Here is a 72,089-nt window from a genome sequence, read left to right on the forward strand (position 1 = left end):
GGTTCACAGGCTTTAGAAAATCATCCCGATCGTCGCCAGTTGTTAGATTGAAGAACCACACATCAAATTGGTGGAAAGTGGATTTAATGTATATAGCAGAGCAGGTACACAGCCAGACAGGTTAGCAGTCAGGAGTAACTGACTACATTAGAATACAGCACATAGGAACGCTCTGAGCAGAATGTGGAATGAACATAGTTAAAGCAACATGAGATAATTACACAACATAACATAAGTGTTCCTAAATTCATATTGTTTAACCTGAATGATGATGTACTTTAAATTTCCTGTGCTGAATTTACTTTGTCAACAGTGTAATTATTCACATATGTTTGAGCTCTTTAAAAACGTACATTGTCAAAGAAACATTACAGGCACATGTTTTGTTATAAGCGTCATTGACTTGCACAAGTATTTTTACTCTCATGTGCAAGTTGGAAAACCGGCACCTTTCAGTTAATACATGCCTTCACTGAAAGTCTGCTCACGCAGCTGAAGAAACTCTATTTAAGCCGCTCGCGCTTGGCTTCCGATGCTTAGTCTCGTCGGAAGAAGACTCCTTACCTGCACTCCTGCCGGTCCAGGCATCACATCTTGTTTCCCCGACTACTTCCTGATTTCCTGCGTTCCGGATCTGATTCCCTCGTCACTTCCTGGACACCGACTTCAGAGGAAGGCTCCTTGACTCCCAGAGAGGCGCGCTTCGTTCCAAGGCTCGCATTGCTGGGGAAACCTGAAAAACAAGAGACACAAACAGATAAGTAACTCGCTGAAATACAGAGCGTATTTGTTATACATCGATGTGTAATATTTTTGGAATTTACAAAGGTTGATCATTACGAACAATAAAAGAGCTCCTTGTTGATACAAAAAAAATCAAGATTAGCAGAAGAGAACAAACTCTAACTTTCACATAGGTATTTCTAAAGAAAGACTTGAAATATTAATACCGACTTTCGGTTACATTTATTACTTAAGAAATAGTGGTAAGAAGAATTACCACAAAACAAAGGTAATAGCCGGCTTTAGTACAGTCCAAGGACACAATTGTATTTCTTAAAAGAGAGTATTTGTTAAAGTGTCTATGTTTGATATTTCTTCACAGGGCAAAAGATATGTGCTTATCAAAAGAACAGTGAATATCTAGAAGTTGTGAATACTTATCTTGGGTGCAGCAATAATTGTTTTTAGGTAAACATAGTAAGAGAGCCTTAAACAATTTGGGTAAATATTTCAGAAGTGTGCTAATGTTGAAATATAATCTCTGTTTTCTGATTTTTTTGTAGACACTTTTGAGAGTTGCCAGATAGAAGGTACCTTGTAATAGCTAAAGAAAAGACTGAGAGGCAGCAACATGCAATCAAGATTTTATCTTGTCTCTTTGTCTCCCAATTCCCATTTCCCTTTGGGAGCCCTTTGAAATATCAGAGTTTATTAATCTCTGTTGTTCAATTGGTTTTTGAAGGGATGTGGGTTTGTTCATCTCTCAAGAGAAGAAACAGGAGTTCAGGTGAGTGGTTGTCTTGACATTGGTTACCTTCCAACCAACAATTGCCAGAGTTGGAGGAGATTTACAGCCAGCCCTTTCCAAGCTTCTCACAACGGTCTTGGATGCCATCATCAGCTTGGTACCCCAGTACATTTACTTCCCCCACACTTTGCAGGAACAGCTGGAGACCAAGCAAGGCTTCTACACCATAGCTGGCTTCCCGCATCTGTTGGGGGCAATTGACTGCACACATGTCCTACTTGTGCCCCCTGCCAACACTGCACGCAATTACTGTAACAGAAAGCACACGCATTTGATCAATGTGCAGGCAATAGTGGACCTCCGGGGACTCTTCCCCAATGTCGTCCCCCAACTGCCCAGGCAATATGCATGATTCCTACATCTTCCGAGAGTCCATATTCAACCAGTGCTTTGAGGCTGGCACATACGGAAATGCACTGCTTGTTGGTAAGTACCAAATGAACACACCACAAACCTCAACTCCACAATCATGCAACTCACAACTCTGAAAAAGCACATATTACAAACTCACATACATCATGCAAAACAACATGACCACCCACCATACATGACAGCACAACTTACTGTGGTCATGTACACACCATCAACAGCCACACAATAGCAGAATGTGGGGAGAGGTGGGAACCAGGCATGTGCGAAGGAGGCAAGTGACCCATGAATGAGAATGTACACAATGCCCAGTGTGCTGTGAATGTGCTGGCCAGACTGTAGTATGCAGACCACAGACATGTCCATGTAGACATACACTGCTGGTGTTTGGAGTGTAGTGGACAGTGGACGCAACCATGCCACCACAGCCTGTGGGGAACATCATGGAAATGTAGCTTGTTACGTCCCTTCCTGTAAGTGTGAGCAGAGTAGGCTGGCCCGGCATATGTCAGGCCAGCGTAGGGATGTGAATAAAAAGCACGTAGCTCTTGGCATGGTTCTCTTCTGGAGTGCCCAATGTGTTTACCAGGGCGGCGCCTCTCACCCCCCATGAGGCCGATGCCTTGAGCAGTGGTGCCTGTGATCCAGTGTGCCTCCTGCACTCCGGGCCACTGGTCCCCGACCCCATCTTGCCTGCCCCGTGTACACAGGCCTATTTGCTCACCTTCCGACACCAGCGTGTGTCAAAGAGGGCCCACCACATGCTAGTGCAAGCTCTAACCCCGAGGCCCGCAACCTTGACAGCCTCCTCTGACCATCACGGGCTCCGCGACACCGGCCCGCAGTACTCCTTTCTCATTGACATACTCCACCGGTTCCTCCTGCTTACACTACAGTCAATTAGGACACACATTTGAAACGGAATCTTGATTTCTGAATGGGAGAGTACATATCCTTGCCTGCAAGGAAAGGCGTAAGAGGACTATGCATTTCAGTCCAGAGGAAAAATGGTTCACCATCACAGAGTTGATCGAACACTACCAACAACTGCTCTGGTGTCACTAACTCTGTGCATCGCAAGCCAACAACACATGGGTGTGTGCCCCTGCTGTCTGCTGCCTATGGCCTACACTGCGGTCGAGTAGGTCACACATGTGGAACTGAGCCTTGATTTATTTTTAGCAGAGTTTATTCACTGTACAGGCCTCATCGCAGACTGCATACCCTTTCATCTCCGGTGCCACTAAGTCTGTTCCCCGACATACATGGACACTCACTGGTTGAACTTGTATATGGCCTGGGGGTTGTCCTCATCAGCATTTAGCGGATAGTGATATGGTAGTAAAAATGAGTCTGTAGCATTTATCTTCTCCATATTGCCTGTTTCTGCTTGGTTCTCCCCTCTGCATCATGCCCTGGAAGGACACCTTACACTGTCCCCCGCATCCCTCAACAACATCAATCAATCAATCAATCAATCATAACACTTGTATAGCGCACTACTCACCCGGAAGGGTCTCAAGGCGCTTGGGGGAAGGGGTCCGCTACTGCTCGAATAGCCAGGTCTTGAGTTGTCTCCTGAAGGCGAGATGGTCCTGGGTCAGCCGAAGGTGGATGGGGAGGGAGTTCCATGTGTTTGCCGCCAGGTAGGAGAAGGATCTGCCTCCGGCGTTTGATCTTCGGATGCGTGGTACGGCGGCGAGGGCGAGGCTAGTGGACCGTAGCCGGCGGGTGGGCGTGTAGAAGGTCAGGCGGTCGTTGAGGTACTTGGGGCCCAGGTCGTGTAGAGACTTGTGTGCGTGGGTGAGGAGTCTGAATGTGATCCTCTTGTTGACGGGGAGTCAGTGTAGGTCCCTCAGGTGGCCGGAAATGTGGCTGCGTCTGGGGATGTCCAGGATGAGTCGGGTGGAGGCGTTCTGGATGCGTTGGAGTTTTTTCTGTAGCTTGGCTGTGGTTACGGCATTGAGGGTGTTTCCATAGTCCAAACGGCTGGGGACGAGGGCCTGGGTGACCGTCTTCCTGGTTTCGGTTGGGATCCATCGGAAGATCTTGCGAAGCATGCGTAGGGTGTGAAAGCATGATGAGGAGACGGCGTTGACTTGTCTGGTCATCGAGAGGGAGGCGTCCAGGTTGAAGCCCAGGTTGGGTGCGTGGTCTGTTGGCTTGGGAGCGGTGCCCAGGGCTGGGGGCCACCAGGAGTCATCCCAGGCAGAGGGCGATGGTCCCAGGATGAGGACTTCCATCTTGTCTGAGTTCAGTTTCAGGCGGCTGTTCTTCATCCACTCGGCGACGTCTTTCATCCCTTTGTGTAGGCTGGTTCTGGCGGTGTCGGGGTCTCTGGTGAGGGAGAGGATCCGCTGGGTGTCGTCAGCGTAGGACATGATGTTGAGGTTGTGTTGGCGTGCAATGGCGGCAAGAGGTCTCATGTAGACGTTGAAGAGGGTGGGGCTGAGTGATGATCCTTGCGGAACGCCGCTGATGACTTCGGTGGCCTCGGATCGAAACGGGGGGAGGCGGACTCTCTGGAACAAGATGATCCACTCCAGTGCCTTCTCTTGGATGCCGGTGTTGCTGAGGCGTTGTATTAGGGTGCGGTGGCAGACAGTGTCGAACGCTGCGGAGAGGTCCAGGAGGATGAGTGCCGTTGTTTCCCCGTTGTCGAGCAGGGCTCGGATGTCGTCAGTGGCTGCGATGAGGGCGGTCTTGGTGTTGTGGTTGGCTCTTAAACCGGACTGCGAGAGGTCGAGGGAACCGTTCGTCTCGAGGAAGGCGGCAAGCTGTCTGTTGACGATCTTCTCGATGACTTTGGCAGGAAAAGGAAGGTGCAAGATGGGGCAGAAGTTTTTGAGGTCGGTGGGGTCCGCTGTTGGTTTCTTCAGTAGGGCGCTGAGCTCGGCATGTTTCCAGCTCTCCGGGAAGGTGGCGGTGTCGAAGGAGGTGTTGATGATGTCTCGGAGTTGGGGTGCGATGGTGGAGTCGGCCTTGTTGAAGACGTGGTGGGGGCAGGGGTCAGTCGGAGATCCGGAGTGGAAGGTGTTCATCGTGCGGACGGTGTCTTCGGTGGTCACCGTGGTCCAGGTGCAGAGGGTGGCGGTGGGGGGCGTTGGTTCGACGGTTAGGTGCATGGATGGTGCGCCGAAACTGTTGTGGATGTCGGCAATCTTGCGGTGGAAGAACGAGGCGAGAGAGTCGCAGAGATCTCGTGAGGAGTGATGTCGTTGTTGCCAGTGCTGGGGTTGGAGAACTCCTTGACGATGGTGAAGAGTTCCTTGCTGTCATGTGCGTTGTTGTCCAGTCGTTCCTTCAGTGATTTCTTCTTGGTGGTGCGGATGAGCTGGTGGTGCTTGCGGGTGGCGCAAGCACCAGGGCGGTCATGTTGTCAATGGTCTGGTCGAGGAGCCAGGCTTTCTCAAGGGTGCGGCAGGTCTTCTTGGAGTCCTTGAGTTCGTCGATGAACCAAGAGGCCTTCTTGCTTCTGGGTCTGCTGGGAGGGCTCCTCAGTGGTGCGAGGTCGTCGGCGCAGGCGGTCAGCCACTGGGTGAAGTTGAGGGCTGCTTTGTTGAGGTCCGTTGTGCTGGCGGGTGGGTTCTGGCTGAGGGAGGTGGTGAGCTGGTCGGCGGTGATCTTGCTCCAGCTTCTGTGAGGAACCTGTTGCGGGTGGTGGTGGGTTGTGGTTCTTCTGAAGCTGAAGTGGACGCAGCTGTGGTCAGTCCAGTGGAGTCCAGTGGAGTGGCTGAATGTGATGTGCTTGCTGGATGAGAAGACGGGATCAAGCGTGTGGCCGGCGTAGTGGGTGGGGGTGTTGACCAGTTGCTTGAGTCCGAGGTTGGTGAGGTTGTCCAGCAGGGCGGCGGTGTTGCGGTCCTTGGACATCAACGTGGACCCGCTCAGCCTGCGTGGCCCTACCTCAGTGCACTGCAAGTCACTGTCCCATGGTGGTGTGCCTGTGCCGGCCGCAGTGCATCCGGGCCACTAACTCTGTGCAGCTCAAGTCAATGACCCTCGCTGTTAGAAATGTGAACTTCTTATTGTCTGATCATTGTAGTAGTTGATGCCAGCATCAACAAGCCACTGAGGGGTGGCTTACACTCACCCCACACCCATCCAGCACAGGCTTCACTGAACATGTGACCCTGGCAATAAAAGGGGCCAGGTGCACGTGCCCGTAGCCCGTCATACAAACTCTCTAAGTGTGTCTGTGTGGTCATTATGTATGCATGAGGGCCCCAAGCACTACCACATTACATTTTGCTGTGTACAGCGGACATAAAAATGTCAACTTAGGCAGTGGTGTAGACCTGGGGCATGCATCATTGTCGTACCCCCCTGTAAGCATAAGCGGTGTGGACTGGCGTACGACAGTCAAGTGTAGGGGTGTGGTTGATCAACCTGGGGCCCTGGTTGTGGTTAAGTTTTGGCCTTGCCAAGGAAGTAACTAATGTGTTTGTCTCTGTTGTAGTGTCGGCACCACCCATCCCTCAATGGACAATGTTGCAATGGAGCATGCCCCCGGAATGTGTGCCCGGCCGAAGGGGTGAAGTAGGGAGCACCAGCCCGCTCAGGGTCAGGGCTCATACATGCTAACTGTTGTGTGTGGTGTCGCTATTACCGCTGCATAAGCCAAGGTTTACCCGCAACAGCATGGTGAGCTCAGCCAGCCATGAAATATACATCTTTGTCTGCCCTATCCTTAACATAGGCCTACACATGTGGCCGCCCACCGTCGGCGCACAACGTCACAGTGTCGTTGTCAGACTTGTGGACATGCACAGACAGGCATGACAATGGTGTTCCGTTGGGGTGAAAGTGATGCACCATGCAACGGACCCTAGTAAATATGCCCAGGGGGGATGGAGGAGCAGCAATGAGGCTACGTAATACACATTGATGCTGCTCATTTGCTTCAAGAGGTATATGTCAAACAGGAATCACTAAGGCACACATATCACACACCAATATACCAGTGAGCCTACCAACACATCATGCAGAACCAACTGTTGACTCTTGTCTCTCTGCACTGTCACAGGCGATCAAGGATATGCACTCTGCGCTTGAATGATGACATCCCTCCGAGCCCTGAACACACAGGCCCAGAGGCAGTACAATTTGACCCACAAACACACCAGGGGCATCGTGGAATGCACATTTGGTGAGTTGAAGTTACAATTCAGGTGCCTGGACATCACAGGTGGAAGGCTCCTGCACATCCCAGACATCATATGCAAGATGATTGTTGCATGTTGTGTATTGCACAACATATGTGTATGCACCAATGCCCCATTGATACAGGTGCCAGATGCACCGGATGATGATAATGAAGATGAGGCAGGTCCCACAACATGAGCAACATGTACGTAAGGGGGAGTCAATGCCCTACATTCGTCCATGCTTTCATACTTGGTTGGTCATAAACATGTCAGGTCTGTGTGCAAGAAGTGTTGATTGTCAGTCCACAATGTGAATGGGAGATGCAGTTTCACAGTGTGTTACATGTATGTTTACGCATTGGTGCAGTTTACAAACAGACTGTATGTCAATGTACATTGTGACTGTTTGTGAGTAGAGGCCTATTTGATGTGGGACAATATACATTTGTTCTACCTCACAGATGTGTGGTTGTACTCATACATTGTCATCTCACCATTTTTTTCTCTGCATTTATGGTGCATTTTCCCACGTGATGTGTGGGAATTGCAGGCCTTTCGCTGATTATCGCAGATTTTTGTATTGTGGTTTGGGACATTGCAGCTTTTTTCACGTTTGTGCTTCAAATTTTTGTGTGTTATTGATTTTTACGTGGTCATTGGACGTGTTATCATGAGACTATCGCATGATACCACCGTGTTGAGAATATAATGTTAACACTGCGTTATTTTCCCCTGATAGACTGCGATGTGAAGAGTTGCGTTAAGATACATTTGCAATGGTTATCAAACGTTCTTGAGAATATGCACGCACCCTAGGGGTTACACAGAGGTTTCCCTTGATTAATTTTGGTGTTTTTTTAACGAAAAACTGAAAAACCCACAGGGGTTATCTGTATAGCACGAAAAAGACAATCAAAAAAGGTTTAAGGTACGAGATTGGAGGTGCATGGATGGATGGATTAAAAGGGACATCCATCCAATCAGAGCATTTGGGCACTGAACCCAAGTCATAAATAGTCTAGAAGTCGGATGCCACATTGTTTCAGATGTCTCTTTTAATCCATCCATGCACCTCCCTTCTCGTACCTTAAACCTTTTTTGATTTCCCTTTTTGTGATTTACCCCTGTGTTTTTCTCAGTTTTTCGTCTTTAAAAAAAATAAACAATAGCACATTATTAATTAATGGATGGATTGTAAGGTAGTACAACAAACATGATTTTTTTGTAATATTTCACTTCAAAACATGCAATGTAAATTGTGTGCAGCATTACGCAATGTACAGGAACTGAACAGGGAGGAGTGCAAGCATTTTTTAACCCAAATAGGATCAACAAAGACACCAACAATGCAAGCTTAAATCACAAACGGAACAGGCATAGCCTAATTAGAGTCGGTGGTTGCCGGTAGTGGAACCCGCTATTATCTTTCCTCGTTTCCAGAGAGCCAGAAACTGTACACAAAGAAAGGAGAAATTAGCAGACAACTATCACAAAGATAGAAAGCAGAAGCCAACAGGGTGAGAGAAAGGGTCAAGGAGAATCTACCAGTGGATTAAAGAAACCTGTAGTGAATTTGGGACTAGGAAGCCTTGGGATTTGCAAATAATTGCGCTGCTCATGGGAGTCTGAGTTGAGCTTTGATTTTACAAATGAAACACTGAGAATGGGTATAAGAGCTATTTAAGCTAAACACTAGCGCCGGGGCTACTGCTTAGGCATTCTGTATGCAGAGATGTGTGTGCAGGCTACCAAGAACTTTTGTACCAGCCATTTGCAGAAAAAAGAGGATGAGATCATGGACCTACTTCCCCAAAGAGTGTAAACAGCAGAGAGTGAGGGGTGGGGTGGCTGACATCATGCAGATATTGCTACTGGGACCTAATGTTGCAGCATCCATCATTCATGGTCTTCATGTTCACACCCCAGACCTCCTCTGCCGGCTGTCAAGCTCCATAGACCTCTAAAGGCACTGTCGAGCCTGCCTCATTAACCCACTGCCAGCTGTTAATAGAGCCAGCACAGATCATATGCTAGCTCCCGTAGGCTCTAAGTTGGCACTCACTTTACCAGAGACATCACTCAAAGACCCCATCCTGTATTGAGCTTGAGCCGCCTTTAAAGACGTTTAGCCAATACTATGATATTCCAAGCTAAGTGAACCAAACATAAGATAACTGCTAGAAGCTGAGTCTATGGTTGGTAGAGGCATTTATCCTCTCCACGTAGGGACTACAATCCTAGTCAGGGTAAGTCACAACACAACCTAAATTAACTCACGCTCACCCTCTGGTAGCTTGTCACTAAGCACACAGTCTGTAGGAAAATGGTATCTTTTTGCATGGTTATTCCCACTTTTTAATTGTGAGAATAAATACATTTAGGAAAAACAATTACTTATCGTTCTAAACAATCAGCACAATAGCACATAATCACAAAGTTTTTCACTTTAAATCTTAGCTTTGAAATTCATTAGAGATTGTATATAGACTATTCACTTGGTGATGGTTTGTTGGTGCTGGAGAATAAATGGCACAAACCCTTTTGGGTTATTTTGATGTGGTTGTTTAGGACATATAGGTTACGACTAGTAGTGTTTTTAATGGTCATTTGCATTTAATTGTTAACCGCATCGCTGCTGCGGCGATTTTTGCGCTGTGCGGCTGTTTTCCCTTTTCCGCGTTACATGACGAGCTCAGCTCGTCATCAGCACACGCCACCCGTGGCTGATGACGAGCTGAGCTCATCATCAGCATCGAAGGGGTTAATATTGACCTCATACTGTTAACAAGGCAATTTTTAATGTATATAAGACCGAAACACTGCACTGATATGTCATTTTGGTTATTTGTATTTTGTCTAGGTTTTTCATGAAACTTTAATCATGGCTTCCTGATGAAGGCTGATAGCCGAAACGCGAGTAGGATCGACTAAATTATATAGACATGACATTACTGATTGTTGTTTATATATTGTAAATGTGTATTTTGATTAAATAAACTCTTCAGGTCATTTTTGAATTGCAACTAAGCATTAGAAATATAAGTATCAAACAAACTTTATACTAAAAAATTAATTTAAAAAAAACAATTCAAATACATTCTAGAATTTGTTCCTCTATTGTTAAAATCAATATTGGCTGATTATTAAGTATCATATTAATTTTACATTGTTTGTGATTATGTGTTATCGTGCTGATTGTTTAGGTCCATAAGTAATTGTTTTACCTAAATGTATTTATTCTCACAACTGATATAATTGCCCGGGTACAGGAATAATAGTCGGGGGGTACCTCTTCTTTTTTACAAATATTCCCATTTTTTTCCTAATGACTGAGTGTGCCCTGGGTCCTGCCAATCAGGTACCCAGGGCCAATGTTCTTTCCCTAAATCTGTATTGTTGCAAAACCCAATTGGTAACTCTCTGGCCACATGTAAACCCCTTCTAAAAGGTAACCTAGGTACCAAGGAGACTGTGACCAGGGAAGACCTCTACAGGTTGCAGCACTTATTCTGTCTACCACCCTCAGAGGCCCTGTATTTTTACACACACACGCACACCCACACACGCTCACACACACACACACACACACACACACATACACACAAACTGCCTGTGCAGGCTGCACATTTAGGTGCAGAACAAAGTGAACAGTCGAAATGGTACTCATCCCTGTGTGCCATGCCTGCAACCCACTGCCCTGGCATAGGTAAGATGTACCTCTAGATGGGTGCACTATATCAGTGGTGAGGGTACAGGTGCATGAGCCCTCTACACCTCCAATGTCTAAGTCGACACTTTTTGCAGGAGAATTGGCAGGAAAACCAAGTTAGGAAGAGAAGTGCCCTCGACTTTGCCAAACCAACCCCTCAGGTGGGGGGGTGAGGTGAAGCACAACTCGCAGATGGGGGTACCCAGCCAACCAGAGTAAGGCTTATGCCCCCCTCCCACTGGTGGGTGGCATGATAGAGGATGTACCCACCCATGGAAGGACCAATTGGTCCCGACCTGTACCTACCCTTAACACCCCTTAATTTGGTATTTAGAGGCAACTTTGAATCATGCCGCCTCAGACCAGAGCCAAAAAGAAGAAGCAAGCTAAAGAAGGACCGAACAGCCTTTTGGAGAGAAGAAGAGGAGGACGCCAACTGACTTGTGCTCATTCCGAGGTGAAGTGCCAATTTAACACCTGCAATTGGGTTGATGCTCGGGTTCTGCTACACACAGACAGGAGAGGCATTGAAATTTGTGTTGCAAGTATCTGGGCCACTTCCAGTGAGCCAGGCACAGAATCTAGGGGTAGAGACTTTGATATCGCCGAGTCTCAACCCAGGAAGGACCTGCAGAATGTAGATGGGTACTTAGCCACAACTAGCCTTCTGGTGTTTGTGGTTGTCTGGGGGCACAGACTATATCGAAGACGAGTGGCATTTCTCAACTAGTGATGTTAAATCCAACTTTACTAGGAAAGAGGTTTTATCATTGCCATTCCAAAGATATGAAACAGCTGCTTCTTTCTAATCTGGAATTATAGATTAAATGTATTATAAGGATTTTCCAATGTTAATGTTAGCCTATGAGAGGAATAGGATTCACAGCAGTGAACAATGAATTTAGCTGCATGTCACTACTATGACATGTAAAATATGAACGTACATGTCCTACCTTTAGTTACACAGCACACTCCTCTTAGGGCTACGTAGGGCCTACCTTAGGGGTGAACTATGTGTAATAAAAGGTGAGTTTAAGGCTTGGCAAGGGATTTTAAATGTCACTCCAATGTGGCAGTAAACTGCACACACAGGCACTGGGGTGCAGTCCTGGGACATAATTAGAGGGCTACTTAGGTGGGTGGCCAAATCAATGATTGCCATCCATTAGTGGCTATTATTTTACAGGCCCTGGGTACATGTAGTGCACTTTACCAGGGACTTATGAGTAACCTAAATTTGCTGATTGGATATGAGCCAATGTTACCATGTTTTAGGGGGGGAGCATGTGCACTGGTTAGTAGTGTTAAACTGTGCAGCGTCCTAAAGCCATCAAAAACGAGTACAGAAAAATGGAGAGAAGCAGGCAAAAAGTTGAGGGAAGACCACCCTAAGGCTATCAGTTCTAACAATGACAATCAACCACCTCCAGCCACCTTCGGAGACATTTTCCCAATATTAAAATCCTGAAGTGTCTAGCCTGGTCTATGCAAACTCCGATGTTTGAACTGGAATACTGGCTTCTCTGCTACATTCCTACTCGGGGTCATGCTGTGAACCACACTCTCCTATCCCCATTTACTATTAGGTGATGTTATCTCCGCTCAGACTCCTCCAGAGAGGGGACCACAATTAATGTAGTCACCACATGATCTGGTGTTGAGGGGTCTGCAACGTCCTGTTTAACTCTGTTGGCACTGTGACCCGGTGTTGATGTGCCCTTAAAGAGATTCATGACACCTGGGAGGTTCTGGTGCTACTGAGACACTAATTGAGACTAGGCAAATCTTATATTTGTGTCAGTAGGTGAGTACCCAGCCTTGACCCACCGACATTGTTAATGGTGGCATCTCGCCCATGAAAAATTAGTGGGAGCTGCGCTGATGGTTGCAGCCTGGGGAGAGGAATGGTGGTATCCAGGTAATGTGGCTAGCTCTTTTTATGGTGCTGGAGAGTGACCACCGTCTTTGATAGTGAGATTGAAGCTGCAAGGAGTTGATTTCTCTATTGTCGCCCATATAGTTCCACACTTGATGTTCAACAACAGAGGCCTTCTTCTGGCTGCAGGAGACATTGCAGGTGCTCATCTTTCAATGGATAGCAGACATAAACACCTTTTCTTATTACACTTGTGATGGGCCTGTGCTCCTGTTGGAGGCCTGGAAGTTCCCCAGACAGTATGATCCCTAGTATAATGTGCCTCTGGATAAATTGGGTAGGGGTGCAAAGCTACACCTCAAGTAAAGATGTTGGCTACCATGTGAAACTCCTAAGCCTCCCACTCCATATGGCGACCAACCTCTGGTCAGGAGCTCCCTGCTTGCTTTCCCATCCCAGAGTGTCCAGCCATCCTCCCTACCTCTGCTGGCCCAGCGGAGACACCTGCAGCCTGCTGCACATGGTGGAGGGATTGTTACAGCAGGCAGGGTCTAGGCCACACCACACTCCCACACTCCAGTGTTGTGTGACGTTTTAAGCTCCAAGTGAATTTTCCTGATTCATGCCCTTCTATTGGTACAATTCACATTGCCCTTATAGAGGCATAGCAATCAAGCCCCTATTTAGGCATAGCCCATGCTACCCAGATACAGGCATGGCTACTTCCACCCGTACCAAACGTCTCAACGACTTCTTGGAAAACCAGCTTAAGCAGTTAGGGAACTTCCCCTTGCTTGAATATTGATTTGTCCAAGAACTCAGTTACTTTACAAAAAACAACTATTCCCTAGTGGTTCTTTCCTGATGTTCATGTGCCCAACTGTACGTCAAACTATGGCATTCAAGGTATAAATATACCTTCACTTGCTCTAGCAAGATACAGTGGTTTGGAGCAGTTTAAAGACCTTCTTGCTTGACGCAGCTCGCTACAGACTTTCCATCTGACGCACTGATCAGGAAGCTGCCATTCTACTGCCGAGAATCTAGCTCCAGTGTTTCCGGCTCCCCTTGCGGGGTGTTGGGAAGTCGAGTCCCGAGACAGAGATCCCAGACCTCCTTGATTCTAACAAGGTGTGGAGCTGATTAGAACCTAGAGAAACCTTTGGTAGATTCTTAGAAAAAACTAAACCCATGCTACACAATACTTACTTCTTCCCTCGTACTAGACTCAGGTTAGGTACATTGGGGTAGGCATATTTTAGAAGCACCAGTTGAGTATTTTAGTCAATGTTATTTATGTATGTATTTTTATATGGCCTAGAAAGCATACCATGCTCTTACAGTATTATTTCATATTACTGTTTACGCTGTACGCACTATACTTTGCTGTCTGCATAATGATTGTAGCAGTTCACTTCTCTTGCATGAGAAAGAAGACTGTTCAATAAACCCTTTTTATTGAAAATGCCCGTCTCACTATTTCTCTCAAACTCTGTAAAAACTAAGCATGCACGATTGACTGAGTGAAATACTTTTCTGTTGTTTCCGCATATCTGAGAGATATATTCATATTCTTGGGAAACAAAGTTGTCATGTTTATGCGGTTGACAGAAACTAATCCCTTCTTGTGTATTCGAGAAAGTTTCTAGTGATCTCTGAGTTAGCTGGCACACACACAATGAAGTTTAGTATATTCGATAAAAACCTAGTTGACCTCAGTCCTACGTCAAATCTAGGATATATTATTCCAATGTGCAGAGCCTATTGGGAATAATGTAGTAGTGTTTCAGTTTCATAAAAGGCTCCCTGTCCAACTCCCTAAACTCCTGGTTGGACAACTATCGTCGCTACATTTTTACAGAAATCAAAATTGTAGACCAAACCCAAATGGTCGGATCCATATATGCCTCTGGTGGGGTGAAACGCCCTTGTCTCTCAACTTCCACATGTTATTTGTGGGCTTTAGCCCCCATAAACTCATCATTAGTGGTGACTGGAATTTGATTCTGATGCTTTTCTGAATAAATCAGGGAAGCCCAATTTGCGACAAGACAATGACCGGGATGTGCTCTGTGACCTAGTAGATGAACACTACTCACATGATGTGTGCCACCTCTTCCATCCCACGGACTGCGAACATATTAACTTTTCTCAAGTTCACAGTTCAGAACCAATACTAGACTTTTTCCTGATGATGGCTGAGGCCCTCCCACTAACCTGTATATTTCACATGTCATAGTGGTTTCAGATCATGCTCCGCTTGTCCGCTCTCTGGGTCTCCAATAGGTGCAGCCGGTGCCTGAATATCCTGTAACTCAAATCTCCAGAGGACAAACCGCAGTTATAGACTTTACTCTGGACTACCTTGAGCTTAATGAGCCAATGACATACCCCAAACAGAACTTTCGGGTGGCAGGGAAGGCATACCTATGTGGCTCATTAATGAAGGGGGCTGGAATTGCACGCTCCAAAGCTGCTGTTTGGAGGGCTGCATTGGTAAAGGACATTCAAACTCTTCCCCAACTCTTCGGGCTTATGAACCCTTATGGCAAAAAACTTGACCACAAAAATTGGGGTGGGTGGAAAATTACACTCTGCTGGTGGAGTTTTCTGAGTTTTGCCCACTCTGTGTTCTACTTGAAGCACAGAGTTCTGTCAAAACTCCGCCACCGCTGCATGGTGGCGTTTTTTCATGCATGTGACTTAATAACGTTAAGTTGGTGAGTATGAGCAAGCATTTGCCTCCTCTGGTGTGATTTCCAGGTTCTAGCATGCCTCCAGGTTAGATTTCTCAGTGCAGGCAGCCATGGCAGGTCGTGACTGTTCCCTTTGAAAAAACTGCTGCTCAAGTAGAAAATGTACTCGAAAAGGAAGAAAGAAGAAGCACCATCTGGTGTGCTGCGTGGGGCAATTTGCACTGATGTTACAGCACAGAACGAGCTTTGACCAACTGTAACAGCATTCTTTCCAACCTGGTTCCCTTCACCCGGGGCACCAAGCAGGGATGTCCTTTATTGCCCCCCTCTTCCTTATGGCACTAGATCCCCTAGCCGTGACCATTAGATTGTCAGTGCACATTTCAGTAATCCAGACGAGAGTGAGTACATTAAAAATCCTGCTGAGTGCAGACGATATCTTCTTGATGTTGGCTTACCTGGGAGTGTCAATTCCAGTTCTTATGGCTGTTGGAGACTTTTTTGCCCACTGTTCCAGCTTTAAGATCAATTGGACCAAGATGGAAACAATGCATTTGAGCTCCCCCAAACCAGGAAATGCTCTCAGCCTCAATTGCCGGGGACCTAGCTTCTGAGTGCACTCTGTTACCTAGATATCTGACTACACTGGGACTTTCGCAGTAATGTGCAGGATAATTTTCACCCACACCCGGACTATACAAAATGGGACTTTGCCAGGTGGTTGTCCTTCCCCCTGTCCCTTTGGGACAGTCAAAAGGGTGACAACGTCAAGATTCGACTATTTGTTTGGCATGGTCCCATTCCACATACCAGCTGGACGTCTCCTGAAGATTGACTCTCTGATACACAAATATGTCTGGGAATCTCTGCCCCCAAGACTTAATCTTACCCGAATCCATGCAGCCACATCCTCGGAGGTCTCTGAATTTCTTATTTTTTGGTACCACTATAAGGTCCACCTTTTATCTCAGATGGCGTGTCATCTTCCGCACAATGAACTTCCTGCTGTGTGGGTTAGGATTAAACAGAGCCTTCCCAATCACACCCCTGGCCTGTCTGTCCTATATGAAGTGTCATGGGTGTTGCAGGGCTCACACAACCCCATGGTGTTAGAAATGAATACAACCTGGAAATTGACTCATGCTCTCCTGAAGAAAAATGGCTACCTGCACCTGAAAGCACCTCTGTGGCACAATTCATCCCTCATTATCAACCGCTTACCATTATGGTGGTCCGATTGGTCCGGGCTGGAATTTCAGAAATCGATCACCTACTCACTGATGATTCCCTCTGGTCTTTTGGGACCCTGGTTGCAGTTTACAATATTCCACACTCATACTTCTGGCAATACCTTCAGCTCCAACATTGCCTTAAATAACAATTGCATGTGGGGACCTGCCCCCACCCTTCCACACTTACCTGGTACAATGGGGATCGGAAAAACAAAATGGTCTAAGGGCTTTATGGAATGTTGGTGTGCAAATTGTTCTCTAGATTGCTGAACGCCTCCTCAGAACTCAATGGCAGAACTATTTCCAACTTGACTCTTCTAGGGAAAATTGGTCACTCCTCCTAGCTCCCCCTAATAGGGTGCTGCTAGAAGCAAGAATGAAGTTTTGCTACTTCAAAATCTTGCAAGACTGGCACTGGTCACCGGCTAAGCTGAAAAGGGCATGGCTGACACCTATGTTGGACCGCTGGCACTGTCAGGCACTGAATATGGATACACTACACAACCTATGATCCTGCCCAGCGCTTGCACCCTTTTGGACTGGTGAGGTTCCGTGACGATTTGAACCCGTGTTTTCAATATTGTCGGAAATACATAATATTGGTATCAGCGAACCGCAAATGATCCATTTAGCATATCCTGGTGTTTTCGCTACGCTACGAGCAAGAGCACTTCTTTTACAAACACATTTCTGATCTACCCACGGCATCCATCTTAGATCATGGCCGCCATTTTGTGTTTCTTGCCCTCACATACGCAATAACCTCTGATCACTTCATTTCGATTAAGGACACGTAGCCTTAGCCGGAGATTCACCTCTCCCATGACACGTGCACCTTAAACCAGATCACGCTGTAGCTACATGACTCGACAAAGGCTGCCTCCTCTGCCCGAGGCCAGCCCACCTGAACTGGTTCTCGTGTCCATTGTCCCGATCACGATTAGGTGGCCGAAGCCGGTAGCCTTGCCCATTTACGACCCACAAACATCTCTTATCCCGCTTTTCTATCTTCCACACCTGGCTCCGTTTCTTTCTTTCTGAATCTTTATTAGGGGGAGGTAACGAAATTTACGATGAGGCGGTCCGGCTCTTGAATGCAATATTGACAAGGGATTGTGATGAACTAGTGGGAACCCCTCTCCGTAGATGTTTTGTATCAGATTTTATCAACGGTTCCTGTGTACGCCAAATTTTTATTGTTTGTGACACAAAGGTTTTGGGAATGTACCAACATGTGAAGAATTCGCCTGAAGGCCAAAATGTAGTATATAAGGAGCAACCCTCTTTGTACAATTTGAACAGGCTCCTAGTTACTGCCCATGCGTAGTTTCTGTGACTTCTGTGTCCCTGCAGTAATAAACCTTTGGTCTTTGACGCCACCATCGAGAAGCCCGTGTTTCTGTTCATTTGCGCACCAAGGCAGGTGGAACTCCGGGGTCTTTGGGTGTTGTTCCCTGACACCTCTGGACGGAACCAAAAAGTCCAGAACTCCAATTGGCGCCCAACGTGGGGCGACGTCATTCGGTACCGGTCCAAAAGCCTGAAGAGTTCGAGAAGCTTCGTGTGAAGATTCCTGAGGGAGGCGCCCCACTTCATCGATCCCGGCATATCGCAAAAGTGGCCCGAAGTTCTCTTCCACGAGGGTTCCCGTTCAGGACGGCTGCAGTGGGCTGTTGCCTTGACCGTCGCCCTGTCTTGGACCCGAGGTGCAGTCCTTAGTACAGCGAAACGTGACGGGTTTCTCCTTGGTGACGTCTTCAGTGCCTCAGTTAAGTATTTAGTGGTTGCTAGTTGGTTACTTCGTGAGGGTTGTTAAAATCCTTTTTGGTTCTTGGTTTGGTTTGGTTTCGTAAGATTATCACTGGTTGTTCTGGTCACGATAATCTATTTGGTTTAGTTTGGGTATCGATACATCAGTTCGTTTTGGTAGGCCTTAAAGTTCTTGGTTCAAGTGCACATATTTGTTTTGTGTTTTGTTTGTTTTGTGTTCCGGACTGAAAAATGGTAAGTCGGAGAAACTGTATGTTGTCTTGTTTTGGTTGCAACAGTGACTCACGATTGGAGGACTCATGTCTGGTTCCTCCGATTGGGACTCCCCTATATGACTTATATTGTAAACATGGTGTGGGTCCTATATCCTATAATGAGGTGTGGGTCCGATACACTGAAAAAGATGGTGTCCTTAGTTGGCCACTGCATGGTAGTTTTGAACCCGAAATTCTTGATAATTTAGAAGCGAAATTGTTTAGGAAGAAAGCCCGGCCGGCAATGTTTGATTCTTTCCGTTACTGGCGAAAAGAATCCAAACAGAGAGAAATGAAGAGATTAAAGAAAGAACAGAAAGAGAAAGAAGAGTTGACTCTAGAGCAAGCAACTAAACAGCTGCAAGATAACGAGTGTGAGAAGGCTATAGAGGTGGCCATTAGAGAGCATAATTTAGCGATCGACAAGTGCTACCCTGCCTTGCCATCGAAAACGGCTAAGATACTGGAGGATTCAGAAAACGATCCTCTGTTGTCTTATCTGTTACGGTCACCTCCACCGTATGCACAAGGTGCTACGGCTCCACTTGTACCAAATGTTCAATTGCCGGTTGCTGGACAACCTGGTATTCCTGCCCCTCAGAATCAAGTTCCTGTACCTCCTGTGGTTAATGTGAATGTTCCTACGGCTCCTCCTCTTCCTGGATTGCCGACTTCTATACCTGTATCTGTCTCGCTTACACCTACTGCTTCACAAACTATTTTTCTCGACACTCCTACTGCTACTGCCTCACTATCTGTTCCTACTTCCACTGTGTTTTCTACGTCTGCGAGTGTGTTGACTCCACTTTCTGTTCGTCGAAGAATCACTGATTCTGTGTCTAATATGCTGTCTCCTTTCTATAAAACCTTAATCAAGACTCCTGCTTCCGACTCTGTTCAGAGACGTAGTCAGCATCCAAGCATTGAGGAACGGGGAATTTTAGATTCCACGGCTCTCAGATGGATTTCGAAGAGTAGGAGATATAGTACGAAAGATGTGTTAGATACATTCATGCAGTGGAAGGAACCAACGCAACAGTACGTCTTTGATGAGATGTGCTCGTTGTTACGTGAAGAGATAGAGGAAGACGATATTGAATCAAATTTAGAAGACTTAATTAAGGTTCAGAAAGAGTTTGCTGCTGGAATGATAGTAGGTGAAAATATAGAAGAAGCGATGGAACTGATTTTAAGTTTTAGGAATGATCCATCTCTTCGTTCACCGAGAGATTTAGAGAAAGGTAAGACGAAGCTGAGTCGCCAATATCCAATGAGGGAGGTTCCTCCAATTTGGCGCGATGCTGTGCAAGCTGATGCTATTAATGGTATTGCAGCCGCTCCGGCGCAATTCCAGAGAGTGTGGATACACATTCCGTGGAAGCGAGCCGAAGTGCTAGCAGTGAAACAGGCCTTGCCAGATCCGCGTAAGAATCCTGCTGGATATTACAAGGAATTAACACAGACGGTTGAGGCTTGTATAATGAACTTAGCAGACATTGATATGTTATTTGGAAATGTAGTTCCGCAACCAGTGTGGGCTAAAATTCGTAGGGAAGATCATCAAGTAGCCTTAGGTGGTGATTGGGCAGCTATCACTGCAGCGGATGGTCAGCAAACGGGTGGTGCAAAACCTGAACCCCTAATTGCTAATCTTCCGGGTAGGATAATTGACTTAATGAAGACTCTGATGCCTGCATTGCGTGTTAATTGGGACAAGTTATCCGCATGCAAGCAAAAGAAAGATGAAAGTGTCTCCGACTTTTTCACGAGGTTCGAAGAGACTTTTGTAGATCATAGTGGTCAGGATATGAGCACAGAAGGAGGACAGAGACTGTTTGTCGATAAGTTTGTGCATAATTTGCTACCTGAGTTATGCAATAAATTAAAGGATTCAGAGAGTGCGTGGGCTGTTTCTACAACTGCGCAAATACTTGCAACTGCACAATATTACGAAAATAGGGATAAAGAGGAAAAAGAGAAATCAGACAAGAAAACGAAAGATTTAAAGACTAAAGTTCTTTTGCAACAGGCGTATCCGCCTCGCACAAATCAGTCTAATATGCAACAGGTTTCGTATCAGAGGACAGATTATAATTCACTGAGGCCTCAATATCAGTGGAACCAGTGTGCGTACTGTAAGAAAGAGGGTCACTACAAGAATGAATGTCCGGTCTTAGCGCAAAATAATGCAGCAGCAGCTCAGAGAGGTCGTGGTGGTTTTGTGCAGAATTCTAGAGGTCGAGGGCGAGGTGCTATGCCTCCACAGACAAATGATCGTCCTTCCAATCACTTTGATCAAAGAAATGGACAGTCAGCCCAGCAAAATAGATCCCAACAATATCTTGTTGAAGACTATTGTGAAGTGGATGAGGGATTTCAGCAAAATGGGTACTAGGACAGCCATGGACAGAGAGAGGGAGTAGTATCAGTTCCAGTAGATCAGAGTGGGCCTTATGTCGCAGTAGCAACATCAGGTGTAGTCGAACCGTTTCTGTTGGATACTGGTGCCGCAAAAAGTTCTATCATTCATGCGAAACTCCCTGGCGCACCTTTGTCTGGCTCAACAAATGTTTCTGTAGGTTTTTCAGGCGCCCCTGTTTACAACCCTATATCTGGTCCTTTGTCTATTTCTGTTGGACCGTGTCAATTGAAAGCACCTTTGATTTTGACGACGGGTTGTAATGAAAACCTGCTTGGTTTAGACTTGTTAAAACGACTATATGCGACATTGTACTGTTCTCCGGAAGGAGTACAGCTTACGTTGGGTAAAAGAATCACCTCTCCGATGTACTTGTCAATGAATGCACTTCCACCAGAGCTGCGTTCACTCCCTGATTCTCTTTGGGCGACTGGTCCTAATGATGTAGGCCTTTTAGAAATACCACCATATGTAGTAACTTTAAAAGCCAATGTGAAGTTTCCAAGAATTCCGCAATACAAAATATCTAGTGAAGGTGAACGTGCACTTTTATTAATCGTGCAAGATTTGATTAAGAAGGGTGTGGTTGAAGAAACTAGAGGAAATGTTTGTAATAGTCCTGTATTACCGATTTTGAAAAGAACTGATCCCACAAAGCCTCCAGTATATAGGTTTGTTATTGACCTTAGAGAAGTCAATAAGATTGTGGTCCCACAGTTTCCTGTGGTTCCAGACATTACTGCCTTGTTAACATTGATTCCTGCTACAGCTACTTGGTTTTCAGTCATCGACTTGAAAAATGCCTTTTTCAGCATTCCGATAGCCGAGGAAAGCAGAGATATTTTTGGCTTCTGTCTAGGAGGTCGCAGTTTCAGATTTAAACGCGCTCCACAGGGCTACTGTGAGAGCCCATCTATTTACAGTCAAGCGTTAAAAAGTCAGTTAGATTCCTTTGTCCTTCCTCCAGGTTCTGCTCTAGTACAGTATGTAGATGATCTTCTAGTGGCTGCCGATGACAAGGAAACTTGCAAAGCAGCTACAGTTTCGTTATTACATTACTTGTCTAATTTGAATCACAAGGTATCACCCTCAAAGATGCAATACTGCTGCCAAGAAGTGACCTACCTAGGTCATCTCTTGTCAAAGGAGGGAAGGAAGTTGACCCCAGAGAGAATAAAAGCAATTACGCAAATGAGTGTTCCACGCACACAAAGAGAAGTACGTGCCTTTCTAGGTATTACCTCTTATTGTAGGCAGTGGATCCCAAATTTTTCTCTTTTAGCGAAACCATTGGTAGCGTTGACTGGGAAAAATGTTCCGAGTCCGGTGCCATGGTCTGATGAATGTCAAGAGAGTTTTTCTGAGTTACGAAAAGCACTGTGTTCAGCTCCTGTATTGGGTACACCTGATTACAGTAAGCCATTCACGCTCTACGTTCACGAGAGAGAAGGTTGCGCGTTGAGTGTTCTGACACAGAAATTTGGTGATAAACAACGCCCTTGTGCGTATTTTTCATCAACATTGGATCCGGTAGCTAGAGCGTTACCTAGTTGTTTGAGAGCTACAGCGGCAGCTGCGGCTTCCATTCGACAATCTGCTGGTTTGGTGATGAACAACATGCTAGTGGTCATGGTTCCTCATGCAGTGGACACACTCATGAACCGAACGAAGACACAACACCTTACCAGTGCGAGACTATCTGGTTACGAGCTGACATTACTAGCGAGTCATATTCAGATCAAAAGATGTAATGTATTGAATCCAGCAACATTGTTGCCGGCTAATCAAGAGTCGAGTGATTCCGAGCCACATGATTGTTGTTTTAGAACGGAGGTAGAGACAAAAGGACGAATTGACTTAAAGGATACTCCATTATCAGATCCAGATGGTACGCTGTATGTGGATGGGTCATGTTTTAAATTGGAGAATGGTGATGTGAGTGCTGCTTACGCAGTAACGACTTTGAAGACGATTGTGGAGACTGCAAGAGTGAGTCAGAATTCTGCCCAAGCTGCAGAATTAATAGCTTTAACGAGAGCGTGTGTTTTAGCTAAGGGAAAGAGAGTGAATGTTTTTACAGATAGTCAGTACGCATTTGGCGTGGCCCATAGTTTTGGCCGTTTGTGGAGAGAAAGAGGTTTCATTACGTCCCATGGGACTAAGATTCAACATGGTCAGCTAGTTAACGACTTGTTGGAATCTCTAACCTTGCCGACTGAAGTTGCGATTGTAAAGTGCAGTGCTCATAAAGCAATTACGGATGATGTTGGTCGTAGAAATGCTTTTGCTGATGAAATCGCTAAACAGACAGCTAGAGACATAATGAGCAGAATGTATGTTGCTACGTCTGCAAGATGGATTGCTGAATCTGGAATGTGTGAGGATACAATGGAAAGTGTGAAAGCAATTCAGAAAGAAGCAACTGAGGAAGAGAAACGTGTATGGAGAGAGAGTACGGGCAAGTTGGATTCGAATGGGTGCTGGATTGATTTGACAGAACAGCAGCGTTGGATGTTGCCTGATGCGTATGTGCTTGCAGTGGTGACGATGGCGCATGGAGTAGCGCATATAAGTTCTAAAGGAATCTGTAAGATGTTGGCTCCAGTCTGGAAGAATGATGGGATCAGTAAGTGTGCAGAGAGAGTGGTGAAAAATTGTATGGTATGCCTGATGCATAATCCTGGCAAGGGAACTCCAACTCCTGCTGGTCACTTCGCTCCTCCTTCCTGCCCCTTTGAAGTGATTCAGTTAGACTTCATTCACATGGATCGCTGTAATAATTTGAAATATGTCCTAGTGGTGGTCTGTGCTTTTTCCAGATGGATCGAAGCATACCCACTAAAGGACAATACTGCCCTATCAACTGCCAAGATCCTTCTCAAAGAATATTTCCCTAGGTATGGAATGCCACGGATTGTATGGTCAGATAACGGAAGTGAGTTTATAGGGAAAGTTATGCAGAGTGTGTGTGCCGGCCTAGGTTTGAAACAGAAGTTTCACAGTGCAAATCATCCTCAGTCTGCTGGCTTAGTGGAGGGTTACAACGGCACTCTCAAGCTGAAATTAGCTAAAATACAGGCATCCACAGGTTTAGCCTGGCCAGACGCACTTCCTTTGGCTTTGTTATCAACGAGAGCAACTGTACATTCTAGAGTAGGGCTTAGCCCTTACGAGATAGTCTTTGGCCGCCCGGCAAATATCTGGGGTGTGCCAAGGCCTAAGGAATTTTGTTCTCTAGAGTATCCTATGTTGATAGATTATCTCTACGACTTGACTACTAAATTGAGTCTTATTCATCAACAGGTTTTCGATGCTTTACCAAAGCCTCCGGAGAGTCCAGGGCATCAGCTGAAACCAGGAGACCTAGTAGTCATCAGAAACTTCGCGAGGACGAAGAACCTGCAGCCGAGATTCGTCGGCCCCTTCCAAGTTCTGCTTGCAACAAGAACAGCGGTTCGTGTAGCTGGACGCAAGCATTGGGTGCACGCGTCCCATGTTAAGCGTGTCCCTTTGCCGCTTCCTTACGACGACTGGGTGAAGAAGGGAATTGGTTCCTCCGAATTTGAAAACACGCCAAAATTCATCCCTTTCAGCGATGCCGAATTAATCACTGACACTCCAAGCTCTGACTCTCCTTCAGAAAAGACTCCTTTGAACACTGAACATTTGTCTCCTGCATCAGAAGAAACTCTGCCATCTGCGAACTTGAACACTGCAGCAGCTACCAGTGAAACGCTATTTGCCGATCAGACAGTACCTGCGAAGCAAAGATATAATTTACGAAACCGTAAAATGGACAAATAAAGCAGGCAACTGCATATTGTGATATTTTGAAATTTTGAACTTTTGCCTTCAGCCAGGAAGTTTGCTATTGTTTTGTTATTTTAAAATTGCCTTGCCGTCTGGGTAGCCGTAGGGTCGTGGCTGTGTGCCTAGTTGGATTTGCAGGGATCTGACACAAGGTCGATCTTTCTGTTGGTTCTGGGAACTCCCAGGGCTGATAGAGGCATTTTCATCTACGTACACATCATCAGTGGTCGCGAGCGGATTGTAGAAGATGGAGCTTCCTGCGCTGCAACGAGAAAACGTGATTTACGTTCGCAGAAACAGACTTTACAGAATTCTTCATAGCAAATGCTTTTTGACGCAATGTGCCATTACATTTCTAATTGTTTTGATGACGTTGGTGGGTGGAATCGTTTTTGGTATAAGTTTGATTTATGTACCAGTAACTACAGTACCTCCCCTTAATCCTGTTACTTCTACTGTTTCCTCAATACACTCTTTTCATTCGTTTCCCGAACATGAGCAAGCCCGACGCTCAGAGTTCATTAACAACACTTTTGTACAGCTCTTGCACCAACACCAACTGGTAGTTAACACTACAGACTGCTGGGTGTATGGCTTGATACCCCACACTATGGATAAAGGTATTCCTTATCTGGTTTTGCCTTTCAGCTACAATGGATCATTTCAGGCCCTTCAAACCATCTTTGCTTATGCCCTTGAAACCTATCCTCCGCGCCCCCCACGTTCAACTAAATATAACTCTGTCAACAAAGCTTTAGTCCAGGGAATTATTGACATGATCAAGGATGTCAATAATACTCCATCATACCCTAGAGACGAACTGCGAGTGTATTTAACTTGGAATACTTCAGAGTATCGCCTTAGTTTAGGAGAAAGCAAGCGTAAAAGCTCAACTCCAATCTGGGTCGTACCTCACCGAGGTCAGGTCTGTTTGCAAAGTAATGGGAGAAATCCAAGAGCTCAGCTAGGGAGGAGTGAGTGCGTTGAGACTTATGTGTTTCCGGCTAACTCTTCCCCTGCCTTCCTTACTGCTAGGGGTACCTACTTCATCTGTCGAGACAGAGCGTATACATGGTTGCCTGCCGACTTTTCAGGTTCATGTTATATTGCTCGATTGTTGCCTCCAACATACACTGCTTCATCTGATTACCACAGAACTAGAGTAGCGAGAGGTGTCTTCAGCAAGGAAGATACCGCTGGTCAGGAAGCTGGAGACTTTTTCAAAGGCTTCCTTCCGTTCTGGGGGCCTATGGCCAATAGTAGAAACATACGTCAGCTAACACGGGTAGTTGAATCTACTATTACCGAAACTGCTGGTGCCCTTAGCAATTTGACAGCTGAGCTTCAGGCGGATAGACTCATGACGTTGCAGAACCGTATGGTTCTAGACGTTATCCTTGCAGATCGAGGTGGGGTATGCAGAATGATCCAATCGAGCTGCTGTGTCTTTATTCCTAATAATGCTCCAACAGTCTATGAGGCGATCTCTAAGCTACATAAGATTTCCGACTCTATACACGTAGACAAGGGAAACTGGTCCTTTATGGAGTGGTTTTGGACTCTGATCTCAGCGTGGGGATGGAAGGTTCTAATGGTCATTGGTGTCATCTTAGTATTCCTCTTCTCATGCTGCCTGATTATCCAGTGTGGTCCCGCTTTGTGTAGTCTTTGTGCTGCAACCTGTTTTAGGAAACCACCTGCGTTTGGAGAAAAGGCACGAGAAAGGATGATGATACAACAGCATGTCACTGACCTGATGAGCATAGAACTAGACTCTGACATAGACTAAGTAATTGCCTATGTAAGGGCAAAAGGAGGGTCTGAGGTTCCGTGACGATTTGAACCCGTGTTTTCAATATTGTCGGAAATACATAATATTGGTATCAGCGAACCGCAAATGATCCATTTAGCATATCCTGGTGTTTTCGCTACGCTACGAGCAAGAGCACTTCTTTTACAAACACATTTCTGATCTACCCACGGCATCCATCTTAGATCATGGCCGCCATTTTGTGTTTCTTGCCCTCACATACGCAATAACCTCTGATCACTTCATTTCGATTAAGGACACGTAGCCTTAGCCGGAGATTCACCTCTCCCATGACACGTGCACCTTAAACCAGATCACGCTGTAGCTACATGACTCGACAAAGGCTGCCTCCTCTGCCCGAGACCAGCCCACCTGAACTGGTTCTCGTGTCCATTGTCCCGATCACGATTAGGTGGCCGAAGCCGGTAGCCTTGCCCATTTACGACCCACAAACATCTCTTATCCCGCTTTTCTATCTTCCACACCTGGCTCCGTTTCTTTCTTTCTGAATCTTTATTAGGGGGAGGTAACGAAATTTACGATGAGGCGGTCCGGCTCTTGAATGCAATATTGACAAGGGATTGTGATGAACTAGTGGGAACCCCTCTCCGTAGATGTTTTGTATCAGATTTTATCAACGGTTCCTGTGTACGCCAAATATTTATTGTTTGTGACACAAAGGTTTTGGGAATGTACCAACATGTGAAGAATTCGCATGAAGGCCAAAATGTAGTATATAAGGAGCAACCCTCTTTGTACAATTTGAACAGGCTCCTAGTTACTGCCCATGCGTAGTTTCTGTGACTTCTGTGTCCCTGCAGTAATAAACCTTTGGTCTTTGACGCCACCATCGAGAAGCCCGTGTTTCTGTTCATTTGCGCACCAAGGCAGGTGGAACTCCGGGGTCTTTGGGTGTTGTTCCCTGACACCTCTGGACGGAACCAAAAAGTCCAGAACTCCACTGGGGTTGTTAACCACCTGCTTTATATGATTGACCGCAGCAACCCCTTCATGGCCCCCTGGTGATCCTTCATGACACATGGGGCTCCCGCACTTACCTCCCACAGGGACTCTGGTTGGCCTCCCTACTGACTGAAGCCGAGCTGTGCATCCTCCGATGGTGGTGCACTCTGACTGTTCCCACGCAGGAGGACTGGCTTGAAAATGTGGTGACCATGGTGGTACATGAACAATTGATCTGCTAACTGAATGACCAGGAACATTTGTTTACAGAAATATTTGGGACCCCCTACTCCATGTCGTACTGTTATGGGTTGTCATCCCCTTCGACTGTTCCTATTGGTTGGCTCTCCATCACTACTTCTCTCTCCTTGAGTTTGTCCTTTGGGGTTTTCTTGCTTCCATTATTTAATGATCACTGTCCTTGTCCTCGTTACTGCTGGCCACTCTTTTGATCCTGACTCGTTGCCCTGACCACTGGGTGCTCTCTTGCTCTGTCACCACTCCCTTGCACACATTTCCTCTCTTACTGCTGCATCCTTGCTGTGCGCTTCACCACCCAGGGTGTATCTCTCTCTGTCCCCAGATGGCCATATCACCGTTCACTTGTCTGATTTCTTCCACTTCCCGCTAGGCTGGTTCTCCATCCTGTGTGCCCTCGATGGTCCAGCTGAGGTTGTAACGTTCACGCCTTCCTCCTCCTTTTGTTGTTCTGGATATTCAACATATGCTTTCAAGGATGTCACCCCTGTTCCTGGTGAGTGCGTTGTTATCCCAAATGGTGATCGACTTCAATGTAGTTATAGTGGATATATGTGTTTATTTCATGCACAGTTTTGTATTTTTGTATATGTGCGCTGTTTTGATGCATTTCTTTGCAGGAAGCTCCATTAAAAGATTTAATCCAAGAATAAACTGATTAGATTAGTCATCTGTAAATCCCCATCAGCAAAACCTCTTTTCTGAAACCCTCAAGGGCGAACGACCCACTGCTTTGCTGTAGCAAACTGATGCAGATATCTATGGTTCTGTCCTAAAGGTGATCATGGTGGATTTAAATTAAGCTCTTGATACAAGTTGTGGAACAAGCAATGATGAACACAAATACAAAAATTAAATACCTGCACTCTGATATTTCAATCTTAATGAAATTAGATATTACTGAACACTGAGTTACAGAAATGGATCAACAACTCCTTGTCATCCCAGAGTGTGTTCCTGGTTTCAGAAATTTCCAGAAGAAGATGACTGTGCTAGAAGACTGTAGCAGAAGAGATAACATTCCCATCTTTGGTATAATAAGGAGACAATGTGTAAGCCTTCTTGATGTAGTGGCCCACACTGGAAATAGCCATCACATTGCATTCGTTACAACGACAACGCATGCAATTATGATGCAGTTGTTACAGCGACCGCCTTGTTACATCGCACTACCATTACAATGCAAGTTGTTACAATGACTTGCTGTTGGGAGCACTCTAAACTAAGGAATAGTATCATTTACTATTCCAATACCTTCCCTACTGTTGCACACACTGGATTTGAAATAGTAAATTATACTATTCCTAAGTCTAGCGCGCCCCCTAGTGCAAGTCGGTGCAACAACTTGCCTTGTATTAATACTGTGATGTAACAACGTGGTTGTGGTAATGACTGCTTTGTAAGCATATGTGTTGTAAATGCAAGTGATGTAAATGCCTATATTTGGCTCACACACCTACTAAACTCCAGTGAACACATATCAATCAATCAGGGACTACTCATCCGTGAGGGTCTCAAGGCGCTGGCGGTGGGGGGCGGTACAGGCAGCTCCATGGTCATCTGAAGAGCCAGGTCTTGAGGTCCTTTCTGAAAAGGTGCAGTGTCGGGCTTTGTCTGATGCTGAGGGGGAGTTTGTTCGGAGTCTTGGCCACGATGTAGGAGAAGAGTCTGCCACCCATTCTGGTTCTGTGAATGCTGGGGCCCATGGCTAGGGCTAAGTCAACAGTGCAGGGTTTCTCTTGGGGCGTGGAAGGAGATTCTTTCATTGAGGTATTGGGGTCCGGTGTTATGGAGAACTTTGTAGGCATGCATGAGTAGTTTGAAGATTATTCTTTTTTCCTCGGAGAGCCAGTGGAGGTCGCGGAGGTGCTGGGTGATGTGGTTGTGTCGTGGGATGCAGAGGACGGGTTTGACTGGGGCGTTCTGGAACATCTGGAGTTTGCAAAGGGGGACTTTATTGACTCCGACGTAGAGCTAGTTTCCATAGTCCAGTCTGCTGGTGATAAGTACATGGGTGATTGTCTTCCTGGAGACAGGGGGATCCATTTGAAGGTCTTGCAGGGTATGCAAAGTGTTTTAAAGCATGAATCTGCACTCACCAAGAACCCACTTATGCTATCCTCTGACCAGTAATTGTGCATCTGCTACACCATGGTCATACTAGACAGATCTTGTAGTCTGCTAAGCATCATGGTCCATATCAATACAAGAGGCAGAAGGTCTCCATATCTGTGGATTTCTTATTTGAGACTAACATCCTCTGGAAAAGGTTTTTAGATTCTAAGTGTCTTCTCATAAAGATGGGCATTCGATATGGTTACCTAGATCCTGCCTTCGTAATCATTACCATTGATGGAAAAACTAATGTATATCATGATCCGAATGTGGAGATATTTCCGGTTCACCCGTTGCTCAGGATATGGACAATGCCTCTCCTGCACAAGATGATGCTAGCTCCTCTCACACATTTACTCTTACAATGAACGATACTAAACGCAGTGGAAGCCAAAGGATATGATGTATTCCACAAAAAAAAGTAAAAGTGGCAAACTGAGGAAAGCATCTGGGCCCTCAACTGTAAAAAGAGACAAATCAAGATCACCTACAAGACTTAGAATGCTGCTGCAGATCCTAGCTTCATAAGGTCCCACGTAACTGCTCATGCACAATCTACTGTCATCGTGTGTAGTAATAAGCCTCTACGTTCCTTATCCTACTCTCCCATTCTTTTTCTGGGATGGTTCACACTGGTTATTCCTATCTGTTGGATAAGGCAACCTTCTAATGACTTGAATGCCAATTACAGTTTCTGTGATTTCTGAATATTAGTACACGTACACTAATTACATATACTTGATATACGTTTCATGCATCTATTGAGTCTACTACTATTAAAACCTTTCTAGAGAACCAAAGCATCCCCATCCCCTGCTATTGCACCCCTACTTTCTTCCAGCAGCTACAGCCTGAACCCTTTTTTTATGTTGCCTATTCACTGGCCTACCGATTTACCGATTGGAGGTAAAACAAGGTCAGTACCAATCAGAATATACTGCCCCTAAATCTGAACATATCTTTTCCTTAATTGTCATTGGACTCAAAAGGCGTACCAAACTGAAAAAAATCATATACATTTAGCAACCAAAAAGCTAGATATCCCTCTTATTAAGAGACTCATTTATCTGACAATGAATTACAAAAGCTCAGAAGAGAGTGTGTTGGGATTTTCCTTTATGCCACTGAATCATCTCGTAGAAAACATGGTGTAGCAACCCTGATGTACAAGAAATTAACAGCCTGCATCTGAAAGTCTTGGTCTGACTTAGATGGTAGAAACATTTTGTTAAACAAACCGCTCTCTCCCACTGGCATACATATAGGTCCCTAACAAAATCAAATCTATCTTCTTTGCAGATGTGGGTAGGTTAATGATGGATTTTCGACACTCCAAAGTTATCCTTGGGGCAACTGATACATTTTCCTAGATCCAATACTTGACAGACCAAGTCAACCTGAGAACAGCAGGAAGAATGATAGACACTTACCATGCAACGTATTCGTGCACCGTGCTCTTCTTGGTCCATGTTGTCTTCTCAACACCATGAAGAGGTATTACTGTCTTGTGGCCAAAATATGAAGGTTAAGATTATTTTCTTTCTGTCAGCCTCCCCTCTTCTGAAATAGGCAGTGTGTTGGATACAAGAAAGTGATATCTCAGAAGTTAACCTTGGACTTTCCCTTTCAGGGAATTCAACTTGGTGTGTTACCTGCATAGAAGCTTAGACTCCCAGAGGAAAAAAGAAACTAACAGAATATTGTAAGGAATGTATGGAATACAAAGAGCCCTCCGAGGTCAGATTGCAAGTGCTTTGGGCCACCTTTAAAGCCTATGTATGAGGCAGTATCTGGCTGGAAGAAAAACAACCATCAGCAGATCATACTAGAAAGAGGGGGCATGCTAAACAAATGTATTGGGACTGTCTTTAAAATGACATGCTGTAATCCCTGGTTCATGCAAAACTGGACTTAAACATGCTATTCTCCTCAGCAGCAGAAAAGGCTCTTTTAGGGGTTACATCTCAACAATATGAACAGGGCACAAATGCTGGCAGACTTCAGGTTTTACAGTTATCACAAATTGCACCAGCGCTATGCAATCAAGAGAAAATACTGGTTCTACTCCTGACTCAACTCAAAATGTTATATGGCCCTTTGCACATCTGAACTTTAAGTAATGGCAGGCAAAAGTACAAGGCCATGTTTGTCTTTGATATGCACCTTACTCAACTGCATAGTGAAGTGGCACAACAGTTGGAGGTAGACTTTACTGTAGAGGAAATTACACAGGTGTTATGGCCGGATTTTCCGCTTAGATGAGATCAGCCCCCAGGGGCCTCTTATAACCCAGCCAAAACGTACTCACCTTCCCTCCTTAGAATATACTCACAATGGGTAGATATACAGAAATATATACAAATCACACCTAAGGATGGGGAATAACAATACACATGCATAGATTTTCTACAATATCTTATTCACATCGGTTGGTCTCGCGGCCACCCCGACCCAGACCGGTCTACCCTAGGGCAGATATTGCGCACAATCCGGTGCGACTACACATGGGCCTGCAGAACCCAATGCTCCCGTTTCCAAACGACCAACAATCCTGTCGATCTCCACGCTAGTTCGACCCCCTAGCGCTCTCACTTATTCAAGCCACAATCCTGTGGGTATCGGCACTGGTAGTCCTCCCCAGTGTTCTCACTAACGCCGTATATCAACGACGACCACATTCCTATGAACAGTTATCGGGACAAAGTCTCAGTTACCTACCCGGGGTAAAACTATAATAATAACTTTGAGTACTGTTTCCAAATTATACAGTGTACCTCCTATTCTTGGCATCAAAGGTCCACTCACTTCCTCTTTGTTCGATCACCATTTACCTGATCGGGATTTCACATCCGCTCACATAAACAATTCCTGACTAGAAGATGCATTTACCGAGATTGAACAGGAACACGAGGCACACGATAATTCTATAGGAATTAGGATATTTATTGACAATAAACACAAATCACATTACTATGCAACATAACTTCTGCAAAGAAAAGGTAAAGATTAAAGTGGGAAAAGGACGGAGGTCACCTGGTTAATATGAAGTCTGGACTCGGCAGTCATCTAGGTTCCCTTCTCGTCTCTGTGTCCTGGCTCGCCTTGCAGTCACACCCCAGCCGTCACAAGTACACGTCTGCACCGCTAGGCTCAACCTCGTCTGCTTCCCTCCAGGGCACCGGAACTTTGCTGGTTATTAGCTACTGTCTCTCTCTCTCTGTAGCAGTGCGCTCCGCGCTAATTCTCCTTCAGTCTTTCTCAGAGAGTTTCGGTCTTAAATCTTTCTCGGACTTCAAAGATGGCGACTGTCCGCCATAAGATGATTAATGGCAGAGATGCTAACGGCTAGATGCCGCCTACGAACTAACTCACAACTGACTAACACCTTCGCTAATATCAAAACCCGTTCCTTCATGGAAAGCTACGGCCAGTAACCTGCCGCCCACCAAATTCTTGTACCTCCCCGTACCAAGGACACGTTCCCAGCCGGCCGGCCTGAAGTTGTGTCTTCGGAGTGGAGAAAAATACATTCCTTCGATAAGGGCCAGCCTGAGCCGGTTCTCTCCAAGCGAACAACAGCTTAAAACTAAACATTACACTTCACCTAGAAAGCCTTCTCGAGCTACCGGGCAGAAAGCAAAATGGAGTCTGTCTCGTTTAAGGCCTACGGAGCCCACAATATGCGTAACTCCATGGTAAATATCCTAGCATGTTAACAAAAATGGGCAAATCATGACTAATACTTATATATCTATCCCCTAACTTAAATTCATAAGCCCTACATTAAGGAAAGTGACACGAAAATGCCCTAATATATGTAAGACAGGGGTCCTGTCTATAGTCCTACTCCCTATACTATGGGGATGATAGGCTGGAGTCACTCTCCATCATTCTCCCTCTCAAAAGAGCCAGAAAAGGGCAGCCATTACATTACACCCCTTGACTCCAGTCTATTAACCACAAACTAAATGGAACTAACATCAGTAGAAGAATAATAGGAAACAAAATTAACTGATCTATGTCTCTTACCAAATCTAAAAAATTGGAGCAGGGAAGGGATGCACTGAATAAAGCAGCAAACAGCTATCAAGACAGAAACAGCAACAATAACTCCCCCTAAGATCTGTCATAAGGAATGCAAGTCAGGCAGCCAATTAAAGAGCCAGTCAAAGAAGCCCTGATCTATATGTTGTCTAATTTCTGCAGTCAAGTCGTGGAGTTTGTCAATATGGGATTGGATAGATTTAGAATGGTCAGACAAATTAAAACAGCATAGACCTTCAAAATCAGAACATTCGTGTCCATGTTTTAACAAAAGATAGTCAATAGCAGCTCTATTCTGCAAAATAGCTCTACGTTCACCTTGGGCATCTAATAAAAGGTCAGACAAAACAGTAGATGTCTGATTGATGGACTTAACCATCCAACAGGCCATTTTGCCGATTGTCTTTGCATTATAAACGGCCAAAGCAGGCACTCCAATAATAGAAAAAGCTAAACCAAGGTATTCTGATTTAGAATAGAGGTGAACAGAGGAATCGCAATCTTCATGCAATGACATTGAATCACGTACAATACGGGAACGTGAAGTAGGACGTGAGGAAAACATTAATAGGCTCAATCTAGTGATGGCACATGGGCCACCAGAAATATTCGCAGGAATATAGGGCCAAGACGAATTCCCGCAGGAAAACAGCCACCCCGCTGGCAGCAACATTGAACGATAATGACTAGGGGCAACTAATAAACGTTTACATGTCATGTTGTTCTTCACAGAAAGACATGAATTTGGAAGTCTCTTCAAACACAATAATCGTTGATGAGCTGAAAAAGAAACAGCGGCCTCAATCTTCAATTTTAAACATTCAGTAATAGCCTTAGGGTCACATGTCATTATAAAGCATAGATCTCCAGGGGTAATATTAAAAGTAGTGATTCGGGAATGAATAGGGATATCAAGGTCCGGAAGAGCAGTACATGAGGGACAAAATTCGTGGGCCGCAAAATCGCCCAGAATAACATTAGGTCGGGCATTCGAGATATTAAAAATATGTCGCAAAGTCTCAGTAGATGCAGGAACGGCAACCAAACAGGTCGCTAAAATGTCAGTAACAGATTTCATTGGGGTAAGACAGAAATGCGGAGAGTTTGTCACCCGCTTTGCGAGTGTAATCCAGAAGTTGGAGGATGCAGCCCACGCAGACCGCGGGGCTCGGAATATCACATCAACCGGCGTTGGTGGATCCTCTCCTCTCCCAGCGTAGCAGGCCAAAAGGAGTCCAGCGCCGACACATCCTGCAGCAGCAGTCCAGAGAATGATCTGAAAGAATACAAACACAGGCCTTAATCATTCTCGTAAGTAACATTTATCAGCTGGGACAGCTTCCCAGCCATCTTTCCCTGGCTTCATCACCAAAACGGTGTTGTCATGACCGGTCGCAATAATATCAGCCTGTTCAGGAGGATTTTTAGGCGATTGCACCCATATCTTAGCTCCAGGAAGATCAGATGATCCGAAGCCTTTTTGTCCTCGCACAGTTAGCAACGTTGGGGCAGAGCCTTTTTTGATCTCACCACTGAAGACAGGCATAATCAATACCTGAGCAACACGGTCAAACTTTTTAATAAACAAGTCAGTCTCACTGCTGTTAAGCAGGAGAACCTTAATCTCTCCCTGATAGTCACTGTCAATTACTCCTCCGAGCACTTGTACACCTTTCAGGGCCAGGCCAGATCTAGGGGCAATTAATCCAAAACTACCGGCAGGTATACAGACACCAATGCCAGTTTCAACAATGATACGATCCTTTCCTGGAAATTTCACATCATTCAAAGCATGCAGGTCGAGGCCTGCGGAACCTGGGGTTGCTCTACATGGAGCTAAAGCACCGGGGGTAATTTCCCAATACATGACAGTGTGTGATAAAGAATTAGGCTTCACATCAACATTCGGAGGAAACAAACGCATTAAAGGGGATTCAGCATGTAACAAAGGGCGATTATTCAGGATCAATAAAGCTTGAAACAGGACATCCCTCCACTGGCTGTAACGATCATCAGTCAGCTTGCGCAACTGTTCTTTCAACAAACCATTCATTCTCTCAATCAGTCCTGAAGCTTGTGGGTAATATGGAATGTGAAACACCCAATCAATATTATTTTCCGCGCAGAATTCCTGCACCAATCTTCCACGAAAGTGGGATGCATTATCAGATTGAATCTGGAATGGGACACCATAATACAGAAGAAGTAGCTCCAGGGTCTTAATGGTATTCACTTGGGTGGCGTACTTACAAGGGAAAGCGACCAAAAGGCCACTATAAGTGTCAACCACTGTACAGATATATTGACAATTTCTGCTCATAGGGAGCGGACCGATATAGTCAATCTGCCAGATTTGAGCGGGCAATTTACCTCGATGCAAGTGGCCTCGAACAATCTGAGGCACCTCTTTTTTCCTAGAATGTTGACAAATGGGACAATGTAAAATGACATCTTTTATCAAAGAAAAAGGAATATGAATTCCTCTATCGGCAGCCCACCTGCAAGTGGCCTTTTCTCCAAAATGTCCTGCTTTCTGATGGGCCCACTTCGCCAATCCCGCCAAATCAGAATCCTGCACGTCCACCACTGCCTCAGCAATTTTAGACTTTTCGTCTGCAATGTTATGGAAAAATTTATCAAGGGAGTCAATTGGAGTGTGAGCATCCACGTGAAAGATTGTCACAGTACTCTGCGGGAGCAATTCCCAAATTTCTTGCCACAATTCCTTTCCCCACAATTCCTTTGAATGCAATTCCCAATTATGAGAATGCCATGTTGGTAACCATACCGCCAGTCCATTCGCAGTGGACCAGGAATCAGTGAAAATATGACATGTGCCAGGTAGTTCCTGTTTCAAAACTTGGTAGACTGCATAGAGTTCAGCATATTGACTACTCTTACCATCTCCAGTTGTACTCAACAATTTCTGCGTGATCGGGTTATAAGAAACAGCCTTCCAATGTCTTTTGTCACCAATGAACTTCGCAGAACCATCCGTAAACCACACATGTTTTCTATCCTCCACGGACAGATCATCAAATGATTTACCCCACTTAACGTGAGACTCCTGCACCACGGGAACCGAACACTCACTGTCAGTCTCATTGGAGGGCGCCTGCGCCACTCGCTCATGCAAAACCGCCACACCTTTCGGACCCACACGTGCCCTGTCCTGAATGTACCATTTCCATTTAACCACACTAGCCTCCTGAGCATGTCCAATTCGATGGGACTTCGGTGAACTCAAAACCCACTGCATAATGGGAATTTCGGGCCTCAAGATGACAGCATGTCCTATGGTCAATTGCTCGGTATCCACCAGAGCACAATAACAAGCCAGTAATTGTTTTTCAAAGGGAGAGTAACGCTCGCCAGCCTCCGGTAACTTTTTGGTCCAAAAACCTAATGGCACTTTTTGTCTGCCCTGCTTTTGCCACAGGCTCCAATTGGCATACAGGCCTTCCACGGACACATTCAGATCCACATCACCTTCACTCACGGGCCACGAATCCAAGGCATACTGAATAGCTTCTTTAGCCAAATTAAAAGCAGTTTGTTGAGACTCACCCCATTCAAACGCATTCTTTTTACGAGTGACCCGATACAATGGAGCCAAAATCTGACTTAGATGGGGAATATGCTGGCGCCAAAATCCAAACAAACCAATAAAGCATTGAGCCTCTTTCCTGTTTCTGGGAACTGCAAAATCAAGAATTTTACGTTTTACCTGTGGGATCACCTCTCTGTGACCTTCATGCCAATTGATACCTGAAAATTTCACATTCTGGGATGGACTTTGTAATTTGTCAGGATTAATTTCCCAGCCTTTCGCTCGCAAACAGTCAATGATCTGATCTAAATGGGACTGTACCAGATCTTGCGTTTCACCTTGAATCAAAATGTCGTCAATATAATGACAGACTTGAATTCGTGGATTCATGGGCACTTCAGACAAATGCTCCGCCACCAGCCGGTGACAGATTGTAGGACTGTGTACATAGCCTTGAGGAAGACTCCGGAACGTCATTTGACGTCCATTCCATGTAAAACTGAACTGTTCCTGACATTCAGGGGCAATCGGGATTGAAAAGAAGGCATTAGCAATGTCGATAGAAGCATACCACGTACCTGGATGCTTTTGAATTCTCTGAATTAGCGTGACAATATCAGGCACTGCAACAGTCAATTTAGGTGTGTGTTTATTCAATTCTCGATAATCAACAGTCATGCGCCAAGAATTGTCACTTTTGCGCACGGGCCAAACAGGATTATTCCAAGCAGATGTGACCGGAGTTATGACTCCAGCGTCAACCAAATCCTGAATAGTAGCAGAAATTTCCTCATGACCACCTGGGATACGATATTGCTTTTGCGAAATCACTTTCGTGGCTAAAGGTATTTTAATAGGTGGTATGCGTGAGCGGCCAACCCGTACAGGTCTGGTCGAAATGTACTGTCTAGTTCCAAATTGATAACAACCATCATCCAAATGTAAAGTCATTCCTTTCAAAATGTCAATTCCAATTATGAATTCCAAAAGTGGGACAACCAACACAGAGTATTCTCTACGAGGAATCCTACCAATTTTAATTTCGAGAGCAGTTTGAACTGCGGGTGTCTCTTTACCACCCAAACCAGTAATCGTAAAAGACTGTCCATGAAATTTTCTCGACTTACCATGAATTAAAGTGGCCTCCGCCCCAGTATCAACCAATGCTCGGGCCCTTTGGATATTACGATGTTTCCAAAAAATCTCAATATCTACATAGGGTCTGTTATCTCTGTGAGCCCACCTGTGTACCGGAGCTTGACCTATTTCCTAGTCAGTTTTCCCGCGTTCTGCGAGCCAAGACAAATCAGGGTAAATGCTCTCAGATTTCTTTGGTACCAAAACATCTTGTTCATATCCATCTCCAGTACGAAATGGATTAGTGTCACGTTCAAAAAATTGAGAATTACGGTCAGAAAGTCTGTTACGATCCTCTCTCCTTCTCATGTCAGGGGAATAACTCCTTTCATCTTTACTTCTGTTGGAAACATAATCATCTCTTCCCCTATCACGGTCATCCTCTCTCCCCCTCCCATCACTACGACGAGGGGATCCATCACGTTCATAACGCCGATCATCACGGCGATCAGAATTCACACATCGCCTCTCATCACCACTGTCATCCGACCCACGGTCATACTCATTCTTTCGCACACGACGGGCACCTTCCTTTCGATCCAAACCACGCTTGCGAAACATGTCCCATAAGCGATTGTTAGGCTCACCATCAATGTCCTCCCTTTTGACACCATCAGCAACGAGAGCAAGAAACATGTCACGTCTAGAGAACTTATAGTCACCACCAGTACGACCCTCAGGTCGAGATTGTCTTTCAGGTTTAAACCATTCACCCAGCTCACTAAGCTGACGTACAGACTCAAGCACAGCAGACAAAGGATTGCCAGTTTGATTAATCAATAAAGTCATCATGACCTGCTTGTAAGCAACAGGAGAAGAACGGATAATGCGATTGCGCACAGAAGATGTTAAAAGACCATCCAACAACCTATCGGCAGTACTAAGAAAGATAGCCGTTTTCATGACTTCCTCCTTTAAACGTTGCGACGCATCGCGCAAAGTGTACCACGGTTTCTCATCAGTGGGCCAATCAGATTCAGTTGGATATTTATGATTACAGCCGTCAGACGCCAGCTGGAGCAAAGTAATTTGACCAGCACCATTATAATTTCGAAAATGATCCTGAATTGTAGAATCCGAACTTAAAGAGCAAAATCGTAAGCAATCAACAGCATCAAGCATAATACCGGCAGCGCCAAGTTCATAAAGACGCACCATCCAGGTAAGCAAGGCCTCACCAGGCCGTTGTCGAAATCGTTGTAAAATGTCACTAACCTCCTGCTGAGTAAAATCTTCAATACAATCTAAAGCTATACCACCCGGGTTACCAGGGGCTTGTTGTAATTTTCGTCGAAAAACAGGGTGAGCAGAAACTTCAGGAAGAGCTTCCGAGGAAGCCCGCGTCTTAGATTTAGTAGCACAATCAGTGCAAGCCACGTCATCCGAACGGGAAGAACGAGCACGGTCGGTGTCGGGACCCATATCAGTACACGAAGCAGATTTACAATCACGTCCGGAGCGAGAAGACTCGCGCTTGTCACCCTCCTCTGCCGAGGAGTCAGAAGTATGAGAATCCCAGATATTACCGTCCCAACTCATCGGGGTTCCAATCCATTCCAGCTTTCGCTACAACCATACGCACTTTGCGTGTAGATACACGACCACGACGATGTTTATACTTATATCGTGCAATACGGACCGCAGCTCTTTCGGCAATGGTCTGATATGTCTCAAGTTTGTCGGCAAGCAATTTATTTTGACAACGCAACAGAGTATGTGCATTTTGTAATTCAACACACTGTCCTTCCATATCTTTAAACCGCTTCTGTAGCTGAACAAACTTCTCATGCAATATTCTGTATGCATTAAGAACAATCCACCCTCTGCGTCCTAAAATAGGAAGCTCATCACCCTTCACTACTGGCGCTTTCTGCAAGCACGATACCACATCGGCAGGCTCCCCCTGCTCCAAGCATGAAGACCAATTTTCACTCAAACCAGTAGAATCAGCCCACTCACGGGCCAAGGCCTCGTAAGGGGTACATTCCCAGCCGGGAATCTGAATCGGTAACTTGAAAACCGACGACGATTTTTTCACAAACATATCGACACACAAAAAATTATATATACAACTATAAACAAAATTCAATACGTATAAGCCGAGCGCAAACCAACAAGATTAAACCAACACAATGCACACAGGCTTCGTAAACAGTTCGTGACGCCAGATGTTATGGCCGGATTTTCCGCTTAGATGAGATCAGCCCCCAGGGGCCTCTTATAACCCAGCCAAAACGTACTCACCTTCCCTCCTTAGAATATACTCACAATGGGTAGATATACAGAAATATATACAAATCACACCTAAGGATGGGGAATAACAATACACATGCATAGATTTTCTACAATATCTTATTCACATCGGTTGGTCTCGCGGCCACCCCGACCCAGACCGGTCTACCCTAGGGCAGATATTGCGCACAATCCGGTGCGACTACACATGGGCCTGCAGAACCCAATGCTCCCGTTTCCAAACGACCAACAATCCTGTCGATCTCCACGCTAGTTCGACCCCCTAGCGCTCTCACTTATTCAAGCCACAATCCTGTGGGTATCGGCACTGGTAGTCCTCCCCAGTGTTCTCACTAACGCCGTATATCAACGACGACCACATTCCTATGAACAGTTATCGGGACAAAGTCTCAGTTACCTACCCGGGGTAAAACTATAATAATAACTTTGAGTACTGTTTCCAAATTATACAGTGTACCTCCTATTCTTGGCATCAAAGGTCCACTCACTTCCTCTTTGTTCGATCACCATTTCCCTGATCGGGATTTCACATCCGCTCACATAAACAATTCCTGACTAGAAGATGCATTTACCGAGATTGAACAGGAACACGAGGCACACGATAATTCTATAGGAATTAGGATATTTATTGACAATAAACACAAATCACATTACTATGCAACATAACTTCTGCAAAGAAAAGGTAAAGATTAAAGTGGGAAAAGGACGGAGGTCACCTGGTTAATATGAAGTCTGGACTCGGCAGTCATCTAGGTTCCCTTCTCGTCTCTGTGTCCTGGCTCGCCATGCAGTCACACCCCAGCCGTCACAAGTACACGTCTGCACCGCTAGGCTCAACCTCGTCTGCTTCCCTCCAGGGCACCGGAACTTTGCTGGTTATTAGCTACCGTCTCTCTCTCTCTGTAGCAGTGCGCTCCGCGCTAATTCTCCTTCAGTCTTTCTCAGAGAGTTTCGGTCTTAAATCTTTCTCGGACTTCAAAGATGGCGACTGTCCGCCATAAGATGATTAATGGCAGAGATGCTAACGGCTAGATGCCGCCTACGAACTAACTCACAACTGACTAACACCTTCGCTAATATCAAAACCCGTTCCTTCATGGAAAGCTACGGCCAGTAACCTGCCGCCCACCAAATTCTTGTACCTCCCCGTACCAAGGACACGTTCCCAGCCGGCCGGCCTGAAGTTGTGTCTTCGGAGTGGAGAAAAATACATTCCTTCGATAAGGGCCAGCCTGAGCCGGTTCTCTCCAAGCGAACAACAGCTTAAAACTAAACATTACACTTCACCTAGAAAGCCTTCTCGAGCTACCGGGCAGAAAGCAAAATGGAGTCTGTCTCGTTTAAGGCCTACGGAGCCCACAATATGCGTAACTCCATAGAAAATATCCTAGCATGTTAACAAAAATGGGCAAATCATGACTAATACTTATATATCTATCCCCTAACTTAAATTCATAAGCCCTACATTAAGGAAAGTGACACGAAAATGCCCTAATATATGCAAGACAGGGGTCCTGTCTATAGTCCTACTCCCTATACTATGGGGATGATAGGCTGGAGTCACTCTCCATCATTCTCCCTCTCAAAAGAGCCAGAAAAGGGCAGCCATTACAACAGGTCATCAAAGCCATGCTATCCAGAAGGGCCCCAGGAGAATATGGCTTCCCTTTTAAGTTTTACAAGCTGAAGGTGAACCGCTTTGACCTTTTGCTGTACAGAAGTTTCAAACATGCAGATAAGACCAGTGGCCTTTTGCTGTAGTTTGACAGGGCAATTATTATGTTGCTTCTAATGGGGCCAGATTCAATATTCTAAATTTACTTAGGAACACCTGGCCAATAGTCTTTCTTGCCTGCTAAGACATGTAGAGGGAAGAAAGCAAGTTACCAATTATATATGTCCCCTTCCATCTGACTAAAGGACTACAGACTGTGAATTCAACAACAGAATATAGAACCAATCTCAAAATCTGAGTGTAAAGATGGATGAATACTAATACAGAGCCCAGTCCATGAATATAGTTCATAAGTCACAATAGGCACAGAATGATGATATTGCAAAATCAGAACACAGCTGAGTAAAGACACTGTGTACAAATCCCTTTTCATTTGTATTTCCGAAACAAGGAATAATTTGTTTCTTTTCTACTTCTAAAGTGCATTCCTTTCTATTTTTCCAGAAGAATTTCCCCAAAGGTGTCAGCAGGTGTTGACTTCCTAAGAAGTGCACTCACGTTAAATGGTTCAAGTAGGGTGAAGCTACAGAGCTTGTTCTAAGATGCTGTCCTTCCTCAGTCATAACCAGAAGTTCTGCAAATCTGTCCCTATGCCTACTACAAAAAGACAAAGTTACACCCCTAACAGGTCACATGGTAAATTATTCTGTGAACACCTCCTTTGAGTAATTTTCCACAAACTCCAATTAATTTGACGTCTTGTTTCACGACCTTTGTTCCCAGGAATCACCAGGCACAGAAGGTGTTCAAGTTCTTGAAAGACATTCCTCTCCTCCTGTGTATCTTCTTAAATCTTAAATAATGAGGTAGAATTCCTGCACCTGCAATAGGGGTTAAAGAAAACTTTCTACCCACATACATTTTAATCAACTTCCAATTCGAGAGCAAATGAGGAAACAAAACTTAAGAAAACGACAGTTAGGCCTACAATTGGCTAACCTAAGAATGTTCTTTAGTGTGCACCCATTACACAAGCCTCTATATGACTTAATTATTACAGTGAATACATTGTTTTAGCTAATAATCATAATGTACATGCATGGTTACATGATTTCTTTAAACATGTGCAAAATCCTGATCAGTCCTGTAAATAACATCACAATTCCACTGTACTGATTTTAATATAGAGATATACATTTCATTCTGATAACACGGATTTCAATCAACAATAGAATATTTATGCAAGTGCAGTCCGTACATGAATATAATTCTCCCTTACAAATTTAAAAGTGTCAAGCGCTCTATCACTTCACAAGCTTGATAAAATTCAGCTGGACGGCAGTAGGTACAGGCTGTTTGCGCTGATAAAGTTTGATGTCAAGATCTTAGAAAAGTTTCTTACTCACTAGAAATCAGTGATCAAGGACTTTCTGTTTTCTGGACCTTCTCCTTTCTGATGGAAAGAACTCAAGCACTCAGCCTAGCACTGTGCACCCCAATAACTCAAAAACCCATCTGCATAGTTCTTCAATGTTCAAACTTCAGCACTCCCCTCTTCAACAAGTATATAACTCCACTTGCCAGTGTCATCCACACACCCACTACTAACATCCTTCTATGCATCAATATCACACAAATAATACCGTACCTCACAGACAACACCCCCAACACAAGCAACAAGTTCACTGGCTGCATGACCAGGTCACCGAGTTCGTCAATCCAATTGTCACAAGCTGGGCACTGACCAGACAGAGCAGTAATATTCAGAACAACTCCACACCTGGTGGCCATCCAACTTCAGACCCAAAACCACCCTCAGCTATCTTGCCAGGAACCTCAGGATCATCATTGACAACAAGGTGAACATGTCCTCATAAGTCAAAGCTGTTGCACTATTGTGCTTCCAAACCCTGAGGATGCAGGGAAAGAATTTCAAAAAGCTCCTGAGCAACATCAGAAAACCAATCATCCATACCCTTGTCACCAGTAGGCTGGGCAATGAGAACTCTATGCTGGATTTTCCTAGCAAATCACCAGATGACTACAAATCCTCCTGAACATGCAGCCAGACACATACTAAACCTTTCAAGCAGGACTAACATCACCCCACAGTTCAGAGAGCTGCACAGGCTCCCAATACATGAGGGTGCTATGACACTACACACCAACAGATTCAGAGCACTATAAAATACCAGCATAGCCTATTTGAACAGTCACATCTCCTTCCATCAACCATAGAGACACCTCCGCTAAGTTTGAACTCCCAATCACACACCTCACATGCACACAAAGAATCAGAGTCAGAGGCCGAGCCTTCTCATACATTGCCCCAAAAACACAGAATGACCTCCCACTCGAAAACAGATTCTCCTCCTCCTCTCTTTCAGCTTTTACTTATAAAAAGAGACATCTTTGCCCGGCATGTTTAACACGGTGTCTAACTTCAGCAGGTTCTCCAGTTATAAAAGAAACTTAAATACATGTAAAGCAATCTCCATGAATGCTGCAAATGCCCCTTTCTTAATGGCTGGGGTGGCGGAGTGAGCTAAAGAAGGATGATAGTTTAAACCCAGATCAGTTGACTGGGGGTGAGTGCGTGCAATGTTCAACACTCCGTTCATCATCCACTTTGATTTTGCTAATTTTGCCCTAAGTTCGCAGGGTATGCCCAGACGTGGGTCCCTTGCTCACTTGGCCACTGAATTCAAGATAGCCTGGCTGATGAGGGTTATGAACCCGAAACCGGTCCCAGGAATGCTTGTTTCCGGTCCAGGGATAACATGGTTTGGCAGTTCGTGCTGGACTGTTCCCATGAGGCACAGGGTCAGACTCATTTGCATATGACCGTGTCTGAACTGGGGTGGCGGAGTGAGCTAAAGAATGATGATGGATTAAACCCAGATCAATTGAATAGGGGTGAGTGCTTGCAATGTTCACAATAATATACAATAATTATTAATCTTAATGATAAAATATTTAGAACATTAATAAAAATATATTGACATAAATATATAAATAAAAATATTATTTAAATAGAAAAATAAATAAAATATAATCAATAAAATAATTATTTTTATGTTAGTTAATAATGAGTGCAACAGTAGTAAAAGCGTTGGATAGCGTCGGCATTAAAATTACTATTCCCATTCCAGAAAGTGCAACAGTAGATAAATGGTTGGATAGCATAGGGGTAAAAATTTCTATTCCCACTCCAAAGAGTGCACCAGGAGGAAAAGCGTTGGATAGCGGAGGGGTATAAATTACTATTCCCACTCCTGAGAGTGCAACAGTAGGGAAAGTGTTGGATAGCGGAAGGGTGAAAATTACTATTCCCACTCCAGAGAGTGCAACAGTAGGGAAATTGTTGGATGGCCGGAGGGAAAAAAATACTATTCCCACTCCAGTGAGTGCAACAATAGGGAAAGCGTTGGATAGCGTTGGATAGCGTAGGGGTAAAAATTGCTATTCCCACTCCAGAGAGTGCATCAGTAGGGAAAGCGTTGGATAGCGGGGGGTATAAATTACTATTCTCACTCCAGAGAGTGCAACAGTGGGAAAGCGTTGGATAGCGTTGGATAGCGGAAGGGTAAAAATTACGATTCCCACTCCAAAGAGTGCAACAGTAGGGAAAGCGTTGGATAGCGTAGGGGTGAAAATGACTATTCCCACTCCAAAGAGTGCAACAGTAGGGAAAGCGTTGGATAGCGTAGGGGTGAAAATTACTATTCCCACTCCAGAGAGTGCAACAGTAGGGAAAGCGTTAGATAGCAGAGGGGTAAAAATTACTATTTCCACTCCAAAGAGTGCAATAGTAGGGAAAGTAATGATTTAATATTGAAATAAGCATAAATTAATTATCAATACCAATAAAAATAATTATATTATGTTATGTACAAATTAATTACCAATTAAAACAATAATTATGAATAATTAAAATTTAATTACCAATTAATAATGAATTATCAACCAATTAATTATCAATACATATAAATAAAAATACATATTAGCTTTATTACAATTAAATTACTTCCCACCCTACTCCCCTATAAACTCATAACCCGCTCCAAATGAATAATACAATTAACATAATCATCAATTAATTATTCAATAAAAATGATTTACCAATTATTAAAAAATAATTACCAATTAAAAAATGAATTACAAATTAATGCAAATTAATTATCAATTAAAAACATTCATTACCAATTAATACAAATTAATTACTAAACAATAATTAATTATCAATTAATTATCAATACATGTAAATAAAAAATGATATTTAATTTACTATATTTAAATTACTTCTGACCCTATTCCCCTATAACCCAACAACCCGCTATGGAACTAAATTACGCAAAAATTAAATCACAGGGTCAGACTGATTTGTATATGGCCATGTCTGAACTGTAGTGGCGGAGTGAGCTAAAGAATGATGATGGATTAACCCAGATCAGTTGACTGTGGGTGAGTGCTTGCAATGTTCAACACTCCGTCTATCATCCCCTTTATATTTTCTACAATTTAAATAGTCTCCACATTTGATAAATATTTTGAAGTCTATATTGGAAGCGATCTGTAAGAAATAGTGCACTATTATGTGAAGATTTGTACCGCCAAGACAACCTCTGATTTCACTAAATCATTAGATCTCCACTTCTCAATATAAGGCGATGTGCAGACAATCAAAATGGTCACAGTTCCTAGATTTACCTATATGGGATGCTGCCTCTCTCTCTTTTCCTACATCCACATTATGCCACATCAATAAACTAATCAAAAACTATGTCTGGGGCTCCCAGAGAGCTAGTCTCTGGATCTCAAAATATCAAACCATAACATCATATCTGTCTCTGTTTGGCTCAGAGGGCCCTATACTATACAGCACACCACATGCCTCATCTTGTTAATTTATTTTCCATCAACAAGGAGGTACCCTACTGGGTCAGAATAGAAAACAACAGACCAGGAACACAACTTCAAGCCCAGATCTATTGAACAAAAAGCCTCATCAGAACTGAATGACCTGATACTAGGAGAGCATGTGGACAAATATCCACAAATGGCTATGACTAAATGGGTTTGTACTCTCCCTAGCACCCCTCTGGGAGAATGTTGCACTGATTCATCATATGATGATGATATCAACTGAGTGATGTATGATATGGCTGGACTGAGCAGCTACAAGAATTAACAGGCTAGAGCATGTTCTCACAACAGGAAAATCCTAACATTTAAATCAGGAGTGAGCTGGATGGGAGACAAAGCTGGAGATGTATGCAATTGAAGCAATGCATCATATTGACACCCCCCTTGCTCCCTGATAACGTACCTCAATTGCCTATCTTATTTTATAGTTATAGGATAAGTAACTTTAATGGAGCAATATCTGGCTTGTATGGTACTATTATAGAAGAACAACACTCCAAACAACTAGTCCCTCTTGAGGGAACGTTGAAAGGCAACACCACACAAAATCTATTAGGAAGCAGAGTGGGCTGTGTTGAGGGAGACACATTGAGACACATGATAGATTGCTTAAATTAGCAGGTCTGAAATTCAGTTCCTTTAAGGTATTACACAACTGACAGTGGTCTGCACAAACACTGACACATGCTGATCTCCCTGACTGTTGGAGTTCCAGAGACACTGGAGGAGATATATTGTGCCTGATGTCCGCGTATGGACCATTGCAGATGTTTTGGTATGTGGTAACAAAAACTATGAATAGCTCCAATTAAGTCCTGTTAGAAATGGGAGTCTCTAGGGTGATGCATTGGTAACAGGTACTGACGCCTCACACGTTTTGTTGTTGTGTTGATTTTCCAGCTCCTAACAGCCAGAACAACCTCCAGAGGCCCAGAACAGCTACAAGTATCTCTTGGCAGGTCAGAACTCCCAGCAAGGACGTTTAGGGGAGCTGGGGGTGTAGTCCCTGAGACTTCAGAACAGGAAGGCAAGCTCTTCTTCGAACCCTTGAAGATCTTCCTCAAGCAGGGGACACTGCAAACAGAAAAGTACTTTTTTAATTTCCTTGCCAAAAAGGAGCAACTGCAGGCCAACACCAGACAGCAAACAGCACAGAGGCAGAATTCCTCCTCAGTTTCTCAATCTCGTCTCCTTGGCAAAGGTTCCTCTTGATTTCCCAGAAGTGATCTAAAAGTCTGGGGTTTGGGTGCATCATTTTATACAGTAAATCTCTTTGTTCTCTCCTGGCCCAGGGCTCTGAGCCCAGTCCAAACCAGTTCTGGGGGGGGGCCTTTACAAATATACAAAAACATCCATTGTCGGTGTGAGCCCTGGCTGCAGACACACCACAAGGGGGGCCGAGTCATCATTGTGAAAGGCATTCACAAACCTATTCAAGTGCAGGTTCTACTCCTCTCACCACTCAAAATGCAGACCAGGCCTATTCAGCCTATAGCTGACTCATCCAGACTCTCTGGAGCCACTGCACATACCCAGACCCATCGCTCCAAAGCCAGACAGCCAATACACATCCTAGCAGAGGCACAGTGGATGGCTAAGCAACAAAATTCCTACTTTCTAAAAGTGGTATTTTCAAATATAGAATGTGAAAATCACCCTCACTAAAAGATGCATTTTAACATTCTGAGTTCAGTTATATTAAACATAGTTTCCTACCTTGTTCCTAGGGGTCATTAGGCTTATTAAATGTTATAAGCAAACTCCCCACTCTATCCTATGGGAACAGATAGCATTGCAATAGTGAAAAACAAAATTGGCAATATTTCACCATCAGGACATGCCACACGCACCAGGGCATGTCCTACCTTTCACAAACAAAGTACAATGAGCACAGGGGTACCTTGGGCCTTTCTTAGGGGTGACTAACAAGTAAGAAAAAGGGAAGGTTAGGGCCTGGCAAATGGGTGCACTTGCCAAGTCTACATGGAAGCATTAGACTGCACACAGGCAATGCAATCGCAGGCCTGAGTTACATTTACAGACTGGTTATGTGAGAGGCGCAGCCAGTGCTGCAGGCCCACTAGCAGCATTTGATTTACAGGCCCTGGGCATACACAGGTCCACTGTACTAAGGACTGACTAGTAAATCAAATAAGCCAATTATGGAAACACCAATCCATTGCCGCAATTTACAAATGGAGCACTTGCACTTTGGCACTGAACAGCAGTGGCAAAGTGCCCAAAGCATCTAGACCAACAAAACAAAATCCAACATACAGCGCAACACAGGGGGCAGAGGTAAAAATACAAGTGAAACCCACACAGTGATGCTAGGTCTAACAAGTCTATCTAGATATCTCCCCTCTGGTTATTTAACACAACACTTTGAATCTTCTGGACATATCTTGCTGAAAGACGAGGACGATAGACACAGCACTAAACAAGTTGTGTAGTCTGAGGAAGTGGAGACAATGTCAGCCTCCGACCCACACTAACTGGATCCATGACAGGAGAAAGGAAGCATTGCATGAGAAAATAATGTATCCTCTAACTATCAATCTCATATATATGATGCACATCTACTCTGAAGATTGATATATACAAAAAGTGATGGATGGAATGCTTGAATTAATCTCAATACTTTGGCCACTTCCCAGTTCAATTGGTATTTTGAATACCATGCCACATAAGATGCAACCAGCCATTTGAAAATCAGTCTTGACTTAACAGGAACAGTTCAGAAGAACTGGCAAGCAAGCGTCTCCTTGAAGTAATAATAATAATAATAATAATAATAATAATAATAATAATAATAATAATAATAATAATAATAATAATAATACAGCTATTTATAGAGCGCAAAACAGCTACCTCTCAAAGGAGGTGTCCCGGTGCTATACTGACAAGTGACAGCAAATTGAAAGGTCAGACACCAGCCATCCATCGGAATTATTCCAAGTTAAAAAGCCAAGTCTTAACTGCCTTCCTGAATAGGCATGCTGATTCAATCTGTCGCAAAGCAGGCGGCAAAGAATTCCAAATCTTAGCCACTCTCACCACAAAGGAAATGACACCCCATCGCTCCTTCCTAACTCGTGGGGTGGCAAGCAGATTCTGATTATTGGACTGCAATAGGCGAGTCTGTTTGTACACACATAATCGTTGTTTCAAATATCTGAGACAGAGACCATTGAACGACCGAAAAACTAAGGTTAAGACCTTAAATTTGATTCTGCTGGCCACCGGTAGCCAGTGAAGTTTCTTAATACGCAGAGAGATATGTTGATGCATAGGTACGCGTCTAATCAATCTTGCAGCTGCATTTTGAACCAATTTTATTCTCTTAACAATGTAAGCAGGTAGGCCACGATAAAGGCCATTCACATAGTCCAATCTTGACATCACAGTTGCATGAAATACGGTCCACAGCAGTTTACTGGTAAAAATGTAGCTCAATTTTTCAAAACAGGAGGACGTTACTGGCTGGATTTGAGAGGAAAAAGACGGACCTGCCTCCCATTGTACTCCTGGATTGGGGTGGGTGGTATCCCAGTTCCCTGCGGCCACCACAGGTCCGAGTCTGGAGGCTTGTTGGTCCCAAAAAACATCAATTCTGTCTTTTCAGCATTTCATTTAAATTTATCATTATTCATCCAAGCTGCAACATCTTTGAGGCAACTCTTCAAGCTCTTAAAGGAATCAGCCGACTCGTCTTTAAAGGGGATCACCAGCTGGGTGTCATCAGCATAAGATATTGCCTTGACCCCCCCCAGTTGGCAATGAGGTAAAACAGGGGGGGGCAAATAGATGTTGAACAGCAGTGGGCTTAAAGCTGATCCTTGGGGCACCCCACACCACAAGCGTTTCTGGGCAGACTGATAAGGTTGTAAAGCCACCCTTTGAGTCCGCTTGTGGAGGAATGACCTTACCCACTCAAGGGCGGGTCCCCTAATGCTGAAGTCCTGAAGGCGTCGTACCAAAATATCATGGTCCACTGTATCAAAAGCGGCAGATAGATCCAGGAGCACCAGCATGGCTGATGTCCCCGAGTCTACCGCCAACCTCACTGATTCAGCTACCTCTACAAGGGCTGTCTCTGTACTAAAGCCGGCGGGAAAGCAAGATTGAGTGTCGTGTAAAATGTGATTGCTCTCAGAAAATGTAGCCAATTGTCGCTGGACAACGTTTTCCAGCATCTTGGCTGGTGCCAGCAGTAAAAAAATAGGTCTGTAGTTAGGCAGTACCCCAAAATCAACATTGGGTTTTTTCTGAAGAGGCAGAAGTGTGGCATGCTTCCATAAATCAGGGAAGGTGCCAGAACCAAAAGAGGACTTCCATATGTGTAATAACACATGAACGGAGGAGTCAGCTACTTCCTTCCATAGTGTGGGGGGCAAGGGTCTCCTGGAGCACCTGACCTATACTTCAGCATCTCAGCCAATGCCTCCTGCTGAGAAATAGGGATGAAACAGGATAAAAAGAACTTCGGGTCACTCCTCTCCCTGACATCTGATTTGACTGTTTATACTCCACCTGTAAAAGAGTTGTAGACCACACACATTTTATTGTCAAAAAAGTCAGAAAGTTTCTCACATAGTAAGCGCGACGACTGAGCGTCAATCACCAATTTGCGGGGTTTAAGAAAGGAATTAACCATCTTAAACAGTTCTTTGCCTGGTTTGCTTGAGTTATTAATCAGTGTAGCTATATGATATTTTCGAGCCAACTTAATTGCTCTGTGCAGCACTTTCAAGGAGGCTTTATGAGCCAGTTTTTTGCAGCAGCAGAGTAATCCTCAATACACTGGTGCTCCAGGCTTTTGCAGCTGCTTTTCAGTGTCCTGAGGGACACCGAAAACCATGGAGTGGAAGGTGAATTTCTCAGTGACTTGGAAAGTCTGGCCGGGGCAGTGGACTCAACTGCAGCCGCAATCCACTTCGCAGGGCATCAGCATTGGGATCCTCCAATAATCCAGGTTGGCTTGTCTTCAAGATAGGCCCTAAAAACTCCTCAGTCATATATTTCCAGTTCAGTTTTAAAAAGGAATGGGCGTTTTCATGTGCCAATGATCTTCCTAAACTAAAGGAGAAGGGTATAAGGCAGTGGTCTGTCCAAGCAAACTGTCTTGGGGTATCCATATTTAAATTCTGAATATTGGAAAATGCCAAATTAAGGGTATGTCCTGCTTTATGTTTGGGAGCTATGGCATGTTGAGTCAGGTCAGCCCCGTAAGAGAAGACACAAGTTGCCAGGCCTAGGTGCAATTGCTGTCGTCTTGATGAAGGTTAAAATCCCCTAAAACCGTATAATTAGAGAACAAAATTAATTTCTGTGCCACAAAATTACAAAAATCTAACAGTATACCTGGACTGCAATCTGGAGGTCTGTAAACCAATAGGCTGGTAAGGGAGGAGGTCGGGCTAGCCTTAATACAACAATTTAGCCCTTCAATCTTATCCATGTTAACCAGCACTGAAGAGGTTCATTCCCACGAGCCCTTTAAAATAATAGCAACTCCTCCTCCTCTTTTCCCGCCATCTCTGCTAGCGCAGCAATTTCTAAAACGCTGGGGGATGGCTAATGTCACCACTGCCATGGAGTCTTAATTTAACCATTTCTCAGTCAGAAACACAACTCACACTCATTTTCCGAAAGGAGTAGCCATATATCCTCTGCGTGTTTTACCAACGATTTACAGTTAATTAGGGATGCTCTAATCTGAGTGGCTTGTTTAATCTTCCTTATTTTAGGCACAGCCTTTTCTTCCTGATTGTCAGGCCTCCCCGGGACCCAGTAGCAGGCAGGACACGACCTAGGGAGCGCCCCAGTTGCTAAATTACAGAAGTGGCTCATTGTACACTTATTGACATTAAAGGATAAAAGCTCACTTCTAGACCAATGATTTTCCTCCAGCCTCGGCAATCAGGCAATATAACTGGTGCTGGCTGCGATCCGGTTGCGGACAGGCACAGACGGGGTTGCCTTTAGTGCTCCTTTGCGCCACGGCAGTGCGCTAGCTGCGCGCATCCGCTGCGCGGTCGAGCACATATGTGAACTAAGTACTGCTCCCGATGCCGGGAGAGCGAGAACAGTGGGAGGAGCCGGATCCCTCAACTCAAACTGCACACAGTTGGAGTGGAACAGGGACCGGGAGCAGGTAAAGTGCAAATGCTTAGAGAGAGAGTACAAAGCAGCCCAGTAAGTGTAGTCTGTATTTAAAATGTGTATAATCACAAAATAAAACAGCATAAAAATAATGTCAAACCCCCCACTAAAACACAAGTAAAAATCCCTAGGAGGCAAAATGGCTGTTGGTGCTCCGCCACCTATTGTTAAACACTGGAACCTCTGCGCTACCACCTAAAGTGGCACCGCTCTGACACTTAAAGTAAAACACTGGAACCAAGCAATGCACATCTGATGAGTCCTAATACGGGTAAAACCAGTCTTGGCTGCTTGTGTTACAGTTCAGAGAAGACCTGGCCTGGCAGTTTGTGCTGGACAGCTCCTATTGGAGCGGGGTCAAGACTGATTTGCAAAGGGCTAGGTCCAAACTGAGGTGGCATGGTGTGCAAAATAATGATTGACTGGGATGCGGCCATTGGTAATTAACAGTGGCTCGAATTCTTTCAAGTATTCCATCCATCTCTTGTTTTTTACACTTCAGTGTGACACTCTCAGTGAGACTGGTATTCCCAGACATGGGTCCCATGCACACTGTGCTAATGGAACCAAGCTATAGCCTTCTGATGAGCTCTATAAAGAATCGTCTTGGGTTGCTTGTGTTCCGATTTGTCACAGACTGTTCCTACTGGACCATCTTCAAGACTGATTTGAATATAGTTAGGTCCAAACTTAGGTGGCATGGTGTGAAAAATAATGCTGAACTGAGATGCAGCCATGAGTAATTACTAGTGGCGGAGAATAATTGAAGCATTCCTTCCTTCACGTCTAGTATACTGTTATGTTGAATATTTATTTTGATATAGAGATAGAAATATATGACCTAGAGCATATACAGTTTCTACTCTCGTATGAGATACTTATATAAAGCATACTAAAGCCATAGATGGCTGTCAAATGGGCCTGAGTTTGGTCCTTAGTCAAGACTGTGGAACTTTATCAAATAATACTCAGTAGAAAAACCCATGTTAGGTATATTATTTTAGTTATTGAAGTTCTGTCTGTATCTTTACCATTATAATACGGAGTGTGAGTGTCCATACAGTGTCCTTTTCAGCCTTTTGATTCCCCTCCTCTTTAATTGTTCTTGTTATTCTACAAAGGAAAATTAACTTTGCGTTGTCATAGACTTTTGAGCAATGTTTTTGTACGTATTTAATCATTACAAAATAAGCATATACTAATGCAAGAAAAAAAAATTCACTCAGTCAGCTCTTAACAGACTTACTTTGCTAATGCTCAGGTGATTTCTGTCTTTGGACATAGTATCTAAGCCTCCATTGTTGGGACTCCCCCTTTTCCACAGACAGCTTCAAGCTGCTCTCTATCCACCATTCAACTTCTTCCTGGTCTATAAAGAGCCCACCTGTCTTGGGAAGCCCTTAGTTGGTCCTCATATTGTCCCAGTCATCTCTCACAGACCCTCTTCTAACCCACAAGAAACTCTTACAACCAACAAAGCCCTTGTGTGATCGCTATTAGCTTATAGTACATATAGTTCATGCCTGAGGATCACCTCACCTGACTGTCCGAGCCTTCTATACTCGCTCCAAGCCCATCTTTTATCATTCAGATCTTTGTATCAACCTTTAATGCACTCTTTCTCTCAGAGCCATTTAGGGCCAGATGTATCAAGCCGATTTTGAATCGCAAAGGCCGAAATCCGCAGAATTTCGGCTTTTGCGATTCGCAAACGTTTTTTTTGCATTTTTTCCAATGTATCAAAAAATCGCAATTTAAGGAATCGCAATAAGTTGCTATTCCTTATTTTGCCATAGCATTGAAGGAATCGCAAATTTTGCGATTCCTTAAATGATATGCATGATACATTTTTGAAGTGCGAATTTGTGTTAAGGAATCGCAATTTACCACCAACTTGTAGTTGGTGGTAATTTGCGATTTCTCATAATAATGCCCTATTTGGCATTTGTGAGGGTGGTATGTGACACACATACATGCCCATAGGGCATGTATGTGTGCCACATGCACACACACATGTAGATTTAAGGGGTGCAGCAGGGTGTCTTTGAGACACCCCTGCACCCTTGTAATAATTCTCAAATTGCGATTAGCAAATTGCGAATTCGCAATTAGAGAATTATTGCACCATCATTCCTATGGGCCTCCTGGCCAATAGGAATGCATTGGAAATCATTCTTTATTTGCGATTTCGCAAATTGAGAATTCGCAAAAAAGAATGATAAGGTATCGCTAAAAAATAGCGATTTTGTACATACATACCGTTTTGCGATTTCTAAATAGCGATTCACAAAAAATCGCTATTTAGAAATCGCAAAACGATATCTTGATACATCCGGCCCTCAGTCACTCTTCACAAGCCAAGAGCTGATGTGATTCTCTGCCAGGTGCCCTTAGGTCGTTAATTTCTCCAAACACTTCCTATCACTCTTCAGGTAGGAAAATCCCTAATCCTTTCTTTCAAGGATACCATATTTTCCTCATATATAATCCAAACCTTAAGTCCTGATACATGAGACTTAAAAATCTAATTGAAGCACACACAGGAAATAATGATATGTCCCTTGCGCTATACATGCAAATAGTTTTCACAGTCTTGCAATCCACTCACAATAATAATGTGCTTTCTGTTGTGGCATTTATGTGATCTACAAATCACAAGTTACAGTCATAGCTCAGTGGAATCGCTCAGTTGTTGCATGCATCCCTGTGTAACCTCTAAGATCCTAGGAAATAGCCATGTGCTTGTTGCAAAACCTCCAGATGACTTGCTTGCCAAAGGTTTAAGTCCTTGTACGTCTAATTAAAATGTGAACTTTTTCACATTTCTAACATGAATGTCATGGAGTTGGTTAGTAGTATTATAAAGTGCAAATATACAAATCATATTGTAGTTTGCTCTTTATAAAGGATGATCATTAGTTTAATTCACCAAAAACATACAAGGGCCCATAAACACATACAAATAGAGACAATCTGTTATGCTGAATGTGTTGTTTCACAATCATTATAAAGCACTGTGATGGATCAGTGAACAGATTTCCATCAGTTGTTATCAATGCTACCTAGTCACTTACTCACTATAAAGTGTTCTGATGGGTCAGGAGCAAGATTGGCCATGAAAACAGTGGTGGAGAGAAAACTCCTAATATGTTTGGAGGGACCTCGGAGGTCCCGCCAAGCATATTGTGACTTCAGGACTGCCACTCCACCACCAGGTAACAGTGGTTCTTTGGCGACGTTGGATGTCCCTTGCCAAAGTTTTAATGAGGTGGTCAGACTTCTGGTGAGGTGGTGGCTGGACCGCTACCACCATGCAATGACGAGTCTGGTAGTCCTCGGACCACCAGACTCCCAATCTGGCCTAAGGGCAGCCTTTTCCTGGCGGTCCCTGGTGTTGGCATGGTGATCCCGAGGCTGTAATATGCTTGGCGGGACCACAATGGTTCCACCAAGCATATTATGAGTATCCTCTCTGCCACAGGTTTCATGGCAGTTACACCGCCATGAAAACCGTGGTGGAGAGGAAACAAAGGTGGCCCAAAAAGGGTTCACCTGGTGTCTCACGCCATGTGACTGCACACAGGGGGGCACAACATATGCTCCTCTGTGTGCATGCACACCAGTTCCTGGACGGCATGGAATTAACAGTCCATGTCGTGCAGGAACTGTTTTGACATCCCATTGTGGTGCTGATTTTAGAGGCACAATGTGACAACGCAAACAAACAACCTGCCAGACAGGAGGAAAATCCTAATCTGGAGGTCAGCCCAACTACTGCTTTTGAGCAGAATGAGAGTATTGGTGGTGTACCGCCCACTCCCCCTGCACCAAAAGTCATAAACCTTAGTTATGTGATCATTTATTTTGAGGCTCATTTTCAAAGCTTCTCTTAAAAAATGTTTGAGTGACATTATAGCTTTGTAGCAGGCTGCAGTTTGAATTATTGGGTAGGTGGTTATTTATGATTGTCTACATTAAATTTAGAATTTTTATTGTGAGTGTATAGCAGCCATGTTTTGATAGCTGTGTATCATCTTTTTTATTTTTGTGGCAGTCCTTGCAATAAAAATTAAAAAAAATTATAATAACTCAGGCACCAGCTTGCAATGATCCAAACTATTGGCTTTACCAATGCTTGTTTTTAAGTAGGAGGCACCCTTTGAAGGGCCAGAATACAAGTCAGACCACCAAACTTCTGAAGTCTTAATGAGGCGGTTCAATTGCTGGTGCAGCAATGGCTGGTTGCCACCACAGTACCAGCAGTCAGACCGCCTCATTAAGACTTGGGCTGTCAAACCACCATGGGACTGCTTATGCCACCAGGGAACCGCGGTTCCCTGGGAGTGGCACAGTAATCCTGAGGCTACAATATGCTGGACCACCACCAAGGTGCCACCACAAGTTTGGTGATCCACAGACTGCCAGACTTGTAATATGGCCTAAGAGCTTTATTATGAGTCTGGCAGTACTCAGACTGCCAGATTTGTGGTGATGTAGTAGTAGCATGGCATTCCAGGCACCACCGCACTGGCAGTCTGACCACCTTATTAAGACATGAGCTGTTGGACTGCCATGGGACCGACAGCACCTCCAGGGAACCACAATTCCCTGATGGTGTGCCGGCGATCCAGAAGCAGCAATGTGCTTGGCAGGAGCGCAGTGGTCCCAACCAGCATATTACCTGTTTTCCTCTCCCTCACAGTTTTCATGCCGATTCAATTTCTATGAAAAAATTGTCGGAGAGGAAATGGTGCCTCATGCCATGTGGATGCACACAGGGGGGGCACAATATGCTACCCACTGTGTGCTTGCACACCAGTTCCTGCATGGCATCAACTTTACAGTCCATGCCGTTCAACGCTTTTTTTGGCATTCCCATTGCGGTTCCCATTTTAAGAAGCGCCACCTTGGGAACGCCAAAATCCTGCCCACAGGAAAGGAGGAAACTCGTAATCTGATTAAGCGGCCTGACCACATCTTTAGCACAGCAGTACCCTGTTGGTGCAGTATCACCCACTTCCGCAGCAAAAAAGTCATAATCAGGCCCTAAGTTGACTTACCCTAATATGGGAGTGACTGACATTGCAGTGAATAGTTCCTTTGTTTCCATAAGTCAGCATACTGTCTCTTTTCCTCATATTATTGTTTCATATTTCAGAGTGAACATACAAAGTCTGCACTGCACAGACTAGACGATGTTTCTGATAAAATGGACCAAAAACCCATGCAATGCTGGTTCTGTCTCATGCTCTAGAGTTCAACATGGGCCAGTAATTAATTGGTCTGCGACACAATATCCACAAAAATAACTATAGTGATACGAAAATATTGAGAATAAAATACTAGGAAGCAAACTATTATGTGTACATACATTTTACATAAAGTAAAAAGATTTAAAAAAAAAACTGGTATAGACCAATATATTACCTGAAAATAGGTAATTATGTTGATTTTACTAGATGCAGCATTACATTTTATTTAATTCAGATAATAATGCTTAATATAACACATTTAAAAATTAATAGAATATTTCTAAATGTAATATAGAATAAAATTATAAAACATTAGACATATTGTCACAGGGATTCTGCTCCTACATAGAACTGTGTACCGAGACCCAGGACCTCAGTGAATTGTGGTGTACCAAAAAACTGGCCTCAGTGCCTAGAAACCCTAACCAGCTAGCATCAGAGTCACATTAGCTCTTCGTCCTATAGCTAAGGAACCAATGATTAGACAACCCAGACACGCGACTTAGGTTATACTCAGGAATGGTGGAAAGCAAGAACACTCTTTCGTTATACTCTCATACCAGTCCATACAGGAGTAAAAAAGAGACACAGAAAGGTTAAAATATTTATTTTAACAAACTGCTTTAAGATTCAGTATCTTTGCTAACATAAGCAGACATATGATTAGAAATAATATGATCAGCATTGTTACAATTCCATAAAACACATATAGCGCCTAGTGAATCACCCTCCCTAGCTAGGAACTATGTTTTATAAAATATAGAAGGTCTCTTAGGCTTGTTTGGGGGACCCCATACCTCTAAGATCAGCAGGTGTTAATCACATCAGGATCTGCAATAGCTCTCTGTCTGTCTGGAAAAACGGGCTTCTTCCAAGTGCCTGAAATCATGCTTACAGTGTGATATTAAAGGCGCCAGAATCAGGTTGGCTTGCAGCTGCATATATGTTATGGCTAGAACGTGAGCCGATCAGCTTGAACAACAGCTAATTTGTTATGATGACCTTCTAGGCTTTAGAACTCAGTGTGCAGGCTAGAGTCACAATGTAAGTCTAGGGATGCTGAAAACAAGCCCTTCTCATGTGAAGCATTTCACGCAGCCTAACTTACCACAACAATTATATGCACTGTTGTGTGCAAAAGTGCAAAAAGGTAAAATGGCATTTAAACTTCTAAAAAGCCTACACTAATGTAACAATGTGCGCAACAAGGCCTAGCCCACACTGCAATATATTTGTAACACCCATATCAATATACATATGTTTACACCTGCACATATCTGTACTAAAGTAAATAAAATAATAATGTGAACATTTAATAAACAAATTACATTGCGATTATTAATAAACTTAATAACCACATATAAACTACAACAGATAGAAAATATATAAAAAAAGAATATACCTAAAAATTCTAACATTGTTACGAATTATTTATTTTTTTATGAATAATTGTGAAAAATGCCAAAAAAAGTTATAATAAATATTGCCACTCATAACTAACCAATAATTAGAAAATTATTTGACTTTGTATAGGTCAGGCTGACTACTTCCATTCCAAATTCAGGACCTGATTTAGATTTCGGTGGATGGGTTACTCCGTACAATGGTGACAGATATCCAGTCTGCAAAATATTAATCCCTATAATTACAACTGGATTTATATTTCGGTAGAAGTTTTTTGTAAATAAAACATTTCAATGTAAACAAAAAAATACCATTTTATAATATCTTTACAAGAATAAATATAAAACAAATGTAATAAAATTCAGTAAAACAAGTAAATTACATGTAAAATAATTATTCTTTAAAACAATTAAACATAGTTTGAATTAGAACATTTCCCACCCTTGTACTCTAAAAAACAAGCACCAGAAACTGGTATGAATAATAAAAAAAGAATCATACTAAACATAATAAATTATTAATATTACATTATTAAATATACAATATTGACCACGATAAAGAAAAATATAAACGGACACAACATCAAACATATAACTAACACTCAACAAATAATTAAAATACCATTTCAGCCATTAATTAATTGATTTATTCAATTAAATAAAAAATAATTATGGATTAAAAAAAATATTTTACATATAAAAACATTTCTTACCTTAATTCCTTCAAACCCAAATACTTATTACTAAATTAACAATTTCTAATTAAATGTAAAAAATTCATATTATATAACCATGTACTGAACCCAATTCAACACACTTAATATTACAATATGAATTGCATATACCAGTAAAATAATAAAACAATATCAAAGAAAAACAGTATGATTTAGAGTTATCTTAAAATGAGTGTTGACGAAGCCAGTAGGTCTGCCCTTGGCTAGAGAGCTATTGAACTTGCTGTAGTACAACTGGAAAGACTTTTTACACTTAAAGTAGAAATATTTAACGATGGCACTCATGCATGCACACTCTTCTGCACTCCTGGACAGTCATCGTAGAAGTTTTTTTGTTGAAATCAGTCTTAATTGTTGTGAGAGGCTGTCTCAGTATATGATGTACACTTATGTAAGTGGACACCTTGCACTGATCCAGACAAACATTATAGTTTTTAAGGGGTCGTAGATAACCTTAGACTAAAGATCTCTTAAGTGGTAGCTGTGGAAAGCAGCCTTCGGGCTTAGTCCTGAAGGAGTGTAAAGCAGCATGTTTTACCAGAACATAATCGTATAGGTCTAGATTAAGTGAAAAAGAACTACTTGTACTTATAAAAATATGTATTTATTATAAGACACTCACTAACACATACTGATATCTCCTAACTGGAGATATACACAATACACACAATACTTTGCAATAGAAACCGGTAAGTAGCACAGAATACACAGTGGTCTCCAGGGGGAGACCAAAGCATATACCAAAATACTGGTATGCTAACTACAACTCGAGTCAAGACAATACCCAGAGGACGTAGAAGTGCGGGGACCCAAGCAACCCCCCAAGGTCAGTATCTAGGAGTTCCACGGAGGTCGTGGGCAGTGTAGGAACATGCGTTCTCCCTACAAATCAACGTGTAAGTTGCCGTAGCGAGTTTGAAGAAAGAAGACCCTTCCCATTGGACCCTGCGGAAACCCAGTGGAATACAATAGGTTGGAGATCATCCCACCCATGGATACCCTTGGAACCAGGTTACCTGCAGCAGGGATGCTGGGTGCATAGGTGTGAGGTGGCATCAGAAGCCGTTGTCAAACTCAATAGGAGTCTTCAGGAAGATGCCGCTGCTGGAGAAGGTGAAAGTGTCCTATGGAGTCCAAAGCTGGATTCAAGGTGGAGAGTACTTGCAAGCAAAGGGGACAATCTAACTCACTTGGGGGTGACTAGGGGGGGCACAGAAGACAAGTACCCACTGATGTTGGGTGTTTTAGGAAAGTTGACAGTGTCCTTGGAGCTGCTGCTGCTGTGAGGACCAAACGGCGCTGTGGAGGACAAGGAGCTGTTCAAGAACTGTTCCATGGCGGATGTCAAGAGTTGAGGGGTTGGTTTCCCTCGGGTGCACCAACAAGCCTTGGCAACTGCAAACAACAAGGAAAATGAAGAAGGTGCAGCGTCTGGACCAGCAAGATCCAGTGGACTCACCACAAATAGGAGAGTCAGGGCAGACCCTGAGCAATCAGGAGAGCCCACAGATTTCAAATGTTACCTTCAACAGGACCTGCAGCCTGGAGGCACTGGAGTTGCAAGAGGACCTCCAGCAGCTCACCAAAGAAGCAGGCCCACTGTACAAGCAATGTGGTGTGGTCAGCTTAGTTGTGGTGCCTGCAGATGCAGGTAAGTGACTCTTTCACTTCAAGGAAGATTCTGTCAGGTCTCTTAGATGCCAGCAGGCCTTGGAAGGTGCCCTGTGTGGAGTACAGGCACGGATGTTGTAGCAGACGAGCAGGGTGAAAAGATCAAGAGCAGCAGGAGTCTTCCTGGTTGCAGTATTGACGAACATAGCGACGTCCAGAGTGCCCACACTGTCAAAGTTGAAGTGGTGTCTGAATTAAATCATGTTCCACCCTCAGGTAAGCCCTTAAGTACCTTAAGTAAAGGGTTGGGACGATTCAGGGTCCCCACCCATGGGAGGGGTTGAACAGGGGGATGATACTCCCATGTCCTTTTTCCAGTTTCACTCCAGAGCGGGAGCCAACGGCTCCCTGAGCTGGTTTGAACTGGACTATGCAACTAGGGCATCAAATATGTCCTTCAAGTGGACTGAGTGATGCTGGCAAGCACTCCAAACCTGCCACAATGCACTAAACCTTGTCTGGGAGCTGGGCACACCTCCCTGTCACTGGATACCTATTGTTCTGCCTTGCCCTGTTCGAACTTGGCTCAGCAGCAAGAGGGCAGAATTGTGTCTCTGGTGGGAAGCAGCCATGGTGTTTTGTCTGGGTCTAGATGTCTGGTACCAAGATGACTGAGGGCCTAACAGAAAACCTTTACAGTGCTTGGAATCATACCCCCCACACCGTTTATGGTGTGGGAGGTATGATTCCAGCAGGTTTGATATCAAACACAACAGGGTTTGTTACAGCCAGTTTCGAGGTGGTCATTGCGTAATGTCACAGTGCTCCTCTTATATTATATATATTATGTTATATTGCTGTCTCACTTACAACATGGGAGAATGGACCCCAAAGGCTGTAGAAGTGTCCTGCTCATGGAGGGAAGTCCTCACACTTAGAACCGAGCACCATGCCTTCAGGATTGAAAAGGCCTGCAGTAGGGGTGACTTATAGGTTTTAAGTGCAGTGACTCTAGATTTAGGAAACCTCTATCTGTTGTAAGTGGTGCTAGTGCCAGCTTACACAAGCTGGAATGCCAGGCCCATAGAGACAGTTTGAATTGTCGTCCATAGGTGGCATTATACATGCTTCAGTCTATGTGGAACCTCCTGGGTACCTATGCCCTGAGTACCTTAGTACCATATACTAGGGACTTTTGAGGGTACCCCAGTATCCAATCTGGGATGTACCTAAATGTTTATCATAACAATTTAGCAGAGAAAGCAGAGAGACTGCGGTCCTGATTATCAGGATCATAGTAATACTGGTCAGAAACAGCATAGCACCAGGCAAAAAGTGGGTGTTAATATAAAAGCTGGTGCTACTTTCCTACAGAACCACCCTCCCAAACGTAAGGCGATGAGACAAACCTTGCCCAGCTGAGTCTTCATTTTCTAAGTGTAAATATCTGGAGAGTCCATCTGCATTGGCATGGTTACTCCCAGGTCTGTCTTCCACTGTATGGTCCATCCCCTCTAGGGAAATGGACCACCTCCAAAGTTTTGGATTTTCATCCTTCATCTGTTTAGCATAAGAGGGGCTTGTGGTCTGTCTGCTGAAAGAAATGTGTAGCAAACAGCTCCAACACCCACACTTTCTGGCCTGGCTGAAAAACAGTCAAGTCTTAAATGAGGAGCATTAGAAGGATACCAAACCAGACCATCTTCCACTCACACAGCTATTCAACAAAAAGGCCTGATTGCGATTAATACGCAAAAGAAATTCTATCAGACACCGCCAGCCATATTTGCATGCGAGTGTATAGGTGCCTTTCTGCGGCGGCGATCCCGCCTCGTAAAGGCAGGCGGTCGTTGCTATTGGGGGCCCCTGCGGGCCCCCATGGTGAAGGCCGAGGTGGGGGTGCACAGGGGGGGGTACCTATGGTACCCCCCTTCATTTGCATATACAAAGCGGCAGGCACTGCGCGGTGCCTGCCGCTTTGTATATGCGACTGCAAAAATGCATTTTTAGCATTGTGGCAGGCGGTGCAGAGTGCACCGCCCGCCACAATGCTAAAAATGAAGGATGTGCCCGCCACTGTGGCGGGCACATCCTAATTCCCCCAACGGGGCCCCGCCCTTATGGCAGGCGGTCCAGAATACCGATAGGGTGGCGGGCGGACAAAGTCTGCCCGTCATCCTAATGGAGCCCATAGTCTCCATGCATGCATTCACCTGAAAATGTGATTCCTCTTCCTACTCAAGGACTGTCATTTGAGTATGAACCAAGGTACCATTTATTCAATACCTAGTGTTACCGAACAGTGTATCCGCGACTGCCATCTCAACAATCATCCTACAATGGTCCACCAAAAAAACAGAGATACAGGGGAAATTTCTAGGTTTACACATTTTTACATTTCTAAACTTTTTAAACCCCTCAATGGACAACACACTGGGTGGGGGATACAGGGCTCTATAAATAATAGACAGATGGCATCACCTACCAACTATATGCGACTCAATAGAATCATTCAGGTCATCCTTGTCTGCCTTCTTTGGAAAAATTCAGCAAGTCTCTTTCTGGACAAATAGATTTCCAATGGCATGAGTTTCTACAACCACTTTTCCCAGCACCATCCAATTTAGATCCCTAAAATTATGCCCCACTTCTTGGAAATGGAGTGCAAAGCACATACTTAACTTTCCTGCCTTCAGAGTACTGCTATGTTTTTGGATCCTCACTTTGATCTTTCCGGATGTAAGGCCAATATAGTGCAGTCCACATTCACAAGTCAGCCGGTAGATGGCATTTCAGATATTACAATTACTAAACTTTATCTGCAACCATGTTCTTCCCTCCCCAATGGTGTTACTCTTAGATGCATGTGTCAGCCTGCACACTGTGCAGCTCCAGCAGGGAAAGTGTCCCAACAGTATTCCTGTTTTCTGTCGCTCTTTTTGTTGAGTGTGGATCAACTGATATCTCAAATTGGAGGCCCTTTTAAATGGAAATCTTGGTTGGGGCATTTTGTAGACAGATGATCAAAAGTGGTCACTATTGGGAGACATTTATTGTTGGTATGTATGCTCCTTTCTAAGAGTGCCTTCCAGGGTGTATCATTGGCTCCCTTGCAGGCCTGGTTAATCATTCTTGTGTGATAAGCTCTCTCAGTAAGACAGAGGGCAAGATGTTTGATTGTTCAGTGAATGCTCTCATGTTAGTACAGTTTCTCCGGTATCAGAAAAAGATCCTATTGGTAAGTTATCCTACAGTGCCCTAGGATGGAATGACCGGAAGTGCAGTAGCCAATTCCTATTGGTCGGCTTTTGGTGAACTGTAGTCAAAAGTTTGTTTTCATTATTAACTTGCACAGAACCTGGATTGTGGGGCTGGATCTGGGGAGGAGAAGGGATTCGATTGAACGCAAACAGGCAGACGTTGGATCCATATTATGTATTTCTAACTGCTTGAACATCAATAAAACACAGTTAAACCAAAATAAAGTTTGTTTTAATTGGTTGTCATGTCCAGATCCAGATAAACGTTTTATGACGGTCAATGGTCCACGTGAAATGAATGTTAACATCTACACGGGACCTATTAGCAAAAGGGCTTTAAATATAAAACTTAGAACATTTAAATATAGACTGTGAAAGGGCTAACTAAAAGAGTAAAGCCAGGAAAAACGGGGAATACTGTATTACAGCAAATAGAGCGGGTACCGACACCAAACCCTGACATGATACGAAATGATATAAAAAGAGGTGTGTAAACAGTAGATAGTTAACACGAAATAATAATATCAATGTTTAATTCCCACAGATTCCATTGTCAATCATATGCGGGGTGATCCCTACAGAAGAATAAACTTATGCAACAGAAGCTGGGGGATTTGCATTGAACCAATTATAATAAAGATTTTTAGGAAGTGTGTCAGGACAAGACGAGTATCAAGGTAAGCCCTACTCGAATTTTTCAGAGTGTTCCTATAGAATTAATGAAATAGTCACTCATATTGGAGAGTTACAGATCCCCCTATGTATCACCCTGCAGGTAGCAATTTTACCGGCATTTGGTTTTAATGAGAACACTACATTTAAGGAAAAATGGGGGATCAGCAGCCTGCAGACAAAAGGTGATAGGGCCACACTATAAGTAGCAGACAATAAGATCTATCAGGAAGAGCCACTGACACCAATAATAAATCCTCTTATTTTCAAATATTGTTTCAGTTCCAATCAACGGGAACAACTCTTAAGAACTGAGAGAAATAAAATATATGAACAAAGTGATCAGAAAATATTCCTTGAGATGGTGAGTGATTGAAATATTTAAAGGGATTATGTATGAATGAGTTTGCCTAAGGCTTGAGAGAATGGGTAAGGGAGGATCACCTAGGGCCTAGATGGGTAAACTGTAGAATTTCCGAAATGGAAGGTAGTGCTTATCTAAAACTTCTAAAATCAAAACCTCTATGGTTAAAGGTGTTTAAGTTGTAGGTGATAATTATGGGTGAAAATGATGGCAGAAGAAAAGAAGAGAGGGAACAGACTATCATATAATTAGACAATAAGAGACACGTCTGATATCTGTGAATCATATAAGAGGCACGTCTGATATCTGTGTTCTTTCTATCTAGATTAACGATTTGGAAAACAGGGTTTTTTTAGAAAATTAGACCCTGTACCTATTAAAGCTAGTCCTGAAGAAGGTGGTCGAGAAAGAAACAGTAAATACCACTGAAACGCGTCGACGCAAACGTTAAAGAATCCATCGCTGAAGGGTTGTTTTCAGGACAATAAATACAGAACAATTATTTGCCGAAACCACCTTACAATATATATTTCAGCTTGGGATCAAGTAACTCAGCTACAACTTCTAGTTACTTTTGGGTTGTTGTTGGCTGTAGGGTCTTGCCTTTTAATTCAATGAACTGCCATAAGTTTCTTTCATGATTGTGTTTTTTAATGCTATGTTTAGAAAATGAAATATTCTTTTTAATTAACTAATGTTTGTTTTTTTATAAATTGTTTGACAATTATTCCTTTTTAACACTTTGCACTGTGATAACTATATACCTGCCAAGAAACTTTTTTAATGAAAAATAAAAAGAAGTATACAACAGCACTACTTTCTGGTTTGGACATAGACTATTGGTATAAGGGGAAACATTTGCTGGTTTGGATGGAAGACTGAGTGTGTGAAATAGAATTAAGTTTTGAGTGAATAGTTACACTGTATATCTGATATTGAAGTCAAAGGGAACCTTTTGCTTTCCACGTGAAATGAAGACAACTATTGACTATATTTAGCCAATTCAGAAATGCAAGGAGTGGATCCCCTGCACCTGACCAAATGCGCAACACGTCCTCAATATATCTCTTCCACTAAGAGATATACTAAAGAAAAATGGATTAGAGATGTGGTACACAAAATTATACTCAAACTTCCCAAAATAAATGCAGGCCAGACTGGGGGCAAAAGTTGCCCTCATCGTTGTACCAGAGACTTGTACATATAGTTAATTACAATAGCAAAAATAATTTCTCATCAATGCTAGTTCGATACATTTGAGGACAAATGATGGAAGCATGTCATGGGCTCACTCGGCTTCCCCATGAGCTCGCACTGCTGCCACCAGCGTGGCATCCTGGGGAATGCTAGTATAGAGTGATTGAATCTCAAAAATTGCCATGAGTTTATTCTGGGGATCATACTCCAGGCCGTCCAACGTGGTAAGGATATCAGTGGTGTCCTTTACAAAGGAACATTGACTAATCACGGTCTCGCTCAGAACAAAATGAGAAAACTCTGACAAGGGTTCCAGTAGTAATTGAAAACCAGATACTATTGGGCGGGCGGGTGGAGGACTTTGGGGCTTGTCGATCTTTGGCAGAATATAGAATGCTGGCACTCAAGGTGTAGGATTCATCAAAAATTTGGCTTCCTTATAGGTGATCCATTTTTTCTCTTCAGCTTCGGAGACCATCTCAGGGATTGTGTCCTGAAGCTCAGGCGTTGGGTCTCTCATGAGTAAACAGTCAAGACAGCCTTTTGGTCATGCCAGCTTTTTGAAGTTCTTGGCTGGCCTCCATGTTTTTGCTGGCCTTCTTCATGTACTCAGCCATGCATGAACACAGACCAAGGACAAAGTCCATAATGACCTATTTAGGAGGTTTGGAGGTTGCTCCAAACCTTCCTGTACAAAACACAAAGGACACCTAACTGGATGTCCAAACAGAAGCTCAAATAGGCTGTAGCCAACCCCCTAACCTCTCTGTAGGCAAAAAGAAGGCCGGGTTGTAAGACATCCCATTTTTGCGGTGAACAGTCAAAATATTGAGTCCAAAATATTGAATGGACATAATATCGAGTTTTAAATATAGAATGGACAAAATATCGAATGGACAGAATATAGACATGAAAAATATAATTTTTAAGGTTAGTAATGTAATATTGAATGTTAAAAATATAGAAAGTTAAAATATCAAATTATATAATATAGGTTATTAAAATTATCGATTTTTTAATAATATCGAGTTTTTTATAGAGTTTTTTTATGTTATATGTTTGAAAAGTGTGTATTTATGTTATAATTAATTTTAATTAATGAATTTTGTTTTTATAATTTTTGCGTAATTTAATTCTGTAGCGGGTTGTGGGTTTATAGGGGAATAGGGTGGGAAGTAATTTAATTATAACTAATTAAATATGTAAATGTATTTATTGGTATTAATTTTTAATCAATTGTTAATTAATTTATAGTTGGTAAATAATTAAATTTTAATAGGTAATTAATTTTAATTAATGGATTAATTGCTAATTATGTTAATTTTACTAATTTATTTTCTGTAGCGGGTTGTGGGTTTATAGGGGAATTGGGTGGGAAGTAATTTAATTATAATTAATTAAATATGTAAATTTATTTATTCGTATTAATTTTAAATTAATTGGTAATTAATTTATATTTGGTAATTAATTAAGTTTTAATTGGTAATACATTTTAATTAATTGATTAATTGCTAATTATGTTAATTTTACTAATTTATTTTCTGTAGCGGGTTGTGGGTTTATAGGGGCATTGGGTAGGAAGTAATTTAATTATAATTAATTAAATATGTAAAATTATGTATTGGTTTTTATTTAGAATTAATTTTTAATTAAGTTTTTATGGGTTATTAATACAATTTTAATTGCCAAATAATCTAATTTAATTGATTAATTGCTAATTATGTTAATTCTACGAATTTATTTTCTGTAGTGGGTTGTGGGTTTATAGTGGAATAGGGTGGGAAGTAATTTATTTAAAATTAATTAAATAATTATATTTATTTGATTGGATTTAATTCGAATTATTTGTTAATTAATTTATAATTATTAAATAATTAATTGTTAATTTGTAATTAATTTGTATTAATAGGTAATTAATTGTAATAATTAATGTTAATTAGTAATTTTTATAGATTAATTATTATATTATATTAAATTGGTAATTACTATTAATTTATATATTTTTAAATAATATATGAAGTATTTACTTTCCCTAATGTTTCATTCTCTGGAGTGGGAATCGTAATTTTAACCCTTACGCTATCCAATGCTTTCCCTACTGTTGCACTCTTTGGAGTGGAAATAGTAATTTTGCCCCCTACGCTATCTAACGCTTTCCCTACTGTTGCACTCTTTGGAGTGGGAATAGTAAAATTGACTCCTACGCTATCCAACGCTTTCCCTACTGTTGCACTCTTTGGAGTGGGAATAGTAATTTTTACATCTACGCTATCCAACGCTTTCCCTACGTTTGCACGCTTTGGAGTGGGAATAGTCATTTTTACCCCTACGCTATTCAACGCTTTCCCTACTGTTGCACCCGCTGGAGTGGGAATAGTAAATTTTACCTCTACGCTATCCAACGCTTTCCCTACTGTTGCACCCACTGGAGTGGGAATAGTAATTTTTACCCCTACGCTATCCAACGCTTTCCCTACTGTTGCACTCTTTGGAGTGGGAATAGTAATTTTTACCCTTACGCTATCCAACGCTTTCCCTACTGTTGCACCCACTGGAGTGGGAATAGTAATTTTTACCCCTACGCTATCCAACGCTTTCCCTACTGTTGCACTCACTGGAAGGGGAATAGTAATTTTTACCCCTACGCTATCCAACGCTTTCCCTACTATTGCACCCACTGGAGTGGGAATAGTAAATTTTACTTCTACGCTATTCAACACTTTCCCTACTGTTGCACCCCTATGCTATCCAATGCTCTCCCTACTGTTGCACTCTTTGGAGTGGGAATAGTAATTTTTACCCTTACGCTATCCAACGCTTTCCCTACTGTTGCACCCAATGGAGTGGGAATAGTAATTTTTACCCCTATGCTATCCAACGCTTTCCCTACTGTTGCACTCTTTGGAGTGGGAATAGTAATGTTAACCCCTACGCTATCTAACGCTTTCCCTACTGTTCCACTATTTGGAGTAGGAATAGTAATTTTTACCCCTACGCTATCCAATGCTTTCCCTACTGTTGCACTCCTTGGAGTTGGAATAGTAATTGTTACCCCTACGCTATCCAACGCTTTCCCTACTGTTGCACCCACTGGAGTGGGAATAGTAATTTTTACCCCTACGCTATCCAACGCTTTCCCTACTGTTGCATCCACTGGAGTGGGATTAGTAATTTTAACCCCTACACTATCCAACTCTTTCCCTACGATTGCACTCTTTGGAGTGTGAATAGTAATTTTTGCACTTCCGCTATTGTACGGTAATAATATTGGATATTATTTAAATATATTATGTTACTATATATATATATATATGTTTTAACAAATATGATTTAATTTTTTTTTTATAACTTGTAATACATATTTAATTATTATAAGTTAATGTATGTATTTTATGTATATCTTAGTAATTAATTTTTAATATTAATTTAATTTAACATTGTTTTTAATAAAGTCAATATTTTTATGAACTATATTTTAGTAAACAATATTTTTTACTCGATATTTTTGTACTTACCAGGTTTGTAGATACAAACTCGATCATTCTGTCTGTCGATATTTTTTCAACAATATTTTTGATAGTAGATATATCGTCCCTCGATATTATGTCGGTGATCCCCTAAGCTTTTCTGGGAGTCCCATGATCATACCCTTGAGGGTCTTGTTGAACCTTTCAACAAGCCCATTGCATTGTGGATGGTAGGGTGTGGTAAACTTTTAGTTGACCCCTCACTCTTTCCACATAGCAATGATATTACTGGACATGAAGTTGGTACCTCTGTCAGTCAAGACCTCCTTGCGGAAGCCCACTCTGGAAAAGATTCACAGGAGGGCCCTGGCCACTACATGAGCTATAGTGGTTCAAAGGGGAATAGCTGCTGGGCACCTT

Source organism: Lissotriton vulgaris, chromosome 10 (genome assembly GCF_964263255.1).
Source record: "Lissotriton vulgaris chromosome 10, aLisVul1.2, whole genome shotgun sequence".
Taxonomy (NCBI): Eukaryota; Metazoa; Chordata; class Amphibia; order Caudata; family Salamandridae; genus Lissotriton; species Lissotriton vulgaris.